This window comes from Phyllopteryx taeniolatus, chromosome 1, assembly GCF_024500385.1.
Source record: "Phyllopteryx taeniolatus isolate TA_2022b chromosome 1, UOR_Ptae_1.2, whole genome shotgun sequence".
Classification (NCBI taxonomy): domain Eukaryota; kingdom Metazoa; phylum Chordata; class Actinopteri; order Syngnathiformes; family Syngnathidae; genus Phyllopteryx; species Phyllopteryx taeniolatus.
The window spans coordinates 43,935,502-44,007,590 of NC_084502.1; the positions used below are offsets into that span (position 1 = coordinate 43,935,502).

The window sequence follows — 72,089 nt, forward strand, 5'->3', positions numbered from 1 at the left end:
CAAACGAACAAAAGGTAGGTGCTAAATAGTAGTTAGCGAATCCATAAATAGACGAGCCGGTCAAGGCCACCAAAGAGAAATCCAAAAAGTCAAAACTATAACACAAGACCAAGATCACTGTTGCACTTACTGTTAGTTCATGACATGAGAAGCACGATGAATTTACAGCAAGCTAGGAATATCCAACAATTCTCTATCGAGCACATGGGGGTGACCAAATGAATAGTCTGACGCTCTCCTGCTGTTTGTCAATTCATGACAGGTGCGCTGCCAGGGCACCACCCACCAGTGCTCACCCAGGCACAGAAATGCAAAACACAAAAAGAAAAAAAAACGACATTTTTCTTTCTGTCTTTCTGCTGCAGCTTCCTGTATGTTCTCCCCTTCTGACTCCATTAACATGACAACATGACAATTTAATGTCAGCCAACAGCAAGACGATTTGAAATCACGGAATTCGTTAGTACAAAACATTGTATAGGTTACATGATAGGTGCTATAAGAAAAATAAGCATTATGGCAGCATAGATGCGTAATGAGTGTTGTCTAACATGCGCCACCCCCGACTCCTGCCCCCTGTTTTTTTGGGCTGTGGTTAGGAAATTTTGGCCCACTAGCCACTTAACATTTTCAGTGGTGCAACAATCTTTCGTGTAGTACTGTGGTTAATTGATTGCAAAAACATTGCTTCCTACCTGTGCATATTGTAGTCTGAATCCCCCCTGCGTGAGAGGAGGGTGTGGGGAGGGGCAACGCGGGAGCAAATGTGCGCCGCAGATTAGTGAGAGGCACAAGTCTATCAGGATTCTAATAAATGCCCATCAAATATTAAAAAACCTTTGGGGTGGGGGGGAATTGATGACCATTTTTAATATGTTTTAAATAATAATGATAATAATAATAATGTTATATTGAAGCACTTTTTGGGGGGGACAATGGCACCCATATTACTGTACAGTACAAAATTATTGTTTTGTACTTTTTTGTGTGTCCTACAATGCCAAGTACAGTACAAAGTTACGCTAAATAACAATAAAAAAGCTTGAAAATGTTTGAAAAGGGCGGCACGGGGAAAGACTGGTTAGAGCGTCTGCCTCACAGTTCCGAGGACCGGGGTTCAATCCCCGGCCCCTCCCACATCCCAAAAACATGCATGGTAGGTTGATTTGAAGTCTCTAAATTGCCTCTAGGTGTGAATGTGAGTGCGAATGGTTGTTTGTTTATGTGTGCCCTTCGATTGGCTGGCGACCAGTTCAGGGTGTACCCCACCTCCTGCCCGATGATAGCTGGGATGGGCTCCGGCACTCCCGCAAACCTTGTGAGGATAAGCGGCTCAGAAAATGGGTATCTCTTAAAGTAAAAATCAGCTGCTATCATGCTATGGTGCGCTTTCTATGTGCAGAGCTCTATGTGACAATAGATAGAACTCCTGCCATCATGGCTGCTACGTCTATGCATTGCCTTCAAATTTTGCCACATTCAACATGGCCGCCATGTGTCAATGCATTGCCTTTGATGGGAATGGCCACCACGTAGGTACAGGACGAGGACGACTGTTGGCTGGATCTAGTCAAATTGTATATTTGTGATCCAGAAATACAGTCTCTGCCTATATTGCACCACAGTGCCTGTAAACAACAGTGGCCAATTCTGAAACTAACAGACTTTGTCAACGCCGGTTTAAGTGACAACTGGAAACTACTTTTAGACACATGTACTGTTCAGACGCTCAGTTACTTCTGATATCCGTAAAATCAGGCTCCATTAAATCGAGGTTCCACTGTAATAATAATAAATGGGCTCCATGCAAAAGGCCATTTTTTTCTTATCAAGGGCAAAAGGGCCAATGCAGAAGCACCAGGAGGGGTCAGTCTCTGCACGCCTCTGCCAGGCATTCACAGGGACTAACATGTAGGCTTATGTCAGATTCTGAAAGTGTGAATATTGAGTGTGAATAGCTGCCTGTCTTCGGGACTAGTTTTACATTTCATGATTCAAGTGCCCCTGCAGTTGACTGGCGACTAATTCAAGACGAACAACGTCTCTTGCCCAAAGTCAGCTGGAATATGTACCAACTCACCCTTGACTCCGAACAGGATAAGTGGTACAAAATGGATGGATGATTCAAGTGACCCAATTCATATTTTTTTTCTTGCATGTGGCCCTGTTCAGATATGCAACATGATAGTTTCAGCTGGAAAAAAATAATATTAAAATGTATTCTTGCATATCACACATGACGACAGAAAACCTCAGGAGATTTTATGCATTTTCGTTTTTTAAAAGAAGAACCTATAGTACTCAGCAAAGTCAGCCATGATTAGTTTTAATTTGAAATGACATACATTCCAGATGTTAACCCTTGTGAGCCAGTTAAGAATGTTGAAATGTGTGATGCATGAAGTCGAAGTGCATTCAGCAAGCCTTCCACTCCCCTTATTTAAAGGCCCAGTAAAGTAATTTTATTGATTTGTTTCTAAATACATTAAATATGTTTGAAGATAAGTGCTGAAAACGTGCAAAGACTGAGAAAAATATAGTACTGAATTGTTGAGCTATAGCTAAAAAAATTTCAGCTGGCCAAATGTTTTGGCTGGGGCTAAAACTAGCCTTGTGACAAAAGAGAGCTGGGGCATATACTTTCTGGCATGAGTCGGCCCTCCCCCAAGATAAAACACAGTGCCCACATTCTATGCAGTGGCTATTCTGCGCAATGGGTACTTCCTTATTGATATTACCTTCGACCATTTTTCTAGTATCACAGCATGCAATTGGCCATCAAGCTACAGTATGCCTACAACCTGAAAAATACATCTTCCATGAAGGAAGTGTTGTATTATTTGGGCAACATTGACACAGTGCCCCCACGCGTGGTGTGTCGCGAAGCAAAGGTGATGACCTGACAGCTTTGCCTCGCCACTCCGCGCCAGCCCGTTTCTGATGGACGTCAGAAAAAAATTCTGAAAATAATTTTATTTTCGTCAAAAAATACAATTTACAATAAGTACTGCGTGTTATTTATTAAATTGTAGTGTCTCTTTAATTAAAACAATGAACAGTTAATGTTGGTGTTATCACATCAAAATAGCTCTCTACGGAGGTGTTCGCTCGTCAGAAGAACGTTGATCCAATCAGATGCGAACAGCAGCCGGCAAATGAAAGAAGACTGAAGGATTGGGCTATTGTCATGCAGTTTAAAAAAAAAAAAAAAAAAAAGTGAACGAAGGGCAAAACAATCAGAATGTTTCCCAAGATTAAAAGGGAAACTGATAAAGACACCCTGGAAGCACTTTTCATAGATGAGCAGAAAGATTTGTGCGTTGCGCAATGCAACTAAGGTAGGCACTGTATCTTTGTTGCTTTTTTGTGCTATTTATTAGACTGTCAAAATTGAGAAAGCGCTCGCTGGTGATAGCTCACGCTATCAATATGAAAAATTATCAAAAGAAATTTGCAGCAAATTGGCCAGCAGAGCAATTATTTCTAATATTTTATCTTTATCTTTAATCTTGTAATCTTTTAAATGACAATGTGATATCCCACTTTCAGATTTTTTTTTCTGAACAGAAAAGGTTTCCCTGGATTGGTTTGTTGTGCCAAAATCACCCAATGAATTGGACAAGAAACAGACAAAAGAAAGAAAAACAAAACCACCTGAATCAGAATTTCCCTGTGTTATGATGGAAGAAGGCTCTTCCACAATGTGGAGCTGTAGTCCTCCTCCCCTTTCCGTCCTTTGTTAAAGTTAATGACCAAAAAACTGTCATCATATTTATTTAGTGTTTTATTCTTTTTAAGTAGTATGTTCTCACTTATTTATATATTGCACTATATTTATTTTTAACGACTCACTGATAAAAAGAAGAAAAAAAAGGTATGTGTAATTTAATTTTAGGGCTGGAACGGATAAATTGCATTTCCATTCATTTCAAAGGGAAACCTTACCTCGGGTTAAGAACGTTTCAGGTTACAAATGGGGTCACGCAACTCATTCACTCAAATTACTGTAGGCAGTGTCAAACTGTGGTGTGACAAATTTACAAGACATTTTTGGTGTGTTTTCTGGGCCTTTAAACGTTATGCCCATAGACGTTTCTCGCCCATTTTGGGGGGTGCTCACAGCACTTTTAAAATTTTAGAGATTTTATTTATTTTATTGTTTTGACTGTATGCCCGTTTTCAACAAGCTAGGTAAGTATACAATACAATACAATACAATGAAATACAATACTTAGCTGAAATTGAATATTTTAACAAAAACATTTATACTTCTCTTTCATAGAAATTGCATTAAAAAAAAAAAAATAGTGAAATACTATCTATCTTGCCTGCCAGCCCTAAACCTCTGATCCTTGAATCGCTCCTGGTTTTGCCTCACATAAGTCATACAGTCTAAATGTTGCCTTTGCCTTTGTGTCAGCCCTGTGATTGACTGGTGGTCAGTCGGGGGTGGACAATGCGTCTCACACATGGTGAATTGGGAAAGGCTTCAATCACCTACACCTAATGTTACTAAACCTTCTGACCCGTGAAAGCTATGTTTATGTCCCGAATGAACATTTTCCCTGCGGGATATTGATTAACTGTTTACATTCACACCAGCACGCTCGTTTTTTGCTTGGGTGAGCAGTCTTTGTCACACAATCCAGAGCTGTGCCTCCCACAATATCACAGTACATTGCTACTACGACAAATAAAAATGCAATCATTTAAGGGAAGATCAGTTTTCTACAACTACTTACTACTTCTACATTTGCTTTGCCAGACTCTGCTGATAAAGAATTAACTTGCACGGACGGGTGTTTGGACAAAATATGGTCTACGGTATTTAAGGGTCATACACTCCAAAAATTGGGGTGGGGGCGGGAATGTAATTGAATCTAAAATAATGATTTTGTCCATCTCTAATTGGACAGACAGCACAGCCCAAAGTTAGCTCTTCGACACAACATGAGTGAGAAAGCGTTTCACATCTTTAGATCCTAATCTTGTATTTCTATCTCTATTATTTCTTAGGTACAATCATTCATTTTCTTCTGATCCTAAACCTCTTCATTGTCGGCATGAATTGGCTTCTCCACTTCCAATTCACTTCCAGAGCAATTTGTCAGTTGACAGTTATTGCAGTATATTATGTAATAGGATAAAAATAATTCTGAAAACTGTTCAATTACACAATATAATCATTACTATATAATCCATCCATCCATCCATTTTCTGAGCCACTTCTCCTCACTAGGGTCGCGGGCGTGCTGGAGCCTATCCCAGCTATCATCGGGCAGGAGGCGGGGTACACCCTGAACTGGTTGCCAGCCAATCGCAAGGCACATACAAACAAACAACCATTCGCACTCACATTCACACCTAAGGGGAATTTAGAGTTGTCAATTAACCGACCATGCATGTTTTTGGGATGTGGGAGGAAACCGGAGTGCCCGGAGAAAACCCACGCAGGCACGGGGAGAACATGCAAACTCCACACAGGCGGGGCCGGGGATTAAACCCGCGTCCTCAGAACTGTGAGGCTGATGCTCTAACCAGTCGTCCACCGTGCCATGGCTTCAATATTTGTTATTTTAATTTATTTATTGCATCAACTTTGTAATGTGGATGCAGTTGCAGGCGGAATCAAAGTATAAGATTTCAACGTGCCATCGTCAAAAATATCTGTGTTTATGGATTAATTAGCCTTTACTGAATCTTTTTTCAACCGTAGCAAAAAAGCAAGTTTGTTAAATCTGATTAATCACACCTCAGAAGTCAAAGTAAAAATCCATCGCCCTATTTTTCAAACTAACAAATAACATTGCTTATCGATTGGATTGGATAGTTTATGCACGGACAATAGTTTAGGTTTCTATTTTGTGCAATGTAGTCTACTTGTACAAATGTCTTCTCCAGCTATTTTTTTTATTTGCTGCTCAAATGATGCAATTTTCCCTATTGTGGTATTATCCATCCATTAATTTTTTGTTCCACTTCTCCTCACCAGGGTCGCAGGTGTGCTGGAGTCAATCCCAGCTATCTTCGGGCGAGAGGTGGGGTTCACCCTGAACTGGTCGCCAGCCAATCGCAGGGCACATTGAAACAAACAACCATTGGCACTCACATTCACACCTACCACCACACAATTTAGAGTCTTCAATTAACCTACCATGCATGTTTTTGGAATGTGGGTGGAAACCGGAGTACCCGCAGGCACGGGGAGGACATGCAAACTCCAGACAGGCGGGGCCAGGATTTGAACCCCGGTCCTCAGAACTGTGAGGCAGACGTGCTAACCAGTCGCCCACCCTGCTGCCCAGTTGAGACATTGTGTAAAATGTAAATAAAAACAATGATTAACAACCTATATTAAATTGAATACACTTCAAATACAATGTATTTAATGTTTAAAACTTCAAACTGATAAATGTTATTATATTTTTGCAGAGGTTCACTCATTTTAAATTGATGCCTGCAACACGTTCCATTAAAGCTGGGACAGGGGCAGGTTTACCAATGTGGTACTTCACCTTACCTTTTAACAACACTCAACCCATGTCATGGGCACTAACACACCCCAATATCATCACAAGTGTTGGCTTCTGAACTTTGCGCAGGTAACAATCCAGATGGTCCTTTTCCTCTGGCCTGAAGGACACGAGGTCTACGTTCACCCAAAACAATTTGAAATGTGGACTCCTCGGACCACAGAACACTTTTCCTCTTTGCATCAGTCCATCTCAGATGAGCTCGGCCAAGAGAAGCCGGCTGCGTTTCTGGGTGTTGTTGATATATGTTTTTCACTTTGCATGGTAGAGAGGTTTAACTTGGATTTGTAGATGTAGTGACAAACTGTGTTAACTGACAATGGTTTTCCGAAGTGTTTCTGAACCCACGTGGCGATATACTTGACACAATGATTCTGGTTTTTAATGCTATGCCGCCTGAGGGATCGAAGGTCAAATGAATCCAGTGTTGTTTTTTTCAATCTTCGCCCCATTTTTGCTTGTGAAAAACTGAGCCTTTCGGGGATTCTCCTTTTATACCCAATTATGACACCCACCCATTTCCAATTAACCTTTTCACCTGTGGAATATTCCAAACGGGTGTTTTTCGAGCATCACTCAACATTCCCAGTCTTTTGTTGCCCCAGTCCCAGCTTTTTGGGACGTGTTGCAGGCATTAAATTAATCAGTTTGAACATTAAATATCTTGTCTTTTTAGTGCCCTAAAAACAGTTTGAAGTTGGCCAAAATGCACCTCTCCCGAAAATACGTTAGTGTGTACATAGCTCTACATGTGCTGCTCAAATATCCGAGCTTGTAAAGACAGACATCATAAACAACACCCCACCCCGCAAATACCCAGACTGTGTAATGCAGTATAAGCACAGTATTGACAGACAAACCAACAGCTCACTCCATCTCTGTACTGCGATCACACGCATATCCGTGCAGTGATAAGAAAATATACATGGATGTCACACAGATCAAGTCTGTTCAATTACAATCACACCATTGTGTTTCTCTCAAAACCAAGGCAATTTATGAAATTGTGCACATTATTGACTTTTACTTCTGCAGAGGGCACATTGATTTATTCTTGTTCTTTCAGATATAAAAATGCGTCACTACGTTTGATGGTACAGGATTAAGAGGAAAGGAAGGTGTGCGCCGTTGCACCCTGGTACTCTGAAGAAAGCTGCACAGCATTCCAGGTTGATAGCATCTTCTATAAGACACAATTATATATAGGCACAGTGAGATAGATGGGGCTGGAAGCACAGTGGTCAGCATGCGGCCAGGCGAAATGGCCGCAGCCTGCAGTGAGGCAGGAGTTGTGATGGTCAGTGGAGCGCTGCATCTCCCTGACACATGGGGCCTGTATGATGGGAAAGACTTGTAAGCTTGCTTGCTTAAACAAAAGGCTGAGGACTAAAAGAAACAAGAGCAAGGGATGCGCTCATTGTGTGTCTGGTCAGCAAAATGGACAGTTAGGCAGCGAGCAGGCTGGCTGTAACTGTAATACTCCTCATGGTTTTTGACAGAAACACGCTAAATATAGTAGTTTGCACACAGCCCATCGAGAAAACCATGAATTCACTGACATATTGTACACACACACACGCACACACACACACATACACACGCACACACACAGACACACACACATTTGGCATGTGAATGTAAATGCTGCTAATGTTTTATCATGTGGTGTCATAGCAGGTTTTTAAAAGATATGAATACAATACACTTCTGCACAGTTCTTTTTGAGGTGTAATTACAACTTTTAATATGTGGCCCATGTGCATGCTCATCTTATTGGCAAGCCTCCTGCAGTGCCTTTTTGGGCCAGTGGCAATTTGAGAACAATATTCCTTCCTGAAATTGTTGTAGTAAACTTCACCCCTTGCTCCTATCACCATGTGGTTTGATCAAACAACTCGCAGCGAGTTTTCAGAGAAGAAGTACTTGACAAATACACTGCTCTCCATGGGATGTGTTATCAACGAGAGATGGCTGTTCAGTGAGAAGCTTTCTGAAGTGTAGGCAGAGTAGCGTGGGATGCGAGAAGGGGCTTGTCAGTTTGAACGGTTTTAATTTCTTACTTCAAAAGTAACGACAAATCTTGGTCACAGAGAAAAAAATGAGGTCGTCTGATATGAATCACTGCAGCTCATAGATTAGGTAAGAACGCTGGGATTTTTTTCTCTCGTCTGGCCTGAAACCACAGGACCAAGTCTTAACATCCTCTGTGCCATCTTAATGCATTTCTTTCGCCACTCTGTAAAAACCTTTCTTCTGCCTACTAAAGTCACGTTTTCACCAAGTGGTGCCAATCAGCTCATCACAGTACCGTTTGAACTGCTGAAAGCGGATCATCTTCAGACGGCTCATGTTTCCACAGAAACAAAAACAGGAGGACATCCATTTGTCTTCTTTCTTCTTGGCACGTATCTGAACAATCAACTGACTGCAATGTGTCTACCTTCTCCCTTTTAGTACCTACACTACGATTATGACTGGATATGTTTCAGTTATCATCACTATTTTTGACATAATGACAGAAAAGCAAAACAGACAAACAAACATACATAAGCAAATTCTACTGCAACTGAACTAATTAAACTGCTTGGTTGAAAACAGGTGGGTCACACTTGAATACGTTTTACCCTTTCCTGAACTCATAAGCTCCAATTGTTTACAGGCATTAAGTGAAGTCTGGGTTTTAACCTGTCCCCTCTCATTTTCCATGCCTCCTTGCGAATCTTTGTCTTCTGCTTTATCTGACAAAGACTGAATGGCAGCACTGACATCTATTGTACTTTGAGCCTGGAACTGGATAATTTCAATTGTCAAGTCGCCCACATGAAAGATTTTGTAAGGGTAAATGTGAATAATGCAGCTGTCAAATGTTTTGGCCTCCAGCAGTTATACAACTTCACCTTTTTACAGATGTGTCCCCCTTTACTGGGCATTGACTTTCACATCAGTTGTATACCCTTTCCTGAGTGCCTCCGTGTCACATCATTATTTTCCTTTACTTGGTTTTCTCAGCACTGACTCAAACTTCCTCTTCAGTTGACCTGCGATGATAATCATAGCTCCTTTGTATTCCCTATGTTTGAACACCAAGCCACTAAAGTCGCCAGCGAAGTCTCTAATGATCCCCAGAGCAATGTGTACATTAAACTAAGTTCTATATATATTTTTTTGATCACTATGCTTACTTTCATTATGCTCTTTCTCACGTGGTTGTGACCAGGTCCAAAAATGCGTGCATTCAAAAGGGGGGGACAGTAGTTCCGTCTTTAAGGTCTAGGAGTGTCTTGAATCCAAGACTCACTTTGGTAAAAAAAAAAAAAATAATAATAAAAAAAAATAAAACAAATAACATACATATATATATATATATATATATATATATATATATATATATATATATATATATATATATATATATATATATATATATATACACACACACACGGGACACCAGAAATTCAGGTGTTCAGCTGACCCTGTCAACAGTGCGACCATGATAATAAGAACATGGGGCATAGATGCCATTCAGGTGGACAGCCACAACGCCAACCCCATGGAGTTGCAGGAGACAGGCGTGAGGCCGACCAGCTAAGGTGAACGACGACCGCCAAACGTATGGTACCAGAGCAAGATCGGAAGGCGGCCACGGGACATTTGCTGCCAGAGCAGGGTCAGAAGACGGTCGCAGGACTCGTGACACTGAATCGGGTTCTGAAGATGACCTCAGGATGGGCACCGCCAAAAGCAGGACCAAAAGGTAGCTGTGGCGGTTCGGCTGGCCAGGTTAGGGTTACTGGAGTGGTGGGTACAGCCACCCAGTCTTAACGAGTAAACGTGACTAGCATCAAATTGGTGGTATTCGCTGTGGTGGGATTATCATCCAGATCCTTCTGGAAACTGATCTGGAATAAGTCCATTAGCCCTAGTCTGGCGGCTGTCTGGGACACCAGACATTAAGGTGTTCAACTGACCCTGTCAACAGTGCGACCACGATAATATGCACATGAGGCATCGATGCAATTCAGGTGGACAGCCGCAACGCCAACCCCTTGGAGTTGCAGGAGCCAGGCGTGAGGCCGACTAGTTGAGGTGACCAACGACCGCAAAACATGTGGTGCCAGACCAAGATTGGAAGACGGCCATGGGACATTTGCTGCCAGAGCAGGGTCGGAAGACGGTCATAGGACTTGTGACACTGAATCGGGTTCTGAAGGTGACCTCAGGACATGCACCGCCAAAAGCAGGGCCAAAAAGCAGCCGTGGTGGTTTGGCTGGCCAGGTTAGGATTACAGGAGTGGTGGTCACAGCCAACCAGTCTTAACGAGTAAATGTGACTGGCATCAAATTGGTGGTATTCGCTGTTGTGGGAGCTATCATCCAGATCATTCTGAAAACTGACCAGGAAGAAATCTATTCGGGCTAGTCTGGTGGCTGTCTGGGACACCAGACATTAAGGTGTTCAGCTGACCCTGTCAGATGCCATTCAGGTGGACTGCCACAACTCCAAACCCATGGAGTTGCAAGAGCCAGCCAGTATGTAAATGTGAGAGGGAAAAGACTCAGCCATACACGGGTCAGAATAACAAAAACATGACACAAACTGACAAGGACTAGACAATCCACAAGGGAAGGAATCAGGGAACTCAAACTCTGAGTCAGTCGTTGGAAACCAGAACAATCAGAAAATATGTAGAGGAGAAGGCAAGATGGAAGGACAAACAAAAAAAACTATCATCAGCAACACTAGGGAGACTGGAGGACACCAGTGGACAGCGACGGAAGAATAACAGCCCTTACTGAATGATGGCGATGGCAAGCAGAGCAACTGTGTGCCGTGTGCTAGGTCTTGGTTTGCTTGATTCATTTTGTCTCTATTCAATACAGACAGAATATATTTATCCAAATATTTGTGATTTCACCATGCTTTTTGCCATTTTAAAACTGGTCCCGTCTTCAAACTGTCCCAAAATCTTTGGTCAAACTTTTGCTGTCATAAACCCAACAAGGTAGGCGATGGGCCTCTTTAGAAAATCCAATCTCCTCATCTTTATGCCACCGTTCCTTAACTTTTGTGGAAAACGTCATCTGGTCAAAGGTGCTTCCTTTCAAATGTAAGAAAGGATAGTACTGAAAATTAAAATGAATTTGACTCCGCTTTTCCGAAGCGACGTCATTGTGCAACTGTGAGTAGTGCTGACGTAAGTCTCTAGTGTGAAACTACTATTTTCTGATGATGCACCACAAAAGCCCTCCTTCGACCCAAATTTTTCTGGCTTATTTCCATCGGTTGTCACCAACAGTGAGAATCAGGTTAAACCTGATGTGGAAATTCAGTTTTTTATTTGTTTTCACTGTTTTTCACAATGTTGTTTAATATTAACATTGAAAGTTATTGTTTTGTAGCATAACGGTAACTTGTGCTTTGTCACTTCTCTTAATAGTCTAGTGTTTTCTCCTCTCTCTGCTTCTCACACTGCAGCGTCTTCGCGGGAGTAGGTAAACTTCATTGTTGAGTGGCCTTTTGCTTTAAATATTGTTGCCTTCCTTTCGTAAAGCTTAGGGTTAGGGTTAGTCAGTGCGTCTACTAGTTGGTTCAACCCCAAGTCAGGAGTAACCTATGCTAAAGGTGGGTTAAAGGTTGCATCCAGGCACCTTTCTTAAGCCTTTTTGTAATTCAAATAACTCCTCCTTAAACTTCTGGGTCATTTCATTAGGGAAAGAAAGAAAAGTCTCGACGCAAAAAGCTGAATCTTTGGGCCAATGTTTAAAGACATATTTTAATTTGTTTTTTACCACAGCACACATGTAAAAAGAAGTAAGAACTGTTAATAGTAAAATTAACAATTAAACATGTCCTCATATGGGGAGTGAAGAGCGGGGATTACTGCTTGGAAGGCAAGCTACCCCAGATAAAGACTAGTTACCTGACTGGCACAAGCAATTTTTTTTCATTGCAGGTGCTTAATTTTGGGACTTCTATGAAATGTTACCGCAGTTCTGTACATTCACCACATGAACAATGAAATATAATTTTCTTATTAATACAACCATCTACATGGAATATGGTCCACGTGTGCATCTGCTTCCGCTCTTGTATGTCACCCGATGTTCATCTTTCTTTTAAAAAATAAGTGTTCACCATAGCCATTTTCTTCCTCTTTGCAAAATATGTCCTTCCAAATTCCTTTCCTTAACACCAAACCTGCCCATCACCTCCTCATTACCTTCACCAAAATGTCCATTGAGTTGTTCTCAGATCACCTCTCGATCTTCCTCAGAATACTCTACAACCTTATCCAACTCACTCCACAAAATGCTATTCTCCTCCAATGCCCATCCCACCTGTGGGGCACAACCACTGACAGCACTCATCATCACATTTTCAATTTCTAGCTTGACACTCATCACCCTCTCTGACTTGTTTCACCTTGATAAAGTTCTTTGCATACGTGTCAAAATCACCCCATACTCCATTCCTCTTTCTATCCAGACCGTGATATCATATCTCCCAGCTCGCTCAGTTTTTTTCTTTAACTTGCTAGAAGTCTGTTTTTAACATCTTGCATTTTGAATAGGTTCTGATTTTGGTTTCAGTGGCTTGTCTTGAAGAATGGCCTTCCACCGTAAAACCTGATGGAGCATACTTTCAAATTTAATAGGAGTTAAGGTGTGGATGGGCAACAATGATGAAGCGCTGTAATCAAAGCTTGACGATGTTTGTTGATTTAAACTACAGCTTCCTTCAGGCTACAACTATGCTTGTACTACGTCAAAAAGAGAAAGGTGTCGCATATAATGTTTGGGTCACAGAGGTTTGAGGTGCCCGCCAGCGTGCAGGCCGCCCACACCTGAAAGAAGCACTGAGTTGCCCTGCATGCCAGGAGAGCCGATTGGTTGAACCCTTCTGCAAAGCAACAACCACACAAGAATCTCTGAGTGAACCTTGATGTGTTTTCTGTTCAGGAATGCTAGAAAATACGATAATTTACTATATATATATATATATATATATATATATATATATATATATATATATATATATATGTATATATATATATATATATATATATATATATATGTATATATATATATATATATATATATATATATATATGTATATATATGTATGTATATATATATATGTATATATATATATATATATATATATATATATATATATATTCTTATATAGCGGCACGGTGGCCGACTGGTTAGAGCGTCAGCCTCACAGTTCTGAGGACCTGGGTTCAATCCCCGGCCCCGCCTGTGTGGAGTTTGCATGTTCTCCCCGTGCCTGCGTGGGTTTTCTCCGGGCACTCCGGTTTCCTCCCACATCCCAAAAACATGCATTAATTGGAGACTCTAAATTGCCCGTAGGCATGACTGTGAGTGTGAATGGTTGTTTGTTTCTATGTGCCCTGCGATTGGCTGGCAACGAGTTCAGGGTGTACCCTGCCTACTGCCCGATGACAGCTGGGATAGGCTCCAGCACGCCCGCGACCCTAGTGAGGAGAAGCGGCTCAGAAAATGGATGGATGGATGGATATATATATATATATATATATACATATATATATATATATATATTTATATATATATATATATATATATATATATATATCGGCACGGTGGCCGACTGGTTAGAGCGTCAGCCATACAGTTCTGAGGTTCAATCCCCGGCCCCGCCTGTGTGGACTTTGCATGTTCTCCCCGTGCCTTCGTGGGTTTTCTCCGGGCACTCCGATTTCCTCCCACATCCCAAAAAAAAACATGCATGAATTGGAGACTCTAAATTGCCCGTAGGTGTGTATGTGAGTGCGACTGGTTGTTTGTTTGTATGTGCCCTGCGATTGGCTGGCAACCAGTTCAGGGTGTACCCCGTCTCCTGCCCGATGATAGCTGGGATAGGCTCCAGCACGCCCGCGACCCTAGCTGGGAGAAGCGGCTCCGAAAATGGATGGATACATAAGAAACGATAAGGTTTACTTTTTTTGTTTTAATATAAATGGCACATACACAATTTGTGGATGACAAACTTTATCATTAAAAATATTTTCATGCCACGAATAGCTGTACCTCCAAAACCTCCAGTTTTGTAGCAAAAAGTCTGTTACTGGAGACATATTTTTGTTTTACTCTCAAAGGCAGATATTACAATCGAAGTCTATGTGTTTTGGCATTGTGAAAGTATCTTTTTATTTTATTTTTAATGGCTATGGTCTACACATATAACACACTGCTTTGCAGTCCAGAAGCAATTCCCTCATTGCATCCTTCCTCCCTATACAATTCCTGCAACAAAAAAATCCTGAGACAAACCTCTCAATCAAAGAATCAATCACGCAATGAATGAATGAATAAATAACTATATTTAATGTCTTGAATTCCCTTGAATAGCATACACATTATGTGGAAAGATTTACTGAGACATTACCAAACAGGGTTTTGCTTAGAATGTTGTTCTTTTGGACTGATGTGCTTCCAACTTTGCGTGTTTGACAAAGGCTCTTTTCGACTACTACTACTACCACTACTACTACTATTAGCAACACAAATAATAATAGTAATGAAAATAATCGTAATGATCATAATAATCATCTTAATGATTTTACAAAACAATCTTCACCTCTTGACATCCAGATGGTGTAATGATCGGGTGTGGGTCAAGGCTATATTCTGGATGAAGCTATTGTAGCTGGCAGACCAAATCAGATTTTCTTCCATGTTCACTTCATGTTGCAAGGCCAGATGTATAATACAGTTTCCTATTACATTTAACCAGTGGTGTGAGGGCCTTCAGAGCCTTCTCTGCTGGCCTAAACACTTTCAAAAGTACTGACCTACAATTACAACGTAATTGAATTATTAATTAATTATTTACAATATATTATAATAGATATAATAAAACATATATATATATATATATATATATATATATATATATATATATATATATATAGTAGGTTAATTGAAGACTCAAAATTGCCCAAAGGTGTGAATGTGAGTGCGAATCATTGTTTTTTTTCCCCTGCGCTTGGCGACCAGTTCAGGGTGTACCCCGCCTCTTGCCCAAAAGATAGCTGGGATAGGCTCCAGGTGGTCCGCGACCCTCATGAGGATAAGCGGTAAGGGAAATGAATGAATGAATATCTGTATGATAATATGAATTTATTTCCAACAGTCTTTTGTCTTCCTTTCCTAGCATACGTGCCTGTGCTTCGCTCAGCTTCCAGTCGTGCACAGTGCTGTATATGTAGAATTATTCATCCATCCATCTGAGCCGCTTCTCCTCACTAGGGTCGTGGGTGCGCTGGAGCCTATCCCAGCTATGATCGGGCAGGAGGCGGGGTACACCCTGACCTGGTTGCCAGCCAATCGCAGGGCACATACAAACAAACAACCATTCGCACTCACATTCACACCTACGGGCAATTTAGAGTCTCCAATTAATGCATGTTTTTGGGATGTGGAAGGAAACCGGAGTGCCCGGAGAAAACCCACGCAGGCACGGGGAGAACATGCAAACTCCACACAGGCGGGACCAGGGATTGAACCCTGGTCCTCAGAACTGTGAGGCTGACGCTCTAACCAGTCTGCACCGTGCCGCTGTAGAATTATTATTTATTTTTTATTTTTTATTTTTTGTCCAATCGGATTTCAGCTTCTATGTGTAGTCATGTAAATGTAATCTGCCCCTAGGCCTTCAGAATCCCAAGTGCTGGCGTCAAACAAGTCAAACACACACACACACACACAGTTGAAATGGTCTAACCAATCAGATTTTAGGGTCACCACTCTGCAACTTCACACAGGGTGAGTCAGATTGTTTTTTTCCCGTCCTCTGATTGGTTGAGCTGAATATGTGCATCAGAACTGATTTACTGAAGAGGACAATTTTGGACATGATTAACAAATTCATTTTCAAGGCCATTTAAAAAAAAAAAAAAAAAAAAAAAACTCGACTTTGTAAGGCTAGGTCAACCAACATATTACTGTCAGGATTGTTTTCAACCCGGAAAATGATTTTGAGGCACTTTCAGAGCAGCATGTATGAGGCAGCTTATACAGATGGAGGTCTGCGCCGTCTGTCAGCATCTCTGGTGAGTATGATGTATTTTACTTCAAGTTTTGATGTGTTTGTCATGTTATTAAATAAATATTGATTGTGAACTGTTATATTGTAGTTTGTACACTACAATGACATTAGAGGTTTGGAGTTGTTTGGAGATGATGTATTGGAAGATAAAGGTAACTGTGTTTCTTTTTTTTTGTAATAATGGCATTCATCCTCAATTATGGGGAATGTCTGTCTCTCCTTTAATGCCACACATAGTTATCCATGTTTTCGTACAATATTTTTGCGACTTAATGGTGTTAAGAGGTGGATTACGTCACTGAGGGCCTACGTCCCAAACTCACCGCCCTCCACTGCATTTTGCTTATTTTGGGAAGTGTATACAGTTCTTGATCTATCTAGGATGCTGAGAAATTTTGTCTCCCATAATACATTTTGATCACAGGAGCCTCTGGGTAATTCTCTCTCAGGGAAGCAGATGTATTCTAAAGGAACCACAATGATTGTACAACCCCAATTCCAATGAGGTTGGGACATTGTGTTAAACATAAATAAAAACAGAATACAATGATTTGCAAATTATGTTCAACCTATATTTAATTAAATACACTACAAATACAAGATATTTAATGTTCAAACTGATCAACTTTATTGTTTTTAGCAAATAATCATTAACTTAGAATTTTATGGCTGTAACACGTTCCAAAAAAGTTGGGACAGGGTCATGTTTACTACTGTGTTACATCACCTTTTCTTTTAACAATATTCAATAAACCTTTGAGGATGCTTTGTAGGTGGAATTATTTCCCATTCTTGCTTGATGTACAGCTTCAGCTGTTCAACAGTCCGGGGTCTCCGTTGTCGTATTTTAAGTTTCATAATGCGCCACACATTTTCAATGGGAGACAGGTCTGGACTGCAGGAAGTCCAGTCTAGTACCCGCACTCTTTTACTACGAAGCCACGCTGTTGTAACACGTGCAGAATGTGGTTTGGCATTGTCTTGCTGAAATAAGCAGGGGCGTCCATGAAAGAAACGTTGCTTGGATGGCAGCATATGTTTCTCCAAAACCTGTATGTACCTTTCAGCATTTATGGTGCCTTCACAGATGTGTAAGTTACCCATGCCATTGGCACTAACACAGCCCCATACCATAACAGATGCTGGCTTTTGAACTTTGCGTCCATAACAGTCCGGATGGTCCTTTTCCTCTTTGGCCCGGAGGAAACAACGTCCACAATTTCCAAAAACAATTTGAAATGTGGACTCGTCGGACCACATAACACTTTTCCACTTTGCATCAGTCCATCTTAGATGAGCTTGGGCCCAGAGAAGCCGGCGGCGTTTCTGGGTGTTGGTGATAAATGGCTTTTCCTTTGCATCGTAGAGTTTCAAGTTGCACTTACGGATGTAGCGCCGAACTGTATTTACTGACATTGGTTTTCTGAAGTGTTCCTGAGTCCATGTGGTGATATCCTTTACACATTTATGTCGGTTTTTGATGCAGTGCCGTCTGAGGGATCAAAGGTCACGGGCATTCAATGTTGGTTTTCATTTTCTCACACACTTGTTCACAAAGAGGTGAACCTCTCCCCATCTTTGCTTGTGAATGACTGAGCAATTCAGGGAAGCTCCTTTTATACCCAATCATGGCACCCACCTGTTCCCAATTAGCCTGTTCACCTGTGGGATGTTCCAAACAGGTGTTTGATGAGCATTCCTCAACTTTTTCAGTCTTTTTTGCCACCTGTCCCAGCTTTTTTGGAACGTGTTGCAGCCATAAAATTCTAAGTTAATGATGATTTGCTAAAAACAATCAAGTTTATCAGTTTGAACATTAAATATCTTGTCTTTGCAGTGTATTCAATTAAATATAGGTTGAAAATGATTTGCAAATCATCGTATTCTGTTTTTATTTATGTTTAAGACAACATCCCAACTTCATTGGAATTGGGGTTGTAATCTATTACAGAGCAGATGAAGAAGCCCAATGTTTGCAAGAAACCTGTTCGTATGCACCCATTAAGCTTGCGTTCATTTTATACACGCACACACACATATCTCTACAGGGTCCTATGTTTGAATAATAGATGTGTTAGAAAATAGAGCATTTCTACCTCTGTGAAATGCATGAATAAATCAGGCATGTGAATGCATGCCTGCTCCAACATGCATTGAAAACATGCATTGATGTATGAACTCAGTTAAAATGGCCCTTTATTATGATGATGATCATGATGATGATCATGATCATCATCATGATAATTATTAGTAGCAGTAGTATTGTGCTGTCAAGTTCTTATAGTGGTGATCTGTTTAATTGTCTTTGAGCTGTTATTGTAAAAATTACAAGAATTGCATCACCCAGGAAGAGATAGAGCAAGGAGGATGTGGCGAACGGAGAAAAGTAAAAGAAAAGTGAAGATGCTGTGTGAGTTGCTGCTGTATGCAAAACCTAAGAACCAAAAAAGGATAGTCTTATTGAACTAACTGCAGGGATACCATTTAAGGAATTTAGGAAATTGTTTGTACACATGCTAATGCTAATATGCTTATCCTTGCTTTGAGCACTGATACACAGACATGTTGGAACAGGAAGAGGTAATCCCCAAACTGTTTGACTGTCCAAAATCTCTTGCTATGCTGACGGATTCAGAGTTCGTTTCACTGGAGCTTAGGGGATAATATTTTGGATATTTCCAACTTTGTGGGAACAGTTTGGAGATGGCCCTTTTCTGTTCCAACAAGACTGTGCATCAGTGCACAATTCAAGGTTCATAAAGACACGGATGAGAGTATTTGATGTGGATGAACTTGACTGGCCTGCAAAATCCTGACTTCAACCCTTTATAACACTTTTGGATGAATTAGAGCGGAGACTGAGAGCCAGACCTTCTTGTCCAATATCAGTGTGTAACCTCACAAATGCGCTTCTGAAAAATTGTCATAAATTACCATAAACATACAGATAAACCTTGTGAAAAGCCTTTCCAGAAGAGTTTAACATGTTATAAGTGCAGAGGGTGAACCATTGTCATATTAAACCCTATGTATTAAGGATGAGATGTCACTTAAATTCATATCTGAGTCAAGGCAGGTGAGCGAATACTTTTGGCAATATCGTATATATATTACACTGTATATACTGCATACTAGCTGGTTCTTGCTTACACTTTTTTGTGAAAGCTTGAGCATTTTCAATTGGCTGTTATATCTGCAACGTTTGTGATGCCGTTTAGCGGCAATTATTTTTTTTTAAATCACAGCAAAACCAGTGGCTGACAGTCGGCTGCTCATGAAAACTAGTTACAGAACTGCGCAACATTTCAGTCAGTTTCGGCCAGGTTGCTCAGTGTGCTGCGGGCCTTAGAGCTTTCAGTATAGTTTGTGAAAAATTGGGAGCAAAAGTGTTGTGTTTACATTTTTGTTCAGTAAAGGATATGTTCTGTGCTATGAACGACGATATCAAAATGATGTTATTTAATGTTACCTTTGTAGTTCGATCTTGGAATTATTATTCCCTTACAATATTTTCATATTACTAGATAACTAGCAACCCTTTATTGCTCAGTGACTGTTATTTGTCAATGTCTTTATGTCTCAAAAGTGTTCTCTGTCAATTGACTGTCTGTTGTCGTATTAGAGCGGCTCCAACTACCAGAGACAAATTCCTTGTGTGTTTTGGACATACTTGGCAAATAAAGATGATTCTGATTCCGATATTCTCATTTTAGTCTTTTTTTTCTGAAATTGAACTGAAATAAATCATGTCCCCATCAATCTTCAATTGAAGTCTTGGGCATGCATCGTCAGTGTTTACATGTAGACAATGAATGGCTTGTTACTAAAGGAATCAAAGTCAATACAACATGATTACGCCAAATTAGCCCCAAAGTCTCATTGATGAATTTCATTGATGAAAACATCCGGATTTAAACAGCTAACTAAATTAAACAACTACTGTGTTTTTATGTGTGAATCTTTTATTATTTTTTATTTTTTTCAAAGATGAGGAATTCCACAGTTCCTTAAAATCACAACCATCAATTTTCATTCAGTTGTCAGGCTGAAGGTGAAAGGCGAAACGGCAGTTTGGTTGTCATTGCCACCCATCAGTGATGAGTTATCACTTCATCAGCCTTATTGGAGGCAACAGAAGACAGGTGAGACCAATTTTTTTTGGGGGGGGGGGGGTTGGGGGGTCAGGGATTTTGTCAGAGGGGCACAGTTTTCATTTCATGTCATTCGTTTTTATTTTGTACCAAGGTTATGTTATGTTATACAAATCTTACTACAATACAGTGTAGTAACTACACAGAAGGGGGCTACACGAGGGTCCAGGCAGAGTGTTATGGGGGTTCTGCCCCCCTTAAAATGGCCACTATTACAGTACCGTGTCTGTGTTGACATTTGAACACAACTGAGTTCAAATCAATAGCAGTACCCGAATGAAGTCAAAATGAACGAAAAGTCGACCATTGAAATGTTTTCATCTATAAAACCTTCCACTCTTCTGGGAAGTCTTTCTGTTTCAGGCAATGTTCACTATTTAACCAGAAGAGCAACACACAGAAATATTCCACACCAAAATCATGTGGCCTTAATGGACCATGGTTTGTGTACTGGGGCTCAGTCATGCTGGAGCAGACCAGGGATGTCCCCAAACTCTTTTCACAAAGTTGGAAGCATACAATTGTCCACGTCTTGGTAAGATGAAAAAAATAAGAACAACGATTTTTAAAGCCTTGGATTGGCTGGTGACCAGTTCAGGGTGTACCCACCTCTCGGCCGAAGATAACTGGGATAGGGTCCAGCACGCCCGCGAGTCTAATGAGGATAAGTGGTACGGAAGATTGATGGTTGCATGGACTTTTAAAGCAAATTCCTAGTAAAGTTGTGTCCAGGAGTTTTGTCCATGTGCTGCACATTTTACCCGAGCAAGAAGTCATGCATGTGTAGAAATCAGACACATGTTTACTGGCTCAATGTAATTGGCAACTTTTACTGAGCCACCATGTTATTGCTGTGCTCTCATCTCGTCTCTTAATTCACCATCTCTTCTGCACCAGAACTCCACTGCCCCTGAGTATTAATTATTTGTGTGGCCTGTGCTCTGATTTTGAGTCTCCTATTGGGCTTTGCAGAGATGGCGCAAGGCAGACATATCTAATACTTCAGCACAGTGAGACTTCAGCATCTTTATATAATAAAGAACATGATGGTAAGTTTTACTAGCCCAGTGAGTAGCTCATATTTTGTGAGTGTGTGCGTTGATGATGAGCTTTAAATCTCATCACATCTGAATTTTTGGGGTCTTTTTTTTTTTTTTTTTTTGGCTAGTACTTTTGATCGCTTTGAGACAACAAAAGGATTTACTGATGAAGTTTCATTATTCACACTCAGGGACACTAAGAGGCTTTAAAGTAAGGTCAGATGTCACATTTGGAAAAAAGTTAAATCACATAACTGAATACCTACTTACTATGGTTTATGGAACATCTATTTTCGACCAATTTTGAGCACATTTCAGCAACTGTTCTCTACATACTATATCATGAAACATACATCTGGGTCCACCTTTAGCTGGATATGAAATGTTAGTGTTAAATTCTAGCTTACATTGTACAAGTAAATGTCTTGGACAAAAAGTAAAAGCTAACGTTTGAGTTAGCTCAAACTGTATAAACTGACTGATGACTGCAATTTTAACTACACTGTGCATTGGGGTTATTGCATTTCCTCTTTTATGTTTCATGTTTCACAGTAGGTGTCAGTAAGCCACCTTTCAAACTGTTGCCAGCTGTCATAACAAATGGCATTCCCACCGTCTGTTGACTCTGAATACCTATGCTAAGAACAACAAAGCAACGTGATTCCCTAATCAGTTGCACGCTGATCTGTGCTGAATACTTAGCAAAATAGACATGTCTGTATGTATGTCTGTAACAACTTCCTTCATAACTTAATTTGCGGGTTACTGCTTTACCGCATTGCATTGGTGCAGTGAAGTGTATTTACAAATTTTGGGAGGTTTGGAAACCCAGTCGTAATTTTGTTACCTATTTTATCGTAATTCTCTATTTTTTTGTTATTTAGTCCAAGACGTATAGGACTGTCGATGCTAGACGTTTTCCCCCTCACGTTTGTGATGCTTCACCTACAACTGTAAGGAACTATTGTACTACCTTGCCTCTAACATGGAGCCGGCAGCTTTCCTTCAGCGCCCCCTCAGCGAAAAATGCATCCCGGAGGAGATATAGAGAGGGACGAAAACTGGACGGCACTAAGGTGAAGTAGAGTAAAGCATGAGAGAGGACTAAATGGGACAGAATATTTGAACTGTTCTTTCTGTTGATCATTATGGGAAATGTGAGGTTATTTGACAACGGAAAAAATATCGGCTGTTCAAAAATGGCAAGCGTTTGTTTACATTCAACTTCCAGCTGCAGCAGCCAATGTGAGTGATGTCATGCTGCACCCAAATTACAATTTCAGCATCCCAGCAGCATACTGGTCAGTGGAGATTTCAATCATGTTTCGCTCTCTCATTTACTAATAACCTAACTCAACATGTGGACTCCAACAAGAGGGAATACAAATTCTAGAACACCTGTATGCCAATGTGGAGGGAGCATGTGGCTCTTCTTCTCTCCCTCCTCTGAGGAATTTACAACTTCATACAGCTTGAGACCACCAACAGGCTGCAACCAAAACAAGGAGTGTGACAGTTTGGGCTCAAGACAGAGGAGGCGTGTTTTCCATATCACTGACTGTTTTATGTTTTAAAAGGAGTAAAAAATATATATTTAAAAATATATTAGTGTTATTACTGCGATTGGCCGCCTCCCGCCCGAAGATAGCTGGGATAGGCTCCAGCAGACCACGACCCTAGTGAGGATAAGCGGTAAAGAAAATGGATGGATGGATTATTATTATTATTAATATTATTTTTTTTTAATTATGTTTGATCTTGATATACAGCACCTTCTTTCAGCTGTGGTTATTATTTTAAGTTAAGCTCTATAAATAAAGTTGAGTTGAGTTCAGGGTTATATAGTTTTGGATTTTCCACTATAGTTACCGTAGTTTTTATTTCGTTTTGACTTTTCTTTTTCAAATTCAGTTAGTTTTAATTAGTTTTTAGAGCAGGTTTGTTTGTTCTTATTCTTTTTTATTTTTTTCCAAAACGCTTAGTTTTAGTTTAGTTTTTAGTAGTTTCAGTATTAGTTTGAGTTTTTTTCATTAGGGGTATTTGTCAAGTGTGAGAAAAAAAAAGATTTCAACAAGTATTGTGTAATAAAAACTCAACAACAAAAAAAGCCTTTAAAAAAATTGTACTAACTTACTAACAGATAAACAACCATCCACAAATGAAACATAACTACTGTATAACAGTCCACAGAAGTGCAATAAGCGCAGTGCATAATACTGTTTCTAAGGTTAGATTAGATGCATCACAACGTACGTAAAACCATTCATGAGACACATGCTGTAGTATGGCCTTTTTAAAAATATGTGTTTATATGTTTAACTTCAAGTTCTTATTAGGCATGTTTTCCATCCCTTGTTGCTTGATTGTAAACTCTCAAGTGGATTTTCAGATTTATGACTGTTAGACAGACATGGAAAATAAGCTTGCTTTTACCTACTGTATCTCCAGAGAAAGGACATCCAGTCTTTTTGTTGTTGTTGTTGTTTTTGAGTCCTTAATTATTGTGACAAAGCTTTTCAAGTTTTCCAAGTAGTCAAGTAGTGCTGCAAAAATAATATAATATAATAACCTTGGTTCAGTTTCGTTAAGAAAGCACCTTAACAATGTTGAAGCAAGAATGGTTCTCACTGTCCCAATTAATTTCTTTCATATATTTTATTATATTTCTTTCCATTTTTATACAAAAGAAATTATCATTCTTCCATCTGCATGTTTCATGTATTGGAAAAAAGAAAAGAAAACAAACGAGAACAGCAGATGTTAAGAGCCTGTGGCCCAACTAAATCTTCAAATTAAATTTACATAACTCATGAAACAATATAAATTATACTCGTTACTGTGTTTCATTGGATTGTTTTGTATTTCTGTCCGAGACATTTTTTTTTTTATACAGTGGAAGTGGGCAGTGGAACTCCATTGTAAACCGAGAACCCCCTGTACAATGATATTTTTAACGTGCATCCCAGGTGGGACTTTCCATTTATTTGGAAAATAACATTTTGACAGGCATGCTGTCGAAACTTTATTACTTGGTGTGTCACAGTTAATGTATTTGTATTTGGTACGCCTCTGTACCATATTAAACACATTACATGAGGGACTTGACTAAAAAGATGAGATGTAAGTGAAATTTTGTGGTCATATTTAATTTTTCTATACAGTGAAAACCTGCATATGACTAATTCCCGTAATTTGCTGACATTTTCTGGAGGGCTCTATCTTCAGTTATATTCTGAAATACTCATCTATTCAATGTTTTTGTGCTCAGGCCAAAGCCTTGTATAAAAATATTGCTTTGGTGCTAACTTGTGGCATTTATAGATAATTCCAAAGATTTTTGGATGGGCATCAACTTTTTTTTTTTCGTGTGCAATTTGCGGCAGAGCTCGGCCACTATTCCCTGCACATTGTGGAAAAGACAATTATTCTTTAACATCTAGTTGTCATGTTCATTCTTGGTTTCTTCTTTTTTTCATGCTTTTTAGAACATTTCCACTTTTAAATGATATTTCTTGCACTCCACGTTGTGTTAATTGTACATTTTACATTTTACATTTTTTTTCCTCTTTGTTTTAAATGTGGCGGGACGGTGTGAGACTGGTTAGAGCATCTGCCTCACAGTTCTGAGGACCGGGGTTCAATCCCCGGCCCCGCCTGTGTGGAGTTTGCATGTTCTCCCCGTGCCTGCGTGGGCTTTCTCCGGGCACTCCGGTTTCCTCCCACAACCCAAAAACATGCATGGTAGGTTAATTGACAACTCTAAATTGCCCGTAGGTGTGAATGTGAGTGCGAATGGTTGTTTGTTTGTATGTGCCCTGCGATTGGCTGGCAACCAGTTCAGGGTTTACCCCGCCTCCTGCCCGATGATAGCTGGGACAGGCTCCAGCACGCCCGCGACCCAAGTGAGGAGAAGCGGCTCAGAAAATGGATGGATGGATGGATGTTTTAAATGTTTATAAGCTTTTTTTTTCTTTGTTTTTAAATGCTTTTAATCATGTAAAGCACATTGAGTTACCTTGTGTCCGAAATGCGATAAATAAATTTGCTTTGCTTTGCTTTCCTTTCTTAATAAGGTGCTCTGAAAGACACAGCATGCGTGGTTGTTTAAAAAAAATATGATATACATGTTTTCAAAGGCTATTCTTGAACAATACTTAATTTTCTTTATTGTTCTTCACTTCTATACAAGTTGGTCGTGACTTGGCGATAATAGGAAATTACGTGTTCCAGGGTGACAACAGTTGGGAACCACTGCACTAGCAAATGTAAACAAAGTTAAGTACAGGTATACTAATGTGCTATTTTTGCTAGCCTGCCTGGTAATTGATTGGCTAGCTTAGGAAAACCACTTTCCATTAGAGTGTAAAGTTGCAATCAAGGAATGATACAATCTCTTATTTGAAATGTTCTGTTCTCCAGTTTCCATACAAGTGTCGTATTGTGTAGAATTATGCTTCCCTGTCGTGTTGTGTCATAAAAGCGATCGGCATGCGGTTCTTCTTCAGGCCACAAACTAGTTCAGATTGAATCAACAGCACCACTCCTGGTTGCAGCACTATATTTTGCCTCGATTTGATAAAGACACAATTCAAGCACAGCCGATTCCACACAGTCATTGGAATTCTAAGCAATCAATGAATTGTCTGCTTGATTATTATACCTATTCCTACTTTGCAGACAGGAAAATAGATTTGTGGTTCAGGGTCTGTGTGTCTGGGTCTGGCATCGATGTCCATTAGTGTGGTGCAGTCAAGGGTTACGTCTCAACGTGTCTTTAATGACTGAGGGCAACGGCAGCTTCAAGGGCAAAGACTAGATGGAATATTTTAGGTGCCATCAATTTGATGGCTCCTCAGAAGTCCAGTGGCTGAGAGTCATGTCATGCATGATTTAGGAGAATTCCTCCAAAAGACATCAGATTTGTTCCTTCTTGTGTCTCTTCGGTTCTTTGCAACCTGTTGACCTCCTCCTCCTCGGAATTACATTGCCTGTGGTTTCCACTTATTGTGTTTTCTAACCTGAACCACACAATAGTCCTTTTGTGTTCCTTTCTTTTTGTTCTTAGCTCTGAGTACTCACCTCATGCTTTATTCTCTTTTTCAGGCCTTCTTTGTATGAGATTAAACTGAATAAAAAAATAATATTCATTCCCTGCCATTCTTGCTCCCTCTTATAGTGGTTCATTAAATGGGAAAAAAATAAATGATCTGGCTGTAAGACTCCACTGTTCAAATAAAAATTGAACGCCTGGGTACGGCGCAGCATGCTAGTATTAGTTTTGGTAGACTGAGTGCAAAACGCAATGAGGATTAAAATCCCTTGGATGCAAGCCCAGAACCCATTCAGACAGGAGACAACATGCTTCCCCACTGTCCCCATGATGAGTTTACACTGGATGACCTGAATGCTTTAATTCCATCAGACTGCTGAAAAAAGATTTCCGACTGCATACCTGGTGGCTTTGTAAACACAAAAAGCTTCTCTGCTTTAACACCACTGCGTTAATGGTGTTGTGCAGCATACAGATGACAGTGGGATGTGATTATTTTGCACAAAAGAATAAAGCCATTGAAAATCAGATGATCTGTCACACATTAGATTAAATATGCATTACCTTTCATGCATTATGCATTACATAATGTTAAAATAACAAATGATGTTTCCCCCTAGAGACTATAGCAACCTTCAAACAGTTTCATGTTTAACAAAACAAGTAAAAATACTTAAAAAAAGACTTTTTGTCCCGAAAATAAGTGACAGTGGAACTTGATACATGAATTGACTTTGATAAGATTCCTAAAACAAGCCTTTCTGTCTTGCTGAAAATGTAGAAAAAAGTCAAAACTGTCTTAAAATAAGTACAGTAAGATTTTTTTTGCAAAAAGAAGATAAATGTGCAAGGTGAAGTTTTGTTTAATTGCAGTTTATAACCCAAGATTTCTTCTTGTGAATACAACTGCAGTGCCACAGTGCTCATCCACATGCACACTGTAAAAGGTTCCACTATTCATGACCGATTCCTGTGTCTGCTTATTTTAGATCAGATGATTACCACTCCATTACACTGCTCCGGGCTCTAAAGTTGTCACATAAATGCCACCTTGAGTGTGAGTGAGATTGCCCGGGAGACCATTAAACTGTCTTCAGTGATGGACATCACACAACATATGTTTGCATAGGAACGGTGGTTGTTAAGCACAACATTGAAATCACACAGTGGGTGTAGTTGTAGTTTAAGAGGTTTGAATGAATCATGGTTGTTGCATGAAACTGCTGGCTCGTGCAGGCTACCTGCTTGTGTCTTTGGCTCGTGTCCGTCATTTAGCATGTTGAACTCTTCTCATGTGCAATCAGGGCCAACTGCTCGAAGATGAGAGCAGCTCACTAGCTCTGGCTGATTCAGCAGAGATGGAGTGGCTGCCATGGTAACAAGCTTTCATTGCTTCACCTTAAAACATAGGACTCCTCAAGATCAATAGAATTTACATACAGCAGCTGAAATAAGTATTTAACACATCACCATTTTTCTCACGAAATATACTTCCAAAGGTGCTATTGACGTGAAAATTAACCAGATGTTGGGAACAACCCAAACAATCCATACATTCAAAGAAAGTAGAACAAATATGCTCAGAAATTAAGTTGTGTGTAAAAACATGAAATGACACAGGGAAAAATGATCGAACACAAAGAAAGGGAGATGCAAAAAGGCATGGAAAGCCAAGACAACACCTAAAATCTATCAATCAAACAGCAATCCAGCCCCTTGTCAGTGCAAATTAGCTGTTTCAGTGCTAATTGATGGCCTACAAAAAGGTCTCATTCCCAAGCTGTGAGTCAAAACACATCTCATGATGGGTAAGAGCAAAGAGCTGTCTCGAGACAATCGCAAAGTAATTGTTGCAAAACAGAACGATGGCATTGGTGACAGGCACATATCTAAGCATCTGAATGTTCCAGTGAGCACGGTTGGGAACATAATACGTAAGTGGAAAGCCAATTATACCACCACATATTTGCCTCGATCAGGTGCTCCTTGCAAGATTTGTAACAAGAGTGGAAAGAATAACCAGAAGAGTTGTCCAAGAGCCAAGGACCACCTGTGGAGAGCTTTAAAAAGACCTGGAATTAGCAGGTACTGTTGTCACAAAAAAAACTGAGTAATGCACTCCACCGCCATGGCCTGTATGCACGCTCACCACGCAAGACCTCAATTGCTGGAAAAAAAACATGTCAAAGCTTGTTTAAAGTTTGCTGAACAACATTTGGACAAGCCAGTTAAGCCAGCGTTCCCGTCGATCCACCTCACGAATGTACGCTCCCTACCCCACAAAATGGACGAGCTTCATCTGTTAAAGACCAGTAAAGACTTCGGACGTTCCGCCGCCATGTGCTTCACGGAGACCTGGCTTGGTGACGCTGTACCCGATGGCGCCGTCATGCTTCCCGGCTTCCATCTTCACCGAGCAGACCGCGACATGGAATCATCGGGGGAAACAAAAGGCGGCGGGATATGCTTCTATATTAACGAAAAATGGTCTACGGACGTCACGGAGCTCAGCACACACTGCAGCCCACATTTGGAGTTGCTGTTTTTGAACTGTAAGCCATTCTACTTGCCGCGTGAGTTTGCATCATTCATTCTCGCTGGCGCATTCATCCCGCCTCAAGCTAACATGAACGCCGCACTGCTAACGCTCGCCGAACAAGTCAATGAAATGGAAAAAAAACACCCGGACTCACCCCTCATTATTCTTTAACAAAGCTAAACTCAACCATGAACTCCCTAAATACAAGCAGCACATCGACTGTCCTACCAGGGAAAATAACATTTTAGACCACTGCTATACTACACTAAATAACGCATACCGTGCTAAACCTCGTGCAGCCCTGGGCTCGTCTGATTACTGCTTAATTCACTTAATACCGACATACAGGCAAGAAATGCGCAAAGCCTACAATGAAAACAGTGAAAAAGTGGACCAATGAAGCAAAGATGGAACTTCAAAGCTGTTTAGACTGCGCAGACTGGAGTGTGTTTGAAAATTCAGCTGGCAGCCTGGATGAATATACGGACACTGTCACATCCTATATCAGTTTTTGTGAAGAGGTTTGTGTACCAACAAAGTCATTTCGCACTTTCAACAACAACAAGCCGTGGTTCACTGCCAAACTTAAGCAGCTTCGCCAAGCTAAAGAGGACGCATATCAGAGCGAGGACAGGGCCCTGTATAATCGAGCTAGAAACCAGCTGACTAAAGAAATTAACATTGCAAAGAGGAACTATGCAGCAAAGTTGGAAAAACAGTTTAGCGCAAACGTCTCTAAATCAGTCTGGCATGCATTCCAATCGCTGACTAATTACAAGCGACGATCCCCCCCAAGCTGAGAACAATAGCACATTAGCCAACGACTTGAATACCTTCTACTGCAGATTTGAAAAGGACACTTTCACACCCCACACCCACCCGGCCGCACCACCGACCACAATCACTCCACCGACTTCTGCGTTAACCATCCGCGAGCAGGATGTGAGACGCATCTTCAAACAACAAAAAATTAACAAAGCGGCAGGCCCAGACCATGTGTTTCCATCCTGCCTCAAAGTCTGCACGGACCAGCTCTCTCCAGTCTTCACACAGATCTTCTATAGATCTCTGGAACTGTGCGAAGTACCATCCTGTTTCAAACGCTCCACCATCATTCCAGTCCCCAAGAAACCTGCAATCTCGGGTCTAAATGACTACAGGCCTGTCGCCTTGACATCTGTGGTTATGAAGTCCTTTGAACGTCTCGTGCTGGACCACCTCAATAGCGTCACAGGTCCCCTGCTGGACCCCCTGCAGTTTACCTACCGAGGAACAGGTCTGCGGATGATGCAGTCAACATGGGACTGCACTTCATCCTAGAACATCTCGACAGTGCAGGGACCGACGCGAGGATCCTGTTCGTGGACTTCAGCTCATCGTTCAACACCATCATCCCTGAACTACTTTCATCCAAGCTTCTCCAACTCAGCGTCTCACCTGCCATCTGCCAGTGGATTTACAGCTTCCTGACGGGCAGGACACAGCAGGTCCACACGCAGCATCAGCACTGGGGTGCCCCAAGGTTGTGTCCTCTCTCCGCTGCTCTTCTCTCTCTACACGAACGACTGCACCTCAGCACACACGGCTGTCAAACTCCTGAAGTTTGCAGATGACACCACTGTCATCGGCCTCATCAAGGACGGTGACGAGTCTGCATATCGACAGGAAGTGGAGCGGCTGGAGCAGTGGTACAGCCGACACAACCTGGAGCTGAACACGCTCAAGACTGTAGAGATGATCGTGGACTTCAGGAGGCATCCTTCACCACAGCTGCCCCTCACGTTGTCCAGCTGCCTTGTGTCAACCGTCGAGACCTTCAAGTCAGCAGAGGATGTACTTCCTGCGGCTTCTGAGAAAGCACGGCCTGCCACAGGAGCTGCTGAGGCAGTTCTACACAGCGGTCATCGAATCAGTCCTATGTTCTTCCATCACAGTCTGGTTTGGTGCTGCTACAAAAAAGGACAAACTCCGACTGCAACGGGCAATCAAAACTGCTGAAAGGATTGTCAGTACCCCCCTACCCACCCTTGAGGACTTGCACGCTGCCAGAACTAAGACAAGAGCGTTCAAAATCCTCTCGGATCCTCCACATCCCGGTCACCAGCTCTTCCAGCTCCTTCCCTCCGGTAGGCGCTACCGATCAATGCAAACTAGAACTAGCAGACATTCCAACAGCTTCTTCCCTCTTGCGATCAACTTCTTAAACACCTAACCTACAATTCCATTACAACATGCTGGCAATTTTTTTACTTGAGTTCGTTGTCACATTTCTGTGGGGCCAATTATATATTACTCGTGCACTCACTGTAGTATTCTCGCCACGCTGCACTATTTGCATATTTGTTGTTGACCAATAATGGCCACTCATGCCAGAGTAGCATCTGCTCCATTTGCACACTGATTGAGGAGTATCTGCAACATTTGCACAATCAACATTGTCCCAGATTATCCCAATACTCGTCACTTCAAACTGCATACACTCCTTGAAGTCTCGGCGCCCTTTGCACAATGGACATTGCACCGGACTATTGCAATATTAGTCATTCGAACTGCTCTAAGTGCTAGAGGACTCTGCATCTTTTGCACAATTGTCAAAAAAATAAATAAATGTACCGGCATTACCAGACAACTAGCAACCCTTTATTGCTGAGTGTCTTTATGTCTCAAAAGTGTTCTCTGTCAATTGACTGTCTGTTGTCGTACTAGAGCGGTTCCAACTACCGGAGACAAATTCCTTGTGTTTTTTTGGACATACTTGGCGAATAAAGATGATTCTGATTCTGAAATACTGGGAGAATATAGTCTGGTCTGATAAGAACAAAATTTAACTCTTTGGATGCCATAATTCACACCACATTTGGAGGAGAAATGGCATTGCACATCACCCTAAATACAGCATACTAACAGTAAAGTTCTGCGGTGGGAACATGAGGGTGTGGGGCTGCTTATCGGAAAATGGTACTGGTAAACTTCACATTATTGAAGAAAGGATGAATGGGCAAATGTACCGAGACATTCTTGACAAAACTCTGCCGCCATCTACGAGGATAATGAAAATGAAACAAGGGTGGACATTTCAGCAGGATTATGATCCAAAACATACTGCCAAGGAAACTCTCAATTGGTTTCAAAGAAAAAAATAAAGCTGCTAGAATGGCCCAACCAATCACCTGACTTGAATCAAATCGAAAATCTATGGAAAGAACTGAAACTCAAGGTCCATAGAAGAAGCCCACGGAACCTTCAAGATTTAAAGACTGCTTGTGTGGAGGAATGGGCCAAAATCACACCAGAGCAATGCATGCGACTAGTTTCTCCATACAGGAGGCGTCTTGAAGCTGTCATTGCAAACTAAGGCTTTTGTACAAAGTATTAAATAAATACCAGTTGGCGTGTTCAATACTTTTCCCCTGTGTCATTTAACGTTATTAAACATAACTTAATTTCTGATCTTATTTGTTCTACTTTCTATGTATGTATGGATTACTTGGGTTGTTCTCAACATCTGGTGAAATTTTCATGTCAATAGCACCTTGGGAAATATATCCATCCATCCATCCATTTTCTGAGCCGCTTCTCCTCACTAGGGTCGCGGGCGCGCTGGAGCCTATCCCAGCTGTCATCGGGCAGGAGGCGGGGTACACCCTGAACTGGTTGCCAGCCAATCGCAGGGCACATACAAACAAACAACCATTCACACTCACAATCACACCTACGGGCAATTTAGAGTCTCCAATTCATGCATGTTTTTGGGATGTGGGAGGAAACCGGAGTGCCCGGAGAAAACCCACCCAGGCACAGGGAGAACATGCAAACTCCACACGGGCGGGGTCGGGGATTTAACCCGGGTCCTCAGAACTGTGAGGCAGATGCTGTAACCAGTCGTCTACTCTGCCGCCTGGGAAATATATATAATAAGAAAAATTGTAACGTGTTAAATACTTATTTCAGCCGTACATCATCGTACTTTTGATGTGGGATTAAGTACACCAGGACGGAGGGTGGTCAATGGTTAAAAGGTTTCAAAAGGTATGCTGAGTAGACAAGTGTGTAGAAATAAGATTAAACTGGGCTTTTACATAACATTTTCAGATTTATATCAAACTTAAAAGGTCAACTTCGGTAGGCAGAAGAGATGCCAGGAAAGTGAGAGGTTTTTTTTTTTTTTTTTTTTTTTTGCTACTTTTTCTTTTCAAAATATACACTACAGTATTAGGAAAGACCTGAGACACTGCTTCGAGTGACCTACTGGACCGCTCAGTTCCTTTGCTGGCTCAGACGGCAGCAAGTGATTCCGCTTCAGTGGCCTCTCGGGCAGCTTCAGTAAGTCATCTGGGACATGTGTCGAGGATATTGTGGCTGGTGGAGAATGCTTGTTGATAGGTGTGTATAGATTTGCAGTCAAACGTTCTGCTGAGTCCCCATATAGCCTTGCCGACCGCTCAATACCACAGGAGCGCTGCTGTACTTTTGCCAGTCGTCCTATTGATTCCCAGTTCCCACTTGACCCCTCTTTTTCTGTACATGACACATTGGTATGATCCTTAGGTCCATAATTGAAACCACAGACGTGTGTATCCAGCACGTCCTCTTATTAGCACATTGTTGTAAAATAAAATGAATATTTTCCTCATTTTTCGAAAGGTATTTTTAAATATGCTCTGCTATGCTTCAGTTGTGCTGAGGTTTCATATACACTTGATAATTGTCCTCCTACACTCCATATCATCTCCTGGCCGATCAGACCATATTTACTCTCAAAGAATGACTGTTGGGGAACCCTAAACCGCCGTGCCTTATTTTGAATGCTGCCTGCACACACTCAGCTGAAAACAAGCTGAACATGGCTGCTGACCTTTCTGTAATTACCCAGAGAGTATTTCACTGACTCAAAAACTTCCTCTTTTGAAGGCCTGCGAGGAAGCACCTCCCCCATTGACGAATCTTAGTGGGGGATTGGACTGTCAAGGACAACACTCCTGTTCAGCATTTGATGGGCTGATTTGTTCCTTTGGTTAACATTGTTGTTGTTGTTGTTTTAATTTAGACGTATGCATCCTGTCAATCACATGGACCTAACTTGTTAGCCTGCTCATTAAAAAGATTTAAAAAAACTAATCTTTCATGCTGATGTATTTGAACTGTGTCCCTCCCCTGTAGCAAAATAAGGTAACCAAAATATTAGAAATACCACTCAGTACATTTGTATAACAATTACAAACTATGACCTAAAAATGTTTTATTCAAAATATTTATTTTGTTAGGGCCGCACAGAATCGTGGGTTTTCTCCACTTACTCTGGCTTCCTTCTAAATTCCAAAACCATGCTTCATAGATTCATTTAAGACTCCAAATTGTCCGTAGGTGTGATTGTGAGTGTGTATTGTTGCTAGTCTTTATGTGCCTGGTGATTGGGTGGTGACCAGTCCAGGTGAAACCCGCCTCTTACCCAAAGGTCAGCAGGGATAGCCTCCAGCTCACCCTTGACCCTGTGAGGTTAATATTGTATATAGTATAGAATATGGATTGATTTTTTTAATTACTTAATAAATGCCCCTTTGAGAATGTTGTATTAGATGGCAGAATATAGGTGTATTGTGCAGTTGGCCCTTATGTTAATGCCCGAGTTTTTGCATTGACAGTGCATGAATTTTGATTATGTACAAATCAGTCAAATGTTAAATGGCACACAATTGTTAAGCACACGGTCATTAGATACGCTCATGTTAAATTCCCAAAATAATAATAATCTGCATTTATATTCAACTGAGGAGCCTGCTGCTAATACTCTACACACAACAAAAAAATGGTCTAACTTGTTCCAAACACTGTACTACTATTTTGTTTGTATACACACATAGATTAATATTATGTTGGTTAAATGCAAACATGGGACGCCTTGGTGGACTCATACTACCCTCCTCAGAAAAGAACTTGTAGTCTTGTAGACTGTGAAGGCATGTGTCGTGAGTATGAGCTTCTCTGGTCCCCAAGTCAGACTAATGCAAGGCCACAGTATCTAGATCGCATCATCATGCTGAGCTCCATGGAATTATTCCTTTAGGATAATGCATTTATATTCCTAATCCAATTAAATTTGACTCGCAGATGAAGAGCTCCTGCTAGAAACACAATTTATCCAATTTGGGGGATTATCTGAGTCAAAATGTTTGGCGACTGAAAGAATGTGCCACAACTAGACACCAGTAACACCGACTGATCATCAGTTGGGACACAGAAGGTGTGTGTGTGTGTGTGTGTGTGGGGGGGGGGGGGGGTTCAGGGGGAGGGCAATGTGTGGCACTGATGTAGACAGTTAAAGCATATCGTGCATGGGGCACTAATAGGTGACTGCTGATCTTGTTCACTGGCTGGCAAGGTTCATTTCAGACTTGTGGTGCTTCCCACACATTTGAGAGAAAGAAGACATAAGGTTGTTCCCACAGAGCGCTGCCGATGGAGGGAAGAGAAGCGAACTGGAGCTTCACTTGTGTGGACCTCCCAGGCTGATGGAAACAAAACAAAAAAAATCGACAACCATACAATTAAACAGCAAATCGAAATCTTTGCTCATCTCGCATCCTTTTGTCTCTCATCCTCGTGGATCCGTCTCTGCAAATCATCTTAGAAGGAACACGTCACACGTCACGCACACATGCGCATACAGGCTGACGCATCGTTTGATACTCTTTTGCGGAGCTGAGGCATGCCTGTGGCGGATTAATTAGTTTTACCGCATTCAACAGTGTTTGTTAAAACAGAGAGGGCTAGGATTGCACTGCTGGGTGGTTCCTTGAATAATGGGGGTGGAATTTGGGATGCAAGTGAGGCATCACGACCTGAACGTGTCATCGCGCCACTGCTGCGCCGACTTGGACACTTTCGCAGCGGTGCTGCAAACCGGGGGAGTGAGACGGCGGCTGGCACCACGCTGAATTGGCGCAACTTTTGCGCAATCAGCGACGCACACACAGCCTTTTGATAGATAGATAGATAGATAGATAGATAGATATATTTCTTCATCCACGAACAATAAGTATGGATTGATTTTGCACTGGCGGGTTTGTTTTCTTTTTTTCCCCTTTTTTTTTGCATTTGTCAGTGCAGCTCAGTGGAGTATCCCATCTTTCTCCTACAGCTCCGCGTTAGATGAACAATTTCTCTGCTTTTTTTTTTTTTTTTTTTTGTTGCGTGATCCCGATTTCGACACGCGAAGAAGAGGAATGCGCGAGATAAGACGCAGTCGAGAGATGTGAGCGGGGGATGCGGGTGTTTTCCAGCCAAGCCTCGGCACCAGGGGAAAGGGGACAGCTCCCCGCGCCGCAGCGCGCCAGTGAGAGAAGAAGGCGACCATTTGTTCCTTATTTTTCTGCCAAGGTCAGTCGTTTCAGCTGTAAAAAGGATGTGTTGGACTTTACTTGCGAATGTTTTTCGCCCAATTGACCCGCTGAGGCTGTGAGGACGTTTCGTTTTCTAAGTGTGTACGCACGAGCGGGTTAGATGTGTTATAAAGAGACTGCCTTATCCAACCGCGTCTCCCCTTGGCTTTCTTTTGGACTGATTTTGACTCGATCAACAGCTCCTATGTCTTGAGACCGGGGGATGAAAAATGCTGCTTTGGGTTGTCCTGCTGAACGCGGCTCTTTGTGTTGCCAGTGGGAACGTGACAAGGGACGTGTGTGAGGAGCAGATATGCTCGTGCACAGAGGTCGAGGGAGACGTGCATATCGGCTGCGAAAAAAGAAGCTTCACCACGCTGCAGCACCTCACCGGGCCCAGCTCGCATTTTTACCACTTGCTGCTGCACGGCAACTCTCTTTCCAGGCTCTTCCCCAACGAGTTCGCCAACTTTTACAATGCCGTCAGCTTGCATTTGGAGAACAATGGACTGCACGACATTGTCCCGGGTGCCTTTTTGGGACTGCAGCTGGTCAAAAGACTGCACATTAACAACAACAAGATCCGCTCCTTCAGGAAGAGTACATTTCTGGGCTTGGACGACTTGGAATACCTCCAAGCTGATTTTAATCTATTGAGGGAAATTGACCCGGCTGTGTTCAGGGACCTTAATAAACTTGAAGTGTTAATACTTAATGACAACCTCATCAGTGCGCTACCCATAAACGTGTTCCAACATGTGCCCATTACGCATCTCGACCTGCGGGGGAACAGAATCAAAACGTTGCCTTATGAAGGGATCCTTGAGCAGATCCCTGGCATTGTGGAGGTTCTGCTCGAAGACAACCCATGGGACTGTAACTGTGACCTGGTTTCCCTCAAAGAATGGTTGGAGAATATACCGCCCAACGCACTCATTGGGAGGGTGATCTGCGAGGCTCCCACCAGGCTGCAAGGGAGCGACCTGAACGAGACGTCTGAAGCGGAGCTGTGCCCTTCACAGAGCGGCGGAGCAGACACCAGCCTGGTGGCCCCTCCCACACAGGATGAGACCTCAGGTCCCGTGGCACACGGTGGCGGCTCACGCCCAACGCCTTACAAGCCCAGCGCAGATGCCAGTGGGCCACCGACGCCTGGCAGTCACGGAGCCAAGAGCCGTTCCAAATCACGTGAGAACTGGCAGCTTAAGACCAAACCCACACCAGGGCCCACAGGTGTGAGCAGGGCCACAGAGCAGCGTCACAACGGCACCTGCCCGCAGCCGTGCAACTGCAAGCTGGTTGGCTCAAGGCAGGGGCTGGGGGTCAACTGTGAGGGTAAAAAGATCGAGAGCTTATCTAACCTGAAGCCGAGGCCGGTGGACGCCCACGAACTGAACATGCGAGACAACAACATCCACGCGGTGAAAAAGAACCAGCTGCTCAGTTACACGAGCCTCAACCTGTTCGATCTCGGTGGGAACAACATCAAAGTGATTGACAACAGCACTTTCCAGAACCAGACAGAGCTGAGGTGGCTGTACATGGATAAGAATTATCTGGATTCGCTCATGGCAGAGATGTTCGTGGGCCTCATCAACCTGGAATATCTCAGTTTGGAATATAACAACATCCAGCTGATAGTAGCGGGCGCGTTTAGCCCCATGCCGAACCTGAGGGTTCTGTTTCTCAATAACAACTTGCTGAAGTCTTTGCCAGTGGATGCGTTCCTCGGGATTTCTTTGTCCAAAATAAGCCTGCATAATAATTACTTCTCCTATCTGCCTGTGCCGGGCGTGTTGGACCAGCTCAACTCCATCATTCAGATTGATTTGCACGGGAATCCGTGGGATTGCTCCTGTAACATCGTGCCCTTCAAAGAGTGGACAGAGAGACTCGGTGCTGACGTCATCGTGAGCGATCTCAAGTGCGAGTCGCCTGAAGAGTTCTGGAAACGCGACTTCCGCTACGTGCGGAACGACCTCATGTGTTCCAGACTCTACGAGCGGATCCCTCCTCCCACCTCCCTGTCCAAAAACAGCACTTTCACGCTGGACTCGGGCACGCGCTCAAACTCTTACATTGAGCCCAATCGGGTCTCCATTTCGGTGCTCGTCCCCGGGTTGCTGCTGGTGTTTGTCACGTCCGCTTTCACTGTAGTGGGCATGCTCGTCTTCATACTGCGGAACCGCAAGCGGTCCAAACGGCGGGACGGGAACTCGTCTGCCTCTGAGATCAACTCCCTGCAGACGGTGTGCGACTCATCATACTGGCACAGTGGGGCCTACCACGCAGATGCGGGCTCGCACCGGGGCTTTGACTGTACCACGCACCTCTCCACGACAAACGATGCGTAAAAAGAAAGGGGGGCAGACAGGATTTACAAAGGCCGCACAGACTGACACGCATACACGACCCAAACAACATGTTTGTCCCCATATAAGAGGCGGGTAGTCTCATCTCTGTCTCGTTATAGTCAACTTTAACCGGTTAGTCTGCTGCCCAGGGCCCCAGCACTGTATATTCTGTAAATGACAGTCCCTCCCTCCACCCCTAAACACTTTTCCCTCCACCTGTGCTATTAGCCACAATCGGACTACACATCTGTTTTTTTTTTCAGGCATAGAGGGGGCATACAATAAAAATGGGGCATGTGTGCGCGAGGGAACGCTGCACGAGCGCATGAATGTAAATGTAAATAGTCAGGCCGATGTATCATATGCATGGTGATATTTCTGCATGGTTTCAACACACGCACACATAGCGCGCGACCGAGGAACCATGACCACCGACGAGGAGGCAAAGCCCCCTTCATGCTTCATCAATATGACGACTATATATATAGATATTATGAGAGTTACATATATATGACTATAACAAAGTGCCATTTCTCTATTTTTGTGAAACTGCAGTTAGGATTTGTATTTGTTGTTTTAACCCTGTTTGGAGAGACAAGAGGGGAAAAAATATTAGTTGGTATCAGAAAGGACATAATGCTGTCAGTGCATGTTCTTTTTTTCTCTTCGTTATCATTTGATTGTCAATAAATATTGGGGTTATTTATACTGTTCTAGATGCCGTGGGTGTAGCCCCCCAAACCCCCACCCAACCACACGCAGGTCTGCGTGGTCATCCTTTTTTCTGAATGTATACTGTTCTTTTTAATGCCGTGCCAATTGTTGACTCCGTGGCGACAAACAGATGAGTATGACGTCACTGGGATGCTTCTGCTGCAAAGTTGATGTAGCTCAAATAACAGTTCTGTGGTTTTGTGTGTCTATGAATATAGCCTGCTTTGGGTGAGAGGAAATTAAAAACAAACAAACAATAAACAAGTCATTTAAATGGGGGGTTTGTACGATCATATTTTTTCAAAAATTGAGCAACGTCTTGAATTGAGCTAGAATGATTTGGTCAATGTAAACATTGCAGGTAAATATAGCATAGATTGCTTTTTATTGTGAAAAAAAAACAAGTATTCTCCACACAAAAAAAACATGGCTATGATTCGCCTTTATTGTGGACTTTTTTTGTTTAAAGCTATCTAACCTTGTACAGATAATTCATTGTATTTACAACAAGATGTGCTTGATGTATTCTAAACTGGGGGAGAATTCTTGCTTTTGTGGAATGTGGCCAGTCATAATATAGAGGAGAGGCTTTTAGGCTTGCACAAACATGGCAACGACTGATGCAAACGCTTTTTACACCATGCAGGTCTGATTTAACAGAAGGTTTGAACACCAAATACACCTTTTTAAATCGAAATTAAGACTGAGGCACACTTACCATGTGCAGGCTGTGTCACAAATACAAAGACGCCCTTTTTATTTCTGTGTTTTCAGCGCAATATAAAAGCCTTCTAACACACATTGACATCGCCAATTAATTTTTTCTAAAGGGGTCCAAAATAGTGACAGCTTCCAATTAAATTCAGTTTAGTGAGATGTAAAGGCCTTCAGATTAAAACATAAAAAGGTGCAATGAAATGGCCATGTCAGCCCAAACTAGAAGGCCTACGTTCCTCCCCCACTAAACACTTGAGTGCTCCTCATGGTGCTGAATCACTTCTTTTGTTTGTTCAGTCGGCAGAAGAGATGTGTGACCGTTTGCATTCAGGTACCCTTAACTATTGTCTTTTCCACATAACAAACTTGTAAAAAAACAACAAGAAAGATAGGATTCCATGTAGACGCCCAGAAAAATGGATCATTGAATGGTTTGAGTATGCACATTTTGTGAATGATTTGCAATGGCTGATCTGGCCCCAAACATTTTTCACTGTGCTGTGGATTTGATTTTACAATTCCACCCTGCTTGACCTCTGGTAGTAAAGGACACAGTGAACCTCTGACTTATCAATGCATCGCATCCTCTTCAACTCCCAGTTACTGTATTTGCTCTTCTGTCCAACCCCAAGGGGTTAACTGGGGGTCGCTGTCTCCTGTGTGCTGCAGCCCATGTGATGTTTTGTTATCATTTTCAAATGCTGTGTTTCAAACTACATTTTTATGCTTTGCAATATTTGACCTGCTTCTATTTTGTTAATAAAGTGTGGTTGAGGTTGAGTAAAACAATGACATGGTTTTAGGAATTTTCATTCTAATTCAATTGACTTTTATTGTCTTAATTACTCCTTTTGATTCCACTTATAATAGATGTTCATTTTTGCAAGAAAACCCTGCATTTGTAATGAAATTCAATCATGCAGTAAGATTTTTTATGGTGTGCCCAATCCAAAGGACCATCAATTATAGCTGTTAAAAAATAGCAGAATGGAGTTGCCTGTTTTACACGCTAATCATACAACACGACAACTGTTTCATGGCCCAGCAGGCACTCCATAGTTGACGTGATACACTCCCCAACTCCCCCTGGAAGAGACTAGATGTAATACTTCCTGTGGGGAAAACCATATCCACACACCTCGGCTTTGATGGACAGTAAATCTCAACGGCTTTTTCAGTTTGGGCCACTTCATAAGAGTAATGCAATTTAAAATGTGTCCATTTAGTGTGCGTGCATGCTTTGTGGTAACAAGCTAAGTAGATTGGAACGCATGAGATCAGTGTGATACTCAAGGAACGTTTTAATACACAACACACCAAGTACTGCTATGGCCTATAAAGGTACAATACTTATTAAACACCCCCTGTTCTTTAGTGCTGGTTGCTGACACATAGATGAATTGTTTAACACGAACAAGTGGCGCCACTGTGCTTGTTATATGCAAACATGCCTGAAAAACGACATTTAATTACAAGACTAAATTGTGGCAAAACAGAATGTAGCCTGGAGCCGTACTAAAAGCACGGCTTCACAAGAACCCCTGTAAGTCAGTTTCAGCGTGCCTAATCCGTCTTATGTTCTTTATTTGGCTCCCGTTACAACTTATCCTGGGCTGGTACAGCATGGTGCTTTCTATGGAACGCCACGGGTGAAAGTTGAATACGTTTGCAGTGCCCGTGCATAAAATAAGCTCCGAAAATTCACATGGGAGCAGAGATCAATATCTTCCGGGGTAATTCATAAACCTCAACACATACCCATATCCGCATGTTTACCTTCGAGACCACAGAAATAATACCCAAGTAATTAAACAGATTGCAATTTATAATTGACCCTGAGATATGGTGTCAGCCCACAGCGCAACAGGCAAGCGCTGACACACCAAGAGTGGCCTTTAATCAAGATGAGTGAATGGTGTTTCCGCCAGTCTTAAGTAATCCCCTCCTCCAGCCCCCACTTATTGATTATCTCATTGATTAGATTCAGCAGCCTCAAACGTGTCCATCCCTCATGCCGCTTCAGGCGTTCTGGAGCTTGTACTGATCCGATTACTCTCCTTGCATGGGAGCTGTGACCACAACTTGAGAATGAAGCCTCTTTGGCAGAGGGTTAGGATGCTGCGATCCTTTTCCTAACACAATCTACTCTTCATATTTTAGGAACAAGGCCTTTGGCATTTATTTAATTGGAGTAACCAACAATTTAGAAACACTTCAAGAGAATTCAGTCCAGATTGGGTTAGGTTATATTGAAAAAATGCTTCCTGACAGTGTGGAACATATTCATTGGTACACGTGTGCAGTGAAGCCACCCCTGAGTCAGAATTCAAACACCTACAGTAAATTATGTCAGGAAGCAAGCCCAGCCTATAATAGTCATTCTGAATTTGGTAGCGCTAATTTGGACCAACTCCAAGGAAACCTGCCGTCCTTGCTTTTAAAAATGATCTGGTCAGTAAGAGAGTGCTTGTTGGGTAAAAGCACTCACAAAGCCATACATGCAAACTCAGGGCTGTTTTTCAGAGTCGATAGCAGCATACTAACTTAACATAACTTGTTTACTTTACTTTTGGGTTTTGCCTTCAAAAAGTCCAATAATTAGTAATAATGTAAAATATTCAGTGAGTTTGTCATTTCCAGCATAAAATAGAGAAAAATACTGATCTAAAAATAAATCTATTCCATATTAAGGACACCAATATTCTATGTCGACTTGTTTCAGTTCATTTTATCTATAGAATCCGCTGACTTCCAAACATATACATGAGCGTCTGGATGGTGCAAGGCACTCAGATGGCGCCTGTTTACCTCAAAGCGCTCTACAAGGAGGCTGCCGTGTGAACACGATAGAGAGAAACTTGCATAAACTGATGCGCGACGCCCAAGGCACCAGGTCAGAGGACAGATGGAGAGAAAATGACTCACTAGAAGAAAAAGAAATCCACTTCACATACAGTTGAGGATATGGCAGGAGGTATTTGTTTTGCACTGACCATTCTTTATGTTTATTTACAGTGTAGCTTAGCTCACTAATAGGATAGATCTGGAGGCTTGCAGTTACATACACTATATTGTAACTTACAGTGGGTACGGAAAGTTTTCAGACCCCCTTAAAATTTTCACTCTTTGTTAGCCATTTGTTAAAATCATTTAAGTTATTTTTTTCCTCATTAATGTACACACAGCACCCCATATTGACAGGAAAAAACATAATTGTTGAAATTTTTGCTGATTTATTAAAAAAGAAAAACTGATATATCACACAGCCATAAGTATTCAGACCCTTTGCTGTGACACTCATATATTTATCTCGGGTGCTGTCCATTTCTTCTGATCATCCTTAAAATGGTTCTACACCTTCATTGGAGTCCAGTTGTGTTTGATTATTCTGATTGGACTTGATGAGGAAAGCCACCCACCTGTCTATATAAGACCTTACAGCTCACAGTGCATGTCTGAGAAAATGAGAATCATGAGGTAAAAGGAACTGCCTGAAGAGCTCAGAGACAGAATTGTGGCAAGGCACAGATCTGGCCAAGTTTACAAAAAAAATTCTGCTGTACTTAAGATTCCTAAGAGCACAGTGGCCTCCATAATCCTTAAATGGAAGACGTTTGGGACGATCAGAACCCTTCCTAGAGCTGGCCGTCCGGCCAAACTGAGCAATTGGGGGAGAAGAGCCTTGGTGAGAGGGGTAAAGAATAACCCAAAGATCACTTTGGCTGAGCACCAGAGATGCAGTCGGGAGATGGGAGAACGTTCTAGAAAGTCAACCATCACTGCAGCCCTCCGCCAGTCGGGGCTTTATGGCAGAGTGGCCCGACAGAAGCCTCTCCTCAGTGGAAGACACATGAAAGCCGGTATGAAGTTTACTAAAAAACACCTGAAGGACTCCAAGATGGTGAGAAATAAGATTCTCTGGTCTGATGAGACCAAGATAGAACATTTTGGCCTTAATTCTAAGTGGTATGTGTGGATAAAACCAGGCACTGCTCATCACCTGTCCAATACAGTCCCAACAGTGAAGCATGGTGGTGGCAGCAACATGCTGTGGGGGTGTTTTTCAGCTGCAGGTACAGGAGGACTGGTTGCAATCAAAGGAAAGATGCATGTGCCCAAGTACGGGGATATCCTGGACGAAAACCTTCTCCAGAGTGCTCAGAACCTCAGACTTGGCCGAAGGTTCACCTTAAAAAAAGACGATGACCCTAAGCACACAGCTAAAATACCAAAGGAGTGGCTTCAGAACAACTCTGTGACAGTTTTTGAATGGCCCAGCCAGAGCCTTGACTTAAACGCAATTGAGCATCTCTGGAAAGACCTGAAAATGGCTGCCCACCAACGTTCACCATCCAACCTGACAGAACTGGAGAGGATCTGCAAGGAGGAATGGCAGATGATCACCAAAACCATGTGTGAAAAACTGCTGTGTACATTGTGGGGAAAAATGAACAAAAACGATTCTAGCAAATGGCTGCAATATAAAAAAAGAGTGAAAAATTTAAGGGGGTCTGTATACCTTCCGTACCCACTGTACATTCTGCTGTTTTCGTAACCACAACTTTTGTCACATTTGTTGTTCACAGTCCATATATCATAACTACTGTGTGTTTATTTTAAATCAATCATCCATCCATTCATTTCCTTTCGGTCTTGTCATGGGAGAACTGTTGCCTATCCCAGCTTGGCAAGAGGCTGGGTACACCCTGGACGGGTCGCTGGCCAATTACAGGGCACAGCAAACAAGCATTCATACCTACAGTATGGACAGTTTGGAGTCTTCAGTTAACCTAGCGTGGATGTTTTTTTTTTTTAATGTGGGAGGAAGCAGGAGTACATGGGAGTAAACCCACACAAGCAACACATCTTGTAAACTCCACACAGGAGGACCTGAGCTGAGATTTGAACCGAGGCAGACGTGCTAACCGCTACCCAACTGTGCTGCCCTTTAATGATTGAGTTGGAAGGGGAAATTATTTTTTTTTAAATGTGGCCAGGACAGTATATGTCGAACATACGGCCTGCGGGCCGGAAACGGCCCATCGGGATAGATTTAGTGCTTTTTCAATAAAAGTAACTTGTTGCAAATGTTTTACACTTGAGGGCGCATTGACAACCACGGACCAATTACCATAAATGGCATTGATGCACTTGTGAAGGCTCAAAGTTTAAGGAGCAAAGTACAGGTGCATGTCAATGAAAGTCCATTTATGTCACTATTCAAACATTATATAGAGTCATTAAACACTTGGGAAAATACTTTTCAGAGGGAAAATACCTGTCTAATTTCTCCATTAAAATTCATTTCCATTTTTTCTTGATTGTTTATGTAATATTCTAATTTCCAGAGATGGTGAATTTGGGGTTTTCATTTGCTTGAAGCTATAATCATTAAAATTAGGCGTATATATTTAAAACAATCATGAAATGTATATGATTGTATGTGTTGTGGATCTCAATAATATGAGTTTCCCTTTTTGAATTGAACTCCCCAACTAAATTCAGCTTTTGACACTATTCAAATTTATTGAGTTGCACCTGTAAACCTATTTCATATAAATTGCACTGCCACCTTTACACTAGAATTCTGTGAAAATAAATACCTCCTGTAGAACTACTTTAAGGCACTGAATATTCCAAAATGTCAATCAAGTTTAAAAAAAAAGGCTGATTTGGTTGAACCCGCTTCGTTTTTGTTTTTTTTCATGCACTGCCACCAGAAGTGGGTAGAGTAGCCAAATATTGTACTCAAGTAAGAGTACTGTTCCATGAAAATAATATGACTAAAGGTAAAAAGTAGTCCTCCAAAAAAATTACATGAGTAAGGGAAGAAAGTACTCAGTGAAAACACTACTCAAGTACTGAATAAATGGTCACTTTGATTTCTTTTTTAAATCAGAGCATGAACATAAAATAAAAATAACTAAATTAGGCCTGGGAACGCCCGGAAGAGCTGGATGAAGTGGCTGGGGAGAGGGAAGTCAGGGCGTCCCTGCTAAAGCTACTGCCCCCGCGACCCAACCCCGGATAAGCGGTAGGAAATGGGTAGATGGATGGATGGATAACTAAATTAAAAGTGAATGTGCAAATTCTGATATTGCTGTGAGTGTATGTGTGTGTGTGTGTGTCTATGCGTGCATGTGTGTGAGCGAGATTAGTGCATACACCAAAAGATGCATGTTTAACAGTTACTTATGACCATAAAATAGGGCTAACATGTTTTTTTCAAGTTAGAAGTAGGTTAATTGGTAAATAAAAGTAGCGAGCGGCATGCATATCATTGTAATGGAGTAAAAGTACTGTTTCTTCTTAACATAAATACTCGAGTATAAGTAAATGGTATGATGGATTAAAATGATTCTGATAAATACAATTTATCCAAAATGTTACATGAGCAAATGTAACCAAGTAAATGTCACACGTTCCTACGCACCTCTGACTGCCACAACTGGTAGATGTAGTGAGGAAGACAGAAGAAATGAGGATGAAGATGACGGGTGTGAAGAAACTCCAGTTGGTCATATTCAGTGGTGTATTTGTAGCTACTGCTAAAGTGGGCTGATCAAGGTACACGGCCAGTGCCTCCTGTCTTTTGTGTCTTTTTGCTCGGCTTTAGCTTGTCACACACGGCCGTTTAGGCTCCTTGTGAGGAAAGAATAAAAAGAAAGAATCTGGGCTGAAGTGACAAGAACACAGCCGCGGATTTTTCGGCAGCTCAACTCTTCTGACCACATCCTCCCCCTTCTGACCACATCTTCCCACCGTTTCCTCAACTTTCTCTTTGTGGGAAAGCTATAAATGCTTACCTACTTTTTTGCATTCGGTCCTGATTGTAAATTGCATGCAAAAGCGGCGCAGTATGGCATTTTTAACTCTTTTCGCTGACGATAATTTGTTCGCAAGTGGCTAGCTTAGCTCCGCAGAGGGCAGCAACGCAACAATTTTCCAACAGCCATTCAACGTCATCATTCCCAGAATGCTTTGCACACGCTAAAACATGGCGGCAATAGTGTATAAAACTATGGTCTAAAAAATTGTTTTTTAACTTATAGGAGTAAATGATAAATATATACCACTGTATTGCAGTAGTAAAGGTCAGTAGTTGTAAAATTAAATGTATTTGTAATTTCAATCGGAGCTCACTTTAAAATGCTGTTTTAAAATGATGATTTCATTTATTAAGACAAAAATATATTCAGTTACCTGGCCCTATGGGAAAAAGTAATGGTCCCTAAATCTAATTGGTTGGCCATCCTCAGCCTCAACAACTGAAATCAAGCGTTTTCTACAACTGGCAATGAGTCTTTCAAATCTCTGTGGTGATATTTTTGCCCACTCTTCCTTGCAGAATTGTTTGAATTCAGCAAAAATGGAGGGTTTTTGAGCATGAACGGCATTTTTAAGGTCATGCCACTGCATTTCAATAGGATTCAAGGCTGGACTTTGACTAGGCCACTCCAAAACCTTTTGTTTTTTAAGGCATTCAGAAGTTGACTTGCTGGTGTGTTTGGGATCGTTACCTTGCTGCAGGACCCAAGTGCGCGTTACCTTGAGGTCACAAACTGATGGCTGAACATTCTCCTTCAGGATTTTCTGTTAAAGAACAGAATTCATGGTTCCATCAATCACAGCTTGTTGTCCAGGTCTTGTTGTCTTGATTGAACAGGTCTGGAGGTAATCAGGCTTGGGTGTGATCAGTGAATTTTAACCAATAATTGGAATTAGCCACAATTAATTCTTGATGTAACAAGGGGAGTAATAACTTTCAATAGTTTTTTTTCCCTATTAAATGAAATCACCATTTAAAAACAACATTTTAAGTTCACTTGGGTTACATTTGTCTGATATTTAAATTTGTTTGATAATCTTAAACATTAAAGTGGTGAAACGATACAAAAAATATAATAATTTGAGAAGGGGGCCAATAATTTTTCACAGCACTCTAAATCCACTTTGATCTGTAAATTGCACATGTGAAAATGAAAACAACAACAACAACAAAAAATGATTCATGACTGTTGAAATTGCAATTGTTTTTGTTAAGAAATTTTAGATTGCTCAAATGATTTGAAACATCCATCCTTCCATTGTCTGAGCCGCTTCTCCTCACTAGGGTGGCGGGCGTGCTGGAGCCTATCCCAGCTATCATCGGGCAGGAGGCGGGGTACACCCTGAACTGGTTGCCAGCCAATCGCAGGGCACATACAAACAAACAACAATTCACACTCACATTCACACCTACGGGCAATTTAAAGTTGTCAATTAACCTATCATCAGCCGGCGATTGAACCCAGGTCCTCAGAACTGTGAGGCAGACGCTCTAACCAGTCGCCCACCGTGCCGCTACAGATTAATTAAACAGATATTTAATGTTCAAACTGATCAACTTTATTGTTTTTAGCAAATAATCATTAACTTTGAATTTTTTCTCTAAAATTGCCCCTAGGTATGATTGTGAGTACGAATGGTTGTTTGTTTATGTGTGCCCTGCGATTGGCTGGCAACCAGTTCAGGGTGTACCCCGCCTCCTGCCCGAAGATAGCTGGGATAGGCTCCAGCACGCCCGCGACCCTTGTGAGGATAAGCGGCTTGGAAAATGGTTGGATGGATGGATTGTAATCTGTTTTTACTTATGTTTAACACAACATCCCAACTTCATTGGAATTGGGGTTGTACAACGATTTGCATCTTTGCTTGAGTTGCAGTTGCTTTCGAAGAAAAGTTCCTATCTTTTTATTGCCTGAAGGTTTTTTCCTTTCCTACACACCAGCATATTTTTCTCTCATATCTTTTCTCCTTAGTGGAATGTTAAGCTGTCGCCAAGCACCTCAGGCTGTCGTTGCACTTGTGCAGAGAAGATAATAGTGTGTAGGGACAATGCTTGGTTGGACTCAGGAATATAATGACAAACAGGGCAAATGCAACTGTGGGTTGAACACTTTTTGGTACTTGAATTCATGAGCTGCTAAATCTATTTCTGTGTTCTTCTTAGTGGATATGGTATAAATGTCCTATGAGATGCCATATAGGCCCAAAATAACATTTCCTTCTCAAACTCACTCATAACATTATTTGTTATTGTTGCTATTATCATTATTTGAATGGAACATGTCATTTCTTGCCCTTCTGGCAACCCCCTCACCTTCATCTGAACACAAATATTCTCAAATGGGATACTCCAGAGGTGGCATGGTGCACGACTGGTTAGCACATCTGCCTCGCAGTTCTGAGGAACCACTTTCAAATCCGGCTTCACCTTTGTTCTTCCATGCCTGCATGGGTTTTCTCCGGGTACTCCGGTTTCCTCCCACATCCCAAAAAACATGCATTGTAGCTTAATTTAAGAGTCTGAATTGCCCATAGGTGTGAATGTGAGCGTGACTGGTTGTTTGTTTATATGTGCGCTGTGATTGGCTGGCGACCAGTTCAGGGTGTACCCCGCCTCTCGTCCAGAGTCAGCTGGGATAGGCTCCAGCACACATGTGACCCTAGTGAGGATAAGCGATACGGAAAAGCGATGGACGGATGGGATCCTCCAGAGCTAGGGATGCAGCAGTCACATGATATTGAAACCTAGTTTACACTGTTAATCTAAGTATTGTGCTGTCGAACCCTCAGACGTACGCCACAGCAAAATCGCTGCTGGTGTATTTCCATACAAACAACGATGGCACCGCATTTGTGACTAAAACCCATCTACTGTTAGCAGTACAATGAATTTGATCCTTGCCAAAATGCCTGCTACACACCTGTGTGTCAACTCGAGTAACAATATTCCCCCTTCTCCTAATTTCCACTGCACACTGAAGACGAGGTCCACAGGAAAATGGTGGAAGCTTATGTCAATATTATAGGCACTTCATACTGTGTAAAGTGGTACAAAGCAATGTTTATTTGAGCCACCCACCATTTTATGGAATTTAAAAGTATCCCTCCCATTATATTTACAAATTTGTTGGGAAGTTAAAGAGCTTAAATTCTTCCTGTCTGTTCATTTTTCCGCTTTTGTGAATAGAGCAGGAAGTTAACTGGAAACTAATTTGCTGATCACTGGCGAGATGGGAAGTATGTCACAAACCTGGTGCAAGTACAGTGGTGCCTTGAGGTACGAGTTGAATTTAACACTCGTTACTCAAATCATTGTTCCCCAGTGAAAAGAATGGAAATTATATTAATCCATTCCAGTCTCTCAAAAATGTTTTAATTTTAACAACAAAAAACAGCACTCTATAATATTTTAATTCATAAAAACATACAATCATGACATTGTCAGATTTCGCTTATCCGCAGGACTAATCGGGAGAAATGTCCTGACCGACTCTCCGTTTAAAGGGTCAAGCCTCCCCCTTTGTCCCTGCCGTATCCTACTCCGTACGCGGAAGGGGACGGGAGCTTTTAAGCCGGTGTCGAGATGAATTCGCCTAGGTGTGCTAACTGCCTTTAGTTTTACGGAGCCAATCCGATCTGCTCTCACTTATCACCCCTTGATGAGTAACCGCACCGAGTGAAAGGATAATAATGTGAGTACTCCGTTTTTACAGCAGCTTCATCCCTATAAATCGTTTGCACTTGTTATTGACCTAGTAAATTTAACAATCCTTGTTAGGACCGTACGGATTTGTTTTTGTATTAAGCCGAAGTGTAATATATGAGTTACTTTTGGGATGGTGTTACGACCCGGTGTTATTGGTATCGTCGACATTCAATCACTTATAAGAGGTTGAGTGATAAAAATGAGACAACTCTCATTATAAAAATGACAAAGATAGGATAAAAATAAGCAAGGTTTTTATTACAGTGATTATTTAAGGTTAAAATGATAATATGACAGTAAGGGTTTGTAATATAAAATAAACAATAATAAGAATAACAAAAATGAAAAGAAGTAGAAGTAGTTAAAAAGTAATAAATCATAAACAAATATTACCTTTTGAGTGAGCTTTAAGGAGTGATCAAGTCCTATGGAGCCATAATGCCAATTAATAATAAAGCCAATCACTACCTTTTTCACCATCGCTTCATGTGGCTTGGCAGCCCACTTGACAACATAAATAAATAGTGTATAAAGAATTAAACAGATTTTGCCACATTTGCTTTAGTTCAACGGACATTGTGCTGCTCCTTCTTCCTTGTCCACTTAGGGGCAGTGTAATACAGACAAGTTTACATGGAGCCAGTATATTATTTCTTTACGTGTTGCTCTACTGTTTGTTCAAATATCCATTGTATAACAGGTTAAAATGTCCCAACACTGATGCTATTCGTTAGCCTCTCTATGGCGAGAAGAAACAATGTAAAATGTATTTGTGTGTTTGCATCACAGTTCTGAGGACCGGGGTTCTATCCCTGGCCCCGTTTGTGCATGGATGGACTAAAACCAACACAATGCGTAATTCTTCAACTAGAAGTAGGAATAAACAGTTTGAAGCCTATTTTGGGAAGAATCAATCTATCCATCCAGCCATCTGATTTGCTGTGAGCTGCAAGAGAGAGAGAGAGAGAGGTGTGGGAGCAGGCCAGACTTATTACTGCAATGTCGAGTGAGTTGGCTAAAACAGGTGTTGCTCCTTTCAATAATTTCTCTCCTTTTATCCAAGCAGTAGGCACTGGCCTTCAGTTAAGTTTTGTGTGAGAAAAGGACAGGACCTCTGTCATTACCATTTTGGTCAAAAGAATGGAGTGGTGAGTGTCTGCTGTGACCGGGCAGCTGCAGGCACACAGCGATGGTTGAGACTAATTGTGTTATACCATTTATTGTGGTTTCAGTTTTTTCCATCTGGACCAGAAAGTAAGATAAAAGGACTGCTAGCTAACAGTGAGTCTGTGTGTCTGTGAAACCAGTGCAACCGCTACACTGGTGTGGATGCTGGACCAGGTAGAGCTGGAGCAGTTCACTCAGGGCCTTCCGATGGGGACCTCGCAGTTGGTGTGGTGTCATTGCCCAGCGGGCCGCCACTGCCCTCCCAGAATACTCTCTTGCTGTTTGTCCCAGGGCCTCCGCGTCCGAGAATCACCCACTACCATCAGCCCGGCCAACTTTAGGGACTCGCCAGAGATCTATAACCGTATACACCCGCCCTGCCCTCTCTCTCGCTTTTCTCTCTCCACCTTAGGATCCAGCCACTACAGACACTGCTCTCAACCCACAATGGGTTCCTCAAGTGTCTGGGCAGGAGTGTTGGCGGTTTGAGCAACTTCCACAGTAAGGGCTCTATTTTCATAAACGCCATAGCACTCGAGCGTAAAAACTGACACATCTTGATTTTCTTGCAAGTGCAAGCGCGTGTTTGCTGATTTGGCAGACTGGTCTGCGCCAAGCTGGGCATGTCGGCACAGCGAGGGTGTGCCCTTGGAGATGCGCTTGGCGAACTGAGAATTTGGTGTCAGAGAGTCCGTCTAAACTTACGCCTGCGTCAAGTTTTTGTGCAGGTGATCTAAGTGAATTTGAGCACAGGCAGGCAGACAGACACCAAGCTCCACAGACAATGTGATGGATGACAGACGTATTTCAACAGTGGACATGGAACCTTCCGAATCAGTGTAGAAATCAATTTATTGAACGCATTAATTATTATTATTATTATACTGTTATTGTTATTATTATTATTATTAAGTTGTAGTTTTTTTGTAGTAGTAGTATATCTTGTAAATCATCCCTCCTACTGGCCAGCATGCAACTATTGAGGGGGAATGATCGTTGGAGGGGATACAGATAGATCCTTGGACATATTTAATTCACCAGCGGTTTTCAAAAGCTCATTCTATATTTAATAATAACAATAATAATAATTATTATTTTTTTGATTATTATTAGGCGGCACGATAACCGACTGGTTAGTACGTCTCCCTCACAGTTCTGAGGACCGGGGTTCGAATCCCGGCCCCGCCTCTGTGGAGTTTGCATGTTCTCCCCGTGTCTGTGTGGGTTTTCTCCGGGTACTCCGGTTTCCTCCCACATCCCAAAAACATACAGGGTCGGTTAATTGAAGACTCTACATTGCCCATAGGTATGAATGTGAGTGCGAATGGTTGTTTGTTTATATGTGCCCTGCGATTGGCTGGCGACCGGTTCAGGGTGTACCCCGCCTCTCGCCCGGAGATAGCTGGGATAGGCTCTAGCACGCCTGAAACCCGAGTGAGGATAAGCGGAGCGGAAGATGAATGAATGAATGAATTATTATTATTATTCATTTTATCTATAAGCGCCTTTCAAGCCACTCAACGTACAAACATACAGTAGTTAAAAGAAACCATAGAATGTGGGCATTCACGGTCAAACCTGGACGTAAGCGCGCATTCTGCCGTCGACTTAAGCACCTTTCTTTCTCCGCACTCTGGAGGCTTTAGTAAGTTCAATGCCCCGTGGAGGTGAAACATCATATGGCATCTGAAGTTTGGAGGCATTGACGACATACACCACACTATGTGAGAGAGACTCCCAGAAAGCTATCAAACGTATTCAAACTGCCACTGTTACAAAGTTTTCTTCTTCTTTTTTTCCCACCAACATTCACTTACATGTTATTTATTCGATAAGTAAATATGTATGACAACAGGATCGCCACACAAATACCTGTGATGGGCCGATTGCTACGCCAAAGGATTGTCAATCGGCATTTCTGGGGAAGTTCACAATTTCACCACAGATGGTCACCACAGAATATTCAGTATATGCTTTATTGAATATACAGTTCAGTTTTATTATTTGTGATGTCCTCCCCTTGTCCTCCCATTGCCGCGTTGAGGTGGTGCGTGCTCCGATTGAACGCATAAGCTCCTTTAGTGACACACTTTTTATTTTTGACACACTATTGTCAAAAATCAAAGACGTGCAATATGCTGGTGACGGCGAATCACCGGCGCCAATGCATTCAGTCATGAGCACAGTATTGCATGTATGAAGTGATGGACACATCATCAAGAATGCAGCGATGATTAACTTCCATATCCGCTCCGGAGGTAGAGTTCACATTCCGAGTGTGACATGTTTTCCAGGTGGATTTCAATAACATTCACATGTCACAGGAAAACTCCACATTCCGGTAATCCTACTCTCCCGCAAACTTCAATGAGTCACACCTCTCAAGCCGTTACGTGCAAACTAGTCGGGTACGCACAGGGGTGTGGCAAAAGTCATTGTAGGAGAATCGCAAAGGGGAGCGCACAAGCCAGGCGAGTAAAAAAGAGACATGAATTTGGACACTGATTAGACAAGTTTTGATAGGCTAGTGTGGCAATGTAAAGAATTGTTACTCATTTGGCACACCCTGACACATCCACACTCACTGTAAGATGATGGCTTGGCACATGGGCTATGAAAAAAAACATTTGCCTAGATAATGGCCCAAATCTATTGACTCAGCATTCATGCGGATGTATGCTGCTGGTATACATCCTGCCTCAGATGCCAGTTTATAAACCCCCCGGCCATCTCAAGAGCATCTTTGCGCCCATTACCACACATTGAGGTTCCATTTTACCATACTGGTATGGATATTATCGGGTCAATTTATCGGAGTGTATGGGGGTATCGCTTTGTGTTGGTCGTAGTGGATTATGTAATGTGATACCCAGCAGCGGTGCTCATGTGCATCCCTGTAAAGAGTGTAGCACAGGCACTGTTGCAGGTCATCTCCTGAGTTGTGATCCCACTAACTGACCTGGGCACTTCGTCTATGTCATGCACACTACAGAAACCTATGGATTATTGGGCATCAAGTCAATTGGGACTAATGTGAACCACACTAAGACCAAGGCCTTGTTGAACGTCTGAACATAACCTTTGTTCATGATGCAATCGGTATAGGTGGCTCGATCCTCAGGTTTTTTGCAATGTGGGAGGTACCCCAAGCCTCCACCAGAATTTCTCCCTTTAACTGCTGTTTGGCAGAAAAACAAATGTGGTTCTTGACCTGGTTAAAGAAAGTTGGGAGGAAGGGCCAAGCCCATGCAATATCGAAATTAAGTGCATCTTGGAGTTTCAGGCAAAACGCCACACACTTAGGCAGTTGTCACGGGAGAACTTGTTCAGGTCCCAGGAGCGTCAACAGCACCTTTACAATAGAGGAACTGGATTAAGATAATAATAATAATAATAATAATAATAATGCATTACACTAACATAGCAAGGCGGCACGGTGGCGTCAGCCTCACAGTTCTGAGGAGCGGGGTTCAATCCCCGGCCCCGCCTGTGTGGAGTTTGCATGTTCTCCCCATGCCTGCGTGGGTTTTCTCCGGGCACTCCGGTTTCCTCCCACATCCCAAAAACATGCACATCAATTGAAAACTCTAAATTGCCCCTAGGTGTGAATGTGAGTGCAAATGGTTGTTTGTTTGTATGTGCCCTGCGAATGGCTGGCAACCAGTTCAGGTTGTACCCCGCCACCTGCCCGATGATAGCTGGGATAGGCTCCAGCACGCCCGCGACCCTAGTGAGGAGAAGCGGCTCAGAAAATGGATGGATGGATGGACTTATATAGCGCTCTTGTAGGCACTCAAAGACGACTTCACGCATTATTCATTAACTCCTCAGTCACCCCCTGGTGGTGGTAAGCTACTTGTGCAGCCACAGCTGCCCTGGGTCAGTCTGACGGAAGTGTGGCTGCCATTCTGCGCCCACGGCCCCGCCGAACACCACCAAACATCCAAACATTTTCATCTGTAGGCAATGTGTTAAGTGTTTTACCCAGGGACACAACGACGACACACTCAGGGATACGAACCGGTGACCTTCCAGTTGAAGGACGTACACTTACCCTCTGTGTCATGCTGCCCACAAATTTGCACTAGCGAAAAGGTGCTTGTATTTGTCCCTTCTTCCAGCTCCAAATTACTCGCCATGTGGCAAGGACCCTTTGTGGTCTATAAGGTTGATCGTTCGGATAGGGGATGGGCAACCCTGGTTTACAACCTCAATTTCCTCAAAGAATGGAGTGAGGTGGAGCCTGTTTCACTGGTGTCCATGATGCAGCAGAGAGATGAGTTTGGGCCTCAAGTTCACTAGTCCCAAATGTTGATGTGTTCTCCCCTCATCCAGGATGAACAAGGCCAGACGGTTCCTCGGCCTAAGTCGTGCAGTGAGAGTATGTGGAGAGGGGCGTGATTTGCCATGAGGTGCAAAAGAAAGAGGCGCAGGTGGTGGAGGCGGGCTCGTGAGAGCAGTATCGTTTAGTTTTAGTTTCATTACAGTTCAGTTTTGCGTGAGACAAATGAGAGAAGCTCTGTCAGCATTATTAGGCAACAAAAGAACAGACAGGAGAGCATGTGGTGCTGTGACCAGGTAGTTGCACACACTCCCTGATGGTTAAGAACTATTGTGTGTCAGCACTAATTGTGGTTTTCGGTTTTGCCTTTTGGAGCACAATGTAAAATTAAAGGACTGCTTGCCTGCAGTGGGTCTTTGTGTCTGTACTGGAAACCCACAGAGATAGGGAGACGGCTACAGATAGATTGATCAATTGATAGATTGATAGACACACTATAGCCTATAAGATCAGGCAACATGTTCCTTGCACAATACAGTATATGGGTTTTTTTCTTTCTTCATCATTGTATGCAAAAATAGACTTTTCCAATGTTTCAAAAACCAACATGGTGAGAAAAGAATTTTAGGGCAGGGTCAAAACAGTGATACCTCAGATGGACAGCAGGTTGGATTTCTCCGCACAAAGGAGCTTTCTCTGTTGTCGGATTTTCACACCTTGAGAAAAAATTTAATGAGAGACAGAGCAAAAAGGGCTAGCGAGCCAAACTACAGTATAAATTCACAAATTTGCCCATGATGGCAAAATGATGGATGACTGCATTCCCTTGCAGCACTACAATGCCCTGTGCGAGGGGAGCCACGAACTTTACATGTGCCTTTTTAAGGTATACGTAATTACAGTTCTTTCTTTTTTAAATGTAGTTGTTCATCTGAACTGAGTAGCCACAATGTGGCCTCACATTATGAATGATACAAAGCTTGGTCGATTCAACTGGTTCAAATTCAAATATTTTCAGTCAAGGTATCTATCTATCTATCTATCTATCTATCTATCTATCTATCTATCTATCTATCTATCTATCTATCTATCTATCTATCTATCTATCTATCTATCTATCTATCCATCTATCCATCTATCTATCTATCTATCTATCTATCCCTTAACCCTAACCAAGGTATCTGCTCTTTAAAATCCTGGGAGAAAAAGATAATCTGAAAGCCAAAACAAGTGATCTTTTTCAAGCCAAGAAGTCCACGATATCCACATCTGCTGGTGCAAAACCTCTCGAATTGGAAAAATAAAAATGGGACATAATGAAAGCCGTCTGCACAGTTGGCATAGAGAAGATGGAGGGGAAAGGAGGTTCAATCTGTGGGGCTGTCTCTCTCTCTTCCAGCCCTCTCCTCCTTCCTTTTCATGCCTGCCTCTCCAGTTCTTGCTCTTTCCCAGGGGCTTAATTTATGGTTTGCTACAGAGATGTAAGAGTGTCAACCCACTCGCTCCTCTGCTTTGTTAGTGAGCTAAAAGCCTTACAGACTGCGTATAGAGTGTGCATACACATGCAGCTGCTAAGCATACATTTTAAATGACATTTTTTTCCATTCAATGTTTTATTTTTGTGCACTAGCAGTGCTGTAGCTTTAGTGATTCAGCCTAAATCCAGGAAGAAAATGTATGGCTACTCAGGGACAGGTGAGCAACTATTTTTCTCTACCCAAACATTTATTGGGTATTCAAAAGTTTCAAGGTCTCGAACAAAACAGCATATCATAGGAATGCCTATGTTATGATTTATCAACTAATTAGATTTTATGTTATTTAGGTTCACGCCGGCTAACACGGTGGATGAGTGGTGGGTGAGTTGTCACCACATCCACTTCATAGTTCTGAGGTTGGGAGTCCAAATCCAGGCTCACGTTTTCCTGTGTGGAGTTTACATGTTCCCCCCATGCTTGTGTGGGTTTTCTCCAGGTATTTCAATTTCCTCTCACATTCCAAAAACACTCATCTTAGTTTCATTGAAGACTCCAATTTGTCTGTAGGTGTTAATGAGTGTGTGAATCATTGTCTATATGTACCCTGTGATTGGCTGGCAACAAGTCCAAGGTGTCATTTATAAACTTAATCAGATTCAGAATCAGAATCATCTTTATTTGCCAAGTATGTCCAAAAAGCACACAAGGAATTTGTCTCCGGTAGTTGGAGCCGCTCTAGTACGACAACAGACAGTCAATTGACAGAGAACATAAAGACACTGACAAAAACAGTCACTGAGCAATAAAGGGTTGGCTGGTAATGCCGGTACATTTTTTTTTTTTTTTTTGACAATTGTGCAAAAAGATGCAGAGTCCTCTTGCACTTAGAGCAGTTCGAAAGACTAATATTGCAATAGTCCAGTGCAATGACCATTGTGCAAAGGGCGCCGAGACTTCAAGTGAGTAGTGCGATAATCTGGGACAATGTTGATTGTGCAAATGTTGCAGATACTCCTCAATCAGTGTCCAAATGGAGCAGATACTACTCTGGCATGAGTGGCCAGTATTGGTCAACAACAGATATGCAAATAGTGCAGCGTGGCGAGAATACTACAGTGAGTGCACAAGTAATGTAAAATTGGCCCCACAGAAATGTGACAACGAACTCAAGTCAAAAAATTGCCAGCATGTAATGGAATTGTAGACTAGGTGGTTAAGAGGTTGATTGCAAGAGGGAAGAAGCTGTTGGAATGTCTGCTAGTTCTAGTTTGCATTGATCAGTAGGGCCTAACTGAGGTAAGGAACTGGAAGAGCTGGTGACGTGGCTGGTGATGTGGAGGGTCCGAGATGATTTAGCACGCGCTTGTCTTAGTTCTGGCAGCGTGCAAGTCCTCAAGGGTGGGTAGGGGGGTACCGACAATCCTTTCAGCAGTTTTGGTTGTCCGTTGCAGTCGGAGTTTGTCATCCGCAGACCTGTTCGCTCGGTAGGCAAACTGCAGGGGGTCCAGCAGGGGACCTGTGACGCTCTTGAGGTGGTCCAGGACGAGACGTTCAAAGGATTTCATGACCACTGATGTCAAGGCGACAGGCCTGTAGTCATTTAGACCCGAGATTGTAGGTTTCTTGGGGACTGGAATGATGGTGGAGCATTTGAAACAGGATGGTACTTCGCACAGTTCCAGAGATCTATTGAATATCTGTGTGAAGACTGGCGCGAGCTGGTACACGCAGACTTTGAGGCAGGATGGGGACACATGGTCTGGGCCTGCCGCTTTGTTAATCTTTTGTTGTTTGAAGATGCGTCTCACATCCTGTTCGCGGATGGTAAATGCAGAAGTCAGAGGTGTGACTGTGCTATTGTTCTCAGCTTTGGGGGGATCGTCGCTTGTAATTTGTCAGCGATTGGAATGCATGCCAGACTGATTTAGAGTCGTTAGCGCTAAACAGTTTTTCCAACTTTACTGCATAGTTCCTCTTTGCAATGTTAATTTCTTTAGTCAGCTGGTTTCTTGTGCGATTATACAGGGCCGTCCCCGCTTTGATATGCGTCCTCCTTAGCTTGGCGAAGCTGCTTAAGTTTGGCAATGTTGTTGTTGAATGTGCGAAATGACTTTGTTGGTACACACACCTCTTCACAGAAACTGATATAGGATGTGACAGTGTCCGTATATTCATCCAGGCTGCCAGCTGAATTTTCAAAGACACTCCAGTCTGTGCAGTCTAAACAGCTTTGAAGTTCCATCTTTGCTTCATTGGTCCACTTTTTCACTTCATTGGTCCACTTTTTCACTGTTTTCACCATAAGTTCTTGTCTATATGTTGGTATTAAGTGAATTAAGCAGTGATCAGACGAGCCCAGGGCTGCACGAGGTATAGCACGGTATGCATTTTTTAGCGTAGTATAGCAGTGGTCTAAAATGTTATTTTCCCTGGTTGGACAGTCGATGTGCTCCTTGTATTTAGGGAGTTCGTGGTTGAGTTTAGCTTTGTTAAAGTCCCCGAGAATAATGAGGGGTGAGTCCGGGTGTTTTTTTTCAATTTCGTTCACTTGTTCGGCGAGCATTAGCAGTGCGGCGTTCGTGTTAGCTTGAGGCGGGATGTAAACGCCAGCCAGGATGAATGATGCAAATTCACGCGGTGAGTAGAATGACTTACAGTTCAAAAACAGCCACTCCAAATGCGGGCTGCAGTGTGTGCTGAGCTCCGTGATGTCCGTACACCATTTTTCGTTGATATAGAAGCATATCCCACCGCCTTTTGTTTTCCCCGATAACTCCGTGACACCCCTATTCAAATGCCAGGTTTTTGTGATAAACCGTAATTTCTCATGTATAATGTGCATTTTTCCCCAAAAAAAATTTCAAGTCAATAGTGCGCATTATACATAGGTATAGGGGAAAATAAAAAAAAAACTTTCACATTTTATAAATGTATGCCGCCATCTAGAGGTTATAAAAAAGCTGTACACTTTCATTCCAATATGCCACCGCCACCGAGACGTTATGAGAAAGGTGTACACATTAATTCTAATATGTCACCGCCACCTAGAGGTTATGAAAAAGGTGTAGGCTACACTTTATGTACAGTTGTGCTCATAAGTTTACATACCCTGGCAGAATTTGTAAAATGTTTATTTTTATTTTTGTTTAAATACCACTGATGACTGAACAACAACCATCATTAATTTCCTGATGGTTATGTTTTGTTTAAGGATAATGCTTTTCTGAAATGCTTGACAGTTTAATTTTAACCCCATTAAAATAAAATTTAATGTTTTCTTATAAGAATTGTACCCATTTTACAAATTATTCCTGGGTAATCAAACATACATATGAGCACAACTGTGTTTTTTCATTTACAAAATAAAAGTTGGGCTGTGAATTTCAAAATAAGAGCAAATAAAAAGAAAGTATTACGTCTTCAAATAAAGTGATTCACTTCAGAATAATTATTTGAAAAAAACTAACAAAATACAGATAATACTTAATGTTTTGATCATATGGGTAGAAGAAAAATCATGCATTTTAAAATGCATTATACATAGGTAGAAGGGTTTTCCAGAATTTTTAGTTCAACTTTGGGAGTGGGTATTATACATGGGTGTGCATTATACACGAGAAATTACAGTAAAAGAATTTAGACCATTTCCAAACTTTTTTCCACCATTTATGTGACCTAGAATTTTTACAACTCAATTGATATATATATATATATATATATATATATATATATATATATATATGATCTTTTTGAGAGGGGTGGTGAACATAAACAACAGAAATATTCTGGTATGTGATTGACTTGGACTTGGGGTTTAACTTGCTGCCTTTTTGGCCTGGTCACCGTTGCAATAGAGTCAAATGGTCTTTTACCTGTTTAGCTGCGCAAGTGTGCACACTCTCTTATAAATGGCAGGTGGCTGTGTTCAGAATTAACCAATCACATTCAAACTCAGGTTCAATGAGAGTCCACACACATCCGCCACCATTTCAAGTGCCAAAGAACTAACAACACATTACAGAAACATGATTTGCTTTATTAACTAGAATGGCTCAATTAAGAAGCTGTTTATTGACCACATTTATTGATAAAGTATAGGCTTTTTACTACTACTACTTTACTACTTTTCTGTCGTTTGATTGGTGAACTTGAGTCTAACAGCACTGTGGCTACATTGGATTGGTGCAGCGGCACCATTTCGGAAGTCAAAAACGAATGTCTAAAAATAGATGGTGCTTGCCATAATTGAAAAATAAAAGTAGTGGGTGGAATGTAGATCACTGTAGCGGCGTAAAAGTACCTTTTCTTCTTAACATAAATACTCAATTAAAAGTAAAAAGTATGAAGCATTAAAAAACTATGAGTACAACGTATCCAACATGTTACTTGAGTAAATGTAACTGAGTAAATGTAGCACGTTCCTATACACCTCTGCAAATTGCATTCCTTTGCAGTCTTTTACACTGTTTTTGAGGGAATCGTAGTTTGTAATAGTTATAGTTGGCCTCCTCTTAGACACATTATACTGCACAGTATAGCAGTGTGTAATTCAGGAATGAATGAAACACAAATGATAAAGGTGACAATGTGCAGTGTGTATTATCCGTAAAAAGCATTTTTTTGTATTTTTTGTATTGTTATCTGGATTTTGAAAATATTTTTGTCTTTCCACACCACTCGTGTTCCACAATAATGTAGAAGCATCTATTCTGTCAACCAATGAAACGACAGCATCATGTTTAAATCCACTCCACAAACTCGGACTGAGTCTTAAAACTGAGACCTGTACCCAATCAAAAGTGGTCTTAAAAGTGGGATTATATGAATCTGATGTATTAGGACTCATTACAATGGAAAAAAAAACCTTTAAATGCAATGCTTGAGCAAAAAAACTTCCCAATGGAAAAACAAAATGTGCGGATCTCTTTCCTAAGCTTACACTAAACTATACATAATGCCAGTAAATGCCAAAAAAGGGACTTGCCAATTGAATCTTGCATAATGACCAAAATGGTTTAAATTTCATGTCCTGTCAGGCACTGACAGATATATTTTTATACAAGATGGTAAATGCATTTTTTGGGGCAAGAGCCACATTCCTGAACGAGCAATTGGGAGAACTAGAACATGCTGTCAAACATTGGCAGTGAACACTGACAACGAAGGAGAAAATTGACACAAGCAGTTGCATCAATGTCAGCAACCTTTCACACAATTGTTGCCTCTGAACTGCACAGCCTTTTTCAGTAGCACTATTTTGAATGAAGTGGAAGCAGATTTTCTTGTTTCTTTTTTAACAAGGTTCAAGACAGCATGATGGCAGTGGAATGAGTGTCAGGTTGAACACTCCTGCCCACTATGCTAACAATTCTTTCTGGATTGGCAGCACCAAAGCAGACATGAAAGTATTTTCCTTTCCTGTTTTCGCACATACCCCGGCCTCACCATCAGACTCCTGATGACCATACCTCATCTTTTCTCAGTTTTACCATTTTATCCATTTTAATTTCACCCAAACCACTGAATGATTCTCCCCAATGTCCACTAACCCTGTGCCCACCACCGCACTACTTAGTTCCCATACTGTTCTTGAAACAGAGACACAATCTCTTCTATAAATTGACCCCCCCCCCCCCCCCCCCCCCCCACACACACATTTTTTTTTTCCGAGCAGTTCTCAATCGCTCAGGCATCATTTGGAACTGCAACCTCAGCTATATTGGGACTAGGCTCTTTTTCCCACTCAGGTGACTCGGAGGAGGAAGGGGGTAAAAATGATAAGAGGAGTTGAGGGTTAATTACTATATGTTTCAAAAGTAGCTAGCTAGTGTTATTGGTCTGTTATTGGAGTGACAGTCCAAAGTCTCTGCTCCATTGAAATGTGTCCTTTAACTCAGCATTCAGTTTGGTCTTCCATGGTTTCCTGAGTAACTGCACATTTCTCAAAATTACCAAGTCAATAACTAGCCAATCCGTTTTTGCTTTAGTTCTTGCCACATGTTGTGAATCACGTGTTCTGTTTTTCCTCGAGAGTTTTAATACTTCAAGGACACACGCATCTGTCCTATCATTTTTAGCCAAACCCTCTATGGACCAATTAGATTTCACGGCCTGGACAATGATTCAAGGGCACGTACAAGTATGCGCACACACACACACACTCACGTGGGGGCACGCACACACACACACACACACACACACACACAAAAGTGTGCTTACAAGAAAGAAGCAACATTTCTTCAAATGTGGCCAGATTTTCTTATTTTCTGTATAAAAAAAAAAAAACGACCAATGGGGTAAGCAAAATTTGCTTGGCTAGAATTCTTAGAACCATCCTAAAAATTTAGCCTCTTTGATACCCTAACAGGTCTTAAAACTAGAAGCCTGTGCCTAAAACTTATATACGTATATATATACACACACACACGCACACACACACGTATACATAGGCGCGGCACGGTGTAAGACTGGTTAGCACATCCGCCTCACAGTTCTGAGGACCGGGGTTCAATCCCCGTCCCCGCCTGTGTGGAGTATGCATGTTCTCCCTGTGCCTGCGTGGGTTTTCTCCGGGCACTCCGGTTTCCTCCCACATCCCAAAAACATGCATGGTAGGTTAATTGACAACTCTAAATTGGCCGTAGGTGTGAACGTGAGTGCGAATGGTTGTTTGTTTGTATGTGCCCTGTGATTGGCTGGCAACCAGTTTTGGGTGTACCCCGCCTCCTGCCCGATGATAGCTGGGATAGGCTCCAGCACGCCTGCGACCCTAGTGAGGAGAAGTGGCTCAGAAAATGGCTGGATGGAGGAAATGATTTCAAGTTGTGGCACGGTGGACGACTGGTTAGAGCGTCTGCCTCATAGTTCTGTGGAAAGGGGTTCAATCCCGCCTGTGTGGAGTTTGCATGTTCTCCCCGTGCCTGCGTGGGTTTTCTCCTGCGTAGGTTTTCTCCTGTGTGGGTTTTCTCCGTGCACTCCGGTTTCCTCCCAGAGCCACAAAACATGCATGGTAGGTTAATTGACAACTCTAAATTCCCCTTAGGTGTGAATGTGAGTGCGAATGGTTGTTTGTTTGTATGTGCCCTGGGAGGAGAAGTAGCTCAGAAAATGGATGGATGGATGGATGGATTTCAAGTTTAATTTTTATAACTGGGAATTGGTTGGGTCGGTACTCGGTAGGCCTAAATTTTTGTGGAATTTTGAAATTCCGTACCCAAGAACAGCATTTAATCAGGATTCCGGGTAGGACTGGATTACCAAATCCATATCCCAATTGGACTAGGATCGGGATCACATATCCTCTTTTGAAATACTCAATTTTGAGATTTAATCCTGTCCAGACCAAACTGATCCAGATTCATTGTTTTGAAATACAGGGCCCTAGGGCCAATGAGACTGAATCCTACAGGAAGGAAGCCAGGTAACAAGAGCAATGGCAACAAGCAAAACAGCATGCAAACCAATACTTGGGCACTCTCCTTCCACTGTTTCTGCACCAAAGTACCAGCCAAGGCTAATTGCAGACAGGTGCGACTTGGAGACTCCGCCCCCCAGTTAACCAGGCCGGACTGTGGGCAGAGAGAAAAATGACATCGCCAGCACGCCAAGACAACATGACACACTGTCTCTCCAGAGGTCATTCATAACAACAAATTAGGACAGGCATAGGGTTAGGGATGGATTGTTGCTCATTTATTTACGTTTGGATTCATCCATATAAAAAAAAAAAAATATTTTCATCATATTCATCCATCCATCCATTTTCTGAGCCACTTCTCCTCACTAGGGTCGCGGGCGTGCTGGAGCCTATCCCAGCTGTCAGGTACACCCTGAACTGGTTGCCAGCCAATCGCAGGGCACATACGAACAAACAACCATTCGCACTCACAGTCATGCCTACGGGCAATTTAGAGTCTCCAATTAATGCATGTTTTTGGGATGTGGGAGGAAACCGGAGTACCCGGAGAAAACCCACGCAGGCACGGGGAGAACATGCAAACTCCACACAGGCGGGGCCAGGGATTGAACCCGGGTCCTCAGAACTGTGAGGCTGACGCTCTAACCAGTCGGCCACCGTGCCGCATTTTCATCATATTGTGCTGTGGAAAGATTGCCCAAATGGAAAAAAAAATGTCTGCATTGAGAAGGAAGCTCAGCAGAGATGCTGGGTGGCAAAAAAGATACAATAAACCTCTCCAGGCGTGTTACACAACACACCAGGGTCCTGTCACATTTGCGTGTTGCTCATTCTTCTTTTAGTACTGGCACTGACGCGAAGGAACATTTTTGTGTCAGCACAGCACATACTGCCAGGCTCAGAAGGTTTTGGAAGCCTATAAAAATCAACTTCAAATGAATCTGCTACATGCTCAATGGTACACTGTTGTGATTATGCTAAAAAAAAAAAAAAAAAGACAAATTGTATTTTGGACATTAACAAAGCCAGCCGTTCATTTAGCCTGAGAGAAGGCTTGTGTGGAAAAAAGGCTGCCACGTACATCACCATTGTAGTTTTGAGTGGGAACCATTTGCCTTTACAACGAAGATTAAGTTTACAAGTGAAGATCAAATAAAATAAAAAATCAAATATTGAGTTCACCTTCCCCTTTGTAGCTATCAGAGCTTCCACTCTTCTAGGAAGACTTTCTAAAAGAATTGTGTGATTTTTTTGGGGGGAGGGTCCATTCATCTAGCAGTAAGGTTTATGAGGTCAGAGGTCATTCATGTTGAAGAGTGTTCAAGTTAGCCGAAAATGTGATTTTATGGGAGTGAGATCACTTAAACTATTGGCAGTATAGAATTATCCAAAATGAAGAATTGATGTTCAGGGTTACCTCGTTCAACGACTGATCAATCTGTTCAGTAATCAAATTGATTTTCTCCAAAATGTTTTCCATTTGTCATCACTTCTGCACACCATTACACATTCTTTTTTTTTTCTCAATCTGACACTCGACTGTGGGTTTGATGTGCCAGCATGTATGGCAGAGGGACACTGTGGATTATTTTGTGTGCTGAAGGAACAGAAAGGCAGTAGATAAATGCCCCAGTAATCGTATTCACGGTTAGAACATTGGATGGTATACCAGGATTTATGTGAGGCAGACTGGACAATAATGCTCTGTGGTCTCACGGGATCCCTCCCATACCAGAGTCCACAGTCACTGACACTGCTGTGCTGAGCCTGTTCCTACCTGGCAGCTGTTCACTGTATGCTTGATGGCTGCCTTTAACTTTGGTGCTACCATGATAAGTGACAGCCACCTTGTGACCAGAGTTTTGACCACTGTACTTAATAAAGGCTTGAGTGTCCCTCTGGATGTTGTAGAAACTGTGATGGTGGTGTGATGATGTTCCAAGTGGTCCCTCACTATTTTATTTAAGTCAACCATGTCTGTCCAACATCCTCCTCCACCTTCACCATTTCTCTTCTTTTATGGTCACAGGTCTAAGGACTACAGTATAGATCATTGAACCACAGGGTGTTGCATGTTAAGGTGCACTTTTGGACATTCTTCTGCTTTTTCTTTTAAAATCTCTCCTTAAAAGAGTGGAAGCAGTTTTGGATTATTGGAGGTTAAATGGCATGATTTAAAAAATATGTTCATTGTGAATGTCAGGCACATAATTGGCCCACGTGCCAAATGCCATAAGTCTTCATCGTTACAACTAGTTACAGTACTATGAAACACAGACCCTTGCAAACTTGTAATTTGCAAAGTCCAAACAAAGATAAAAATTTTCAGATGCCCCAAAGTCATGGGTGAAGCACATAAAATATATACTATACATATTGTTTGAGAGATTGGACTCGAGCAATGATGTCACTTTATTGATTTCATTCTTAGTGTTCATCAGAGAAGACATATTTCCCAAGGCTGGAGTATCTTTATATATTTTGGGGCTTTTTTAAAATCACGGTTGAGAAGAAAATGCACGCACCCACGCGCATGGACATGCACACACACACACACACACATGCACACACACAAAACACAGGCCAATCAGCCTAATTACAAGTGACAGGGAGGCAGCTCAGGGAAACAGCAAAAGCCATGGTCAGTTCCACTGTGGTGCACTGCTGGCAGTATGCTCTATTTAGGCATCTATCACACACACAAGCACACACATACACAAACACACACAAGCACACACACACCAATTAGCACAGTCATGCACGCAATATGTACCAGTGTGGAAATGGATACAGCGGACATGCACAAACGGAGACACAGAAAGGGGAAATGAAATTACATGCTTGGCAGCGTTATCTTTACAGTGATTCAGTACAATGGACAGAAGCACATGTGCGGTAATAGAGATAGAACAGTCACATTTGTTCACTCCGAGAGCACACCCACATACGCACACACACTGGAACAACGCCAAGACCTGGGGTTCAGACCTCCTGAATCTTTTAATTGGATGTCTGTTTTGACAGGTTATTTTCAAGAATACTTGCTGCCCACCAGGGTCTTTAGATTCTCAATGAGGGGAGATGAATGCCTATTTGCTGACTTAAGTGACGTGTATGCATTTGATAATTTTATGTCATGAGTCTCCTCCCAGAGCCATCACCTTACCGTGGTGGAGGGGTTTGTATGTCTCAATGAGCCTCAGAGCTTAGTTGTCAGGGGCTTTATGCCCCCTAACTAACTATATAGCGCGGTATGGTAAAAGACTGGTTAGCACATCTGCCTCACAGTTCTGAGGACTGGGGTTCAAATCCCAGCCTCGCCTGTGTGGAGTTTGCATGTTCTCCTCGTGCCTGCGTGGGTTTTCTCCGGGTACTCCGGTTTCCTCCCACATCCCCAAAACATGCGTGGTAGGTTGATTGAAGACTCTAAATTTCCCATAGGTATGAATGTGAGTGTGAATGGTTGTTTGTTTATATATGCCCTGCAATTGGCTGGCGACCAGTTCAGTACCCCGCATCTCGCCTGAAGATGGCTGGGATAGGTTCCAGCACGCCCGCGACCCAAGTGAGGATAAGTGTTACAGAAAATGGATGGATAATAATAATAATAATAATAATAATAATAGGTGGCACGGTGAGCGACTGGTTAGCACATCCACCTCACAGTTCTGAGGACCCGGGTTCAAATCTGGTCTCGCCTGTGGATGGATGGAGGGATAATAATATGCATCCATCCATTTTCCGAACCGCTTATCCTCACTAGGGTTGCGGGCGTGCTGGAGCCTATCCCAGCTATCTTCGGGCGAGAGGTGGGGTACACTCTGAACTGGTCGCCAGCCAATCACAGTGGATAATATTAATCCATTCATCCATTTTCAACACCGCTTATCCTGGTTAGGGTCGCGGGGCGCTGGAGCCTATCCCAGCTTACTTCAGGTGAAAAGCTGACTGCACCCTGAACTGGTGTTCATGATCATCTCGGTGCTTACATTTGTTCCGGAAGGGTTCCAGGGAAAGATGCACTTGTCAAGACTGTATTGACACCTCAGCTGAAGCGCTGCACGATCGTGACTGGAAAAACATTAAATAATTTGTGCACGATCGTTGCACGATCGTTGCAAATAAAAAGGAAAGTAAATTCATGTATTCTGAATGAGTAAATCCATCTATCCATCCATTTTCTTCTGCAAGGTCAGTTCACAGACACAGTAGCTTTTGCAGGGAAGCCCAGACTTCCCTCTCCCCAGCCACTTCATCCTGCTCCTCCGAGGGGACCCCAAGGAATTCCCAGGCCAGCCGGAAAAGATAGGCTCTCCAGCGTGTCCTGGGTCGTCCCCGGGGTCTCCTCCCGGTGGGACATGCTCGGAACACCTCATCAAGGAGGCGTCCAGGAGGCATCCTAATCAGATGCCCGGACCACCTCATCTGGCTCCTCTCAATGTGGAGGAGTAGCAGGTCTAATCTGAGCCTCTCCCCGATGTTCGAGCTTCTCACCCTATCTCTAAGGGAGAGCCCAGACACCCTGCAGAGGAAACTCATTTCAGCCGTTTGTATCCGGTATCTTGTTCTTTCGCTCACGACCCACAGCTCATGACCATAGGTGAGGGTAGGAACGTAGATTGACGGGGTTTGCCTTTTGGCTCAGATCCTGCTTCACCACGAAAGACAGATAAAGAGTTTGCATCACTGCAGATGCTGCACCAATCCGCCTGTTGATCTCTCGTTCCATTCTTCCCTCATTCATGAACAAGACCCCAAGATACTTGAACTCCTCCACTTGGGGCAGGATCTCATCCTGGACCTCAGATTTGAAGGTGCTGATATTCATCCACCCGCTTCATACTCAGCTGCAAACCCTCCAGTGAGACTTGGCGATCACGGCTTGATGAAACCAACAAAACCACATGATCTGCAAAAGGCAGCGATGCAATAGTGAGGCCACCAAACCGGATCCCCTCTACACCTCGGCTTCGCCTAGAAATTCAGTCCATAAAAGTTATGAACAGAATCAATGACAAAGGGCAGCCTTGGTGGAGTCCAACCCTCACCAGAAACAAGAATCCGACTTACTGCCGGCAATGTGGACCAAACTCTGACACTGGTTGTACAGGGACGAAACAGCCCTTCAAGGGGGTTTGGTACCCCATACTCCCGAAGTACCCCTCACAGGACTCCCCAAGGGACACGGTCGAATGCCTTCTCCAAGTTCACAAAACACATCTAGACTGGTTGGGCAAACTCTCATGCACTCTCGACGACCCTGCTGAAGGTATAGAGCTGGTCCACTGTTCCACGGCCAGGACGAAAACCACACTGCTCCTCCTGAATTTGAGATTCGACTTCCCAACGGAGCCTCCTTTCCGGCAGCCCTGAATAGAACTTACCAGGGAGGCTGAGTGTGATCTCACACACCCTCCGGTCCTCCTTCTTAAAAATGGGGACCACCACCCCCGTCTGCCAATCCAGAGGCACTGTCCCTGATGTCCATGGAATGTTGCGGCGGCGTGTCAACCAGGACAGCCCCAAAGCATCCAGAGCCTTTAGGAGCTCTGGACGAATCTCACCCACACCCGGAGTCTTGCCACCGAGGAGCTTTTTAACCACCTCGTTGACCTCAACCCCAGAGATTGGAGAGCCCCCCTCAGAGATCCCAGACTCTATTTCCTCATGGGAAAGCATGTTGGTAGAATCTTTGACGTATTCTCCCCACTGATTCACAACGTCTCGAGTCAAGGTCAACAACGCCCCATCCCCACTATACACAGTGTTGATGGTGCACAGCTTCCCCCTCCTGAGACGCCGGATGGTGGACCAGGATTTCGTTGAAGCCGTCCGGTTGTTCTCCATGACTTCACCGAAATCCTCACATGCTCGGGTTTTTGTCTCAGCGACCACCAAAGCTGCATTCCACTTGGCCAGCTGGTACCCATCAGCTTCTTCAGGATTCCGACAAGCCAAAAATTCCCAATAGGACTCCTTCTTCAGCTTGACGGCATCCTTCACCGCTGGTGTTCACCAATGGGTTCGGCGGTTGCCGCCGCGACAGGCACCGACCAACTTACGACCACAACTCCGGTTGGCCACCGCAGCAATGGAGACGCAGAACATGGTCCATTCGAACTCAATGTCCCCCGCCTCCCCCAAAAGCAAAGTTCTGTCGGAGGTGAGAGTTGAAACTCCTTCTGACAGGTGATTTTGCCAGATGTTCCCAGCAGATCCTCACAATACATTTGTGCCTGCCAGCTCTGACCGGCATCTTACCCCACCATCGGAGGCAACACACCATCAGGTGGTCATCAGTTGACAGCTCCGCCCCTCTCTTCACCCGAGTGTCCAAGACTTGCGGCCGCAAGTCCGATGACACAACCACAAAGTCGATCATCGAACTGTGGCCTAGGGTGTTCTGGCGCACATATGTGTACATATGGACACCCTTATGCTTGAACATGTTCGTTATGGTTAATCCATGATGAGCACAGAAGTCCAATAACTCCGCTCGGGTTCTGATTGGAGGAACCGTTCCTCCCAATCACGCCCTTCCAGGTCTCACTGTCATTGCCTACATGAGTATTGTAGTCCCCCAGCAGGAGCGCTTTCCAGGACTTTCTCCAAAGACTCCTAAAAGGGTGGGTACTCTGAAC

General features: G+C 42.4%; 1 protein-coding gene across 1 annotated transcript; it reads left to right on the forward strand.

The window, feature by feature from the left end:
- The first annotated feature begins 36,086 nt into the window (after nucleotides 1–36,086).
- LOC133489163 (SLIT and NTRK-like protein 1) lies at nucleotides 36,087–41,362 on the forward strand. The gene has a single exon (XM_061797983.1). It carries the CDS (start codon nucleotides 37,016–37,018, stop codon nucleotides 39,137–39,139), a length of 2,124 nt encoding a protein of 707 aa, XP_061653967.1. The 5' UTR covers nucleotides 36,087–37,015; the 3' UTR covers nucleotides 39,140–41,362.
- Nucleotides 41,363–72,089: the final 30,727 nt, after the last annotated feature.

Coding starts and splice junctions, on each gene's coding strand:
- LOC133489163 (XM_061797983.1), top strand. CDS start 37,016: ATGCTGCTTTGGGTTGTCCTGCTGAACGCGGCTCTTTGTGTTGCCAGT.